Source organism: Anarhichas minor, unplaced genomic scaffold, assembly GCF_050575085.1.
Source record: "Anarhichas minor isolate MPS153535 unplaced genomic scaffold, ASM5057508v1 ptg000054l, whole genome shotgun sequence".
NCBI classification, from domain to species: domain Eukaryota; kingdom Metazoa; phylum Chordata; class Actinopteri; order Perciformes; family Anarhichadidae; genus Anarhichas; species Anarhichas minor.
In genome coordinates this window covers 2,379,368-2,451,456 of record NW_027466500.1, presented here as the reverse complement: position 1 = coordinate 2,451,456, position 72,089 = coordinate 2,379,368, and the positions used below count along the sequence as shown (strand labels likewise).

Here is a 72,089-nt window from a genome sequence, read left to right as displayed (position 1 = left end):
ATGTGCGTAAAGGCTTATCAGACGGCAAAACACCGCATACGCCGCATAACCCTTTTTTTAATACAAGTTATCTTGGCAGCAACTATTACATTTTTTGCCGCAGCGATCGCGAGGTAGAAATAGAGCATTCACATTAAATGGACCGTATTGTACTCGTAAAGCACTTTTCTAGTCTTTCCGACCACTCAAAGCGCTTTCACACTACTTGTCATCATTCACACTGATGGCAGGGGCTAAGTGCCACCTGCCTATCAGACTAACTCATTCAGCCACCGTAGGCAATTTTGGGGTTAAGTGTCTTGCTCAAGGACACATCGACTTGCGACTAGCATGCGCATAATTGGCCAACACACGTCTTGCCAGATGACGTCACGTGACGTTGCACAATCCCTGCGTTGTTCTGCCGTATCGACTAATCAGGGCAGCTTTAATTTGTATACTGATGAAATTTGTTCTGTGGAAAATCTCTGAATTTTCCAATGAAACAGGTTAACAACAACAGGTTTTGCAACAACATAAACTTAAAGATGAAAGGCTCAAATAAGATGAAATATATTTAAAATAAGGGAAATCAAAAGTAAATCTCTTCTATAAACCTGGCGGTCTGTAACTCCTCGTGACTGACATGCTTTGGATACTTTTAAACGCCAGTTGAAAATTGCCCATCTATAAAAGCTTTAATGGCCTCTGCTGGCTGATGAAAGATCTGGTAGGGTCGATGCCATTGCCATTGTCGAGAGCCCACAGGTACACAGTAATTTCCCTTGGCAAACATGCCCGGGTCTCTCTGCCTGCTGTGTAGGCGACACTTGGCTGCACCGCACCTCAGTGGCCACTGAAAATGGCAGAAGATGACTAAATAATGTGTTGTGTCTGACAAGGTTGACAGCTCACACACTCCACCTCAGACGTGCCTCCCAAATCCCAATCACCCGAGAATGTATGCAGTTGCTGTGGTGTTAACCAATGTTTTGTATACAATACCGTCGCAGTCATGCGGCAATTCACATTTAGAGAGGTGTCAGGCAGAGAGTGCCCCACTGGGGGGATGCCTCCCATTTGCAGCAGATTCACTTAGATCAGCACATACTGTATTCTCTTTAGGACGACGGGCTGGATCGCACAGAGCACCGTCAGAGAGATAAAGGTTTGTTTTTTTGTACATGTTTAGGATTTCTGATCATCGGTTTGTCCAGTGGGAAATTGAAGAAGTCTCTTCTGCTGCAAAAAACAAAATGACCCTTGCGCTGCCGGTGCAGGTTACTTATAGAGAACAAAAGTCAAAGTGGTGGCAGACAAACGAAAGGAAACTTTGAGCTTTACTGGTGAGATTGTGTACACTGGTTTCCAAGGGTGTGACAGTCTCTATTCTGTGTCTGTGATGATAAAACACTGGGAATAATTACTCTTTGGTTTTCATATTTACATCAATGAGCTAAAGAAAAAGAGGTTTATTGATTGATGTGCCTGAATTAACTGGACATGTCAGGTTGAAGTATTAACTATATAATTGATATCAACATTGAGCGAGAAAGGGGACTGTGATTTGTTACCTGTTCCGACATCCTTTTGAAACGGGATTCAGCGTCATGTAACAAGACACATTTTGTCATAGTAATTTAAGATTAGCCGTTATCACTGACTATTGCTAAATTAATTGAACACTAACCTGCCAGTGAAGAAGCAAGAGCGTGTTCAACTACCAATCACTTTAAAGAAAAAAAAAGCAGTAAAGTTCCCTCCTTAGTGACATGTTTTGCATTAATATTAGATATGAATTATATTTGGAAACATTGGCACAGCTGATGAGAGGTGCATCTAAGGAGACATCCATCAATCAGCCACGGTGTGAACTGGTGTGAAGGCACGAAACATGGCAAAGAAGTCTAGAAAAACTGAATTTTCCACCATGCAACTTTCAATGACACAACCCTGCAATACGTTGCTTTATTTTTATCTTACAAAATCAATCTGCGTTATCACACCTACATGTAGATTTTCATTTTGATGTGGTTGGCCTGTGAATAGCAGTGTAATACTGGTTGGTGTTGCTTCCAGCCGATTCTGTGATCGATGCCTTGTTACACAATTTAGAGTTCAGCTTGCAAGCGAATGGCAGAAATGTCCTTTCCACAGGAATGCAAAAACAAACTGTGTACACTTTCAGACAATGCTGACAGGTCAGCTCAGTCAACTGGTGACCTTTTGGTTTGTATGCCCGAGCTTGTGGTTTAACCTCTTTTAGCTGGTGAGATGATATTAATTGACGTTCCATTATGTCCAAATAATTTAAATTCTGATGGTGTTCACTCCTGCTGCACATCATTTTTGTTCAGCCCAGTATGCAGTACAACTCACTGACCTGTGTTTGTGACTGAAGTGTACACAACTTAAGTGTTTCCTGTTAATAAGGAGACCAGCGCACTCAAACACAAATGCTGCTAAACTAATCTGCTTCATCAGGACTGGGAGAGTGTGGTTCCTCCATATTTGATTCACTAAACTGCACACTAAGCGTCTTCAAACAAATGAGAAAAGCAGATACCTCAAATGTTACATAACCAGAACTGCTTTAACTTTGGCAAAAAAATGACAGACTGATAAAATATGTTTTCAGGGCATTTAACTGCATAAGAAAAATTAAAGTCTGACATCGATATTCTGATATCATATAAATGGCAGATATGTGAACTTACTTGCGAAGATTCAATTTTGAAAAATGGCAGAGGATGTAACATGAACTTGTCTGTGTTCATCTGCTACCTTTCATATCCTGAAAAGTGTTTCATTAACGACAGTATACCCCCCCCCCCCAAAGGACCAAAAGACAGAAGTGATAAGGTGTAAGAGGGAGCACATAGTGGTACAAGGCAGCACTTGCAACACAAACAACTGTTTCAGTAATAATTGCAATGAGTTTACCTCTCCGATGTAGTATTTATGGTATCTAGACTTAAACTGTCTGATTTGTATATTTTTCTGCGGTTCAGTCAGGAAAAAATACAAAATAGAGAAAACATACTAAAGCACAATGTCTCACTTCACCTTTATTACAACTCTTCTTTCCCTTCATGCACTTTTGAATATGAAACAAGCAGCCCAGAGGACACTGGGACAACAAAATACCATGTCACTCCTCAAGATAAATACAGAATAACTGTAAACATGGGCACACTGACGTGGATGCACTGCAGATGTCCTTCAAATACTGTTTTCTACATACAGACCATTCTTTTTTTCTATCTTTCTTGAGCTTATCTCAGTCATAACTCAGTCAGTTAAAGGAATAGTTACAATAAATAAACATTACATTTTTCTTTCAACAAACAGAACTAGTTCATCGTTGAGCTTTAGCTGGTAGCTGCATTTTATCACCTTTGGACAGAGCCAAACTAGCATTTTACCCCCCGTTTCCAGTCTTTATTGTTATTTTTTTCCGAATCTATATATTAGTGTGATTCCATTAAACGTCAAGCGAGCAGCTGTTGTTACCAGAGAGTTGATGTCTGGGCAGATAAGTGTGTTGCTTTTGGTGCCATGGCAACTGACACAAATTGCTTTCATAACAGCCAATTTTCTCACTGTAAGGTGTTAAAACTTAGAAAACTAAACGATAGACATCACAACACTGTTTCCCCTGACTTGAGTTCTTTCCAATTTAACTGACCTAAACTTTTGCTGAAACTTTACCGAGGCTTTGCAGTGGCCTGTGAACACGCCGGTGTTCATTTAGTCCTTGTCAACAGCATCTCTCATCTCTTCTCCCTCTGTGAGAATGGGCAACTTTGATGTGTAGGTGCAGTCCATCCTCTTCCTAGGTCTTGCTACATTTGTGGTGCAGGTCCTAACAACACCTGGATTAGCTCACCGTCTTCTCTGATCCACATATTTCATGGAGTAAGTGTGTGCTCTTTTGTAGTAATACAATCATCTGGTTCTCCATATTGTAATTTTATTCTTGTACCTGCAGTCCCAGTCGTCAAATGTGTGACCGTTTGATTGTCCAAACTTTACTTACCCAGTGGCAGACATTTGCTCACTATGATGGATTAAATGACCTGCATGTGAAATTCACTGTTGCTAAAAACTCATTTAGCGCTCCTATTGTATCCTCCAGGTTGCAGGTAAGTGATGCCAGGCTCCCTGGCCAAAAGCAATCTGACATTTGGTATTCATTTCACATGCATTACAGAATCAAAAATAATCTTTCTCCGTATTGTTATTTAACCATCATCTTTTCTGTCCACTCTGTACCATATTTTTGTCACATGATGTACAAATTTTAAACAATTTTGTTCCTGATTCAGAGGTATAAAAATGAATTTACTAGACTGATAGATTGCAAAAATATTTATGAAACACTCCTTTTTTTTTTTAAAAGGACTAGACTGCTAGTCTAGTAAATAACTATGATTGAGTTGTGGTAATATTGGGAAAAACATAATATAGTCACTCAGGTTTTTCAATTTGTCACATTGTCATCGGCCATTACCAAGAAGGAATTGCGTTTTAGTTATTGCTTTAGTCCATTTTCATTGCTTCTTTTGCTTAATTGGCCAGATTTTCTCTACCCCATTGATTGACAGACAGCTCTCTGTGATGCGTTAACTGTGTCATCATGTGAAATTCACCGGAGCCAAAATACACATTGAGAGCACATATTGGATGCTCCAGTTTGCACATAAACAAGGCCAGGCTTCCTGGCCAAACGCCGCCTGTCATTCAGCTTTAAATTCACATACATTACAGAAACGAATAGAGTGTAGGATGAACTGGAGCTACAGCCAGCTGTGAGCCTCAACGCAGGAGGAAAGAAATGTAAAGAGACTGCTGGACAAGGCGAGGATGTTTAGAAACAGAAGCTGCAGGAAGTATATGTGGTTTCTCCTCAGCGACTGCACAACCAGATGGTCTGACACCGTCAACACGGATACCCACTCCCTTCAGGTCAACGAAACACTCTGCGAGTTGACTAATGTAGAGGACTGACGCAGTCTTCTTGCCAGCAAGTGGCAAAAGCTAGAGGCTCTCAAAGAGCTCCTCCTGCTTTTCGCAGTGCATTCAAAATGCTGCAGAGTGCCAGTATGTCCCCGTGCTCTGCAAGCCCTGCTTTGTTTCAACTCGCCAGCCACCTGTCAGATTTCCGTGGGAGCACGAGATACAGAGGCTTACAGTATTATTAGAAATGATAACAGCTATACGTGTGAGAAATTCTGCCTGGTTTGTTTTTTTAAACACAGAGGAACAGAGTTTCTCACCACTCGCAGCAGCATGTTTCCTTGATCCTCGAGTGGCGGTGAACACACTTGTTAATGAACACGGTTGTTTCAAGGAGTCACTGCACAGTACTGAAGAGAACCTCATCCCAAGTGCCTCAACTACTTGACAAGAACATCTAGACTAGTCAGATATATAGCTGTAAACTTATCTATTATTAAAATATCCTTTATTTAACCAGGAAGATCCCATTTAGAAACAAGATTTACTCTTCCAGGGAGTCTTGGTCAATAACATTAACAGAAATTAACATCCCCAAGTCCTAATAGTTATTTGTGACAACTTCTGTTTGTCTCCAGTGAACGAAGGCTGCACTTATCTTGCAGTCCTGCCGCTTCATGGGCTAAACAGTCGGCAACAGCTGTGAGATATTATAACGAGCATTTTTCACTATTTTCTGCGTTCCAGCAACAGTTATCTCAGTCTAAAGAAATGACACCCGTCTCTGGAGAATGCTAGCTAATCAAGCTGACGTTCTTACATCGGCCTCATTAGTTGGTTGAAAACGCTGTCTCTTGCTAAAGTTTACATGATTTTGTGCTAAAAAACTGAGACTAATGCTGCAAGTTCCAGGCAAAAATGTTAGCATTCTAATAGGTTGACGATCCATCCAGAAGACATGGAAATAAAGAAGTGCCATTATTCTTGCATTATAAGTATGATGAGGAAAAATGTAAGCGTCAACTGTAACAAAGCCCTGTTTGCCTGTTCAGCTAAAAAAAAAATTTTGTAATTTGTTTTTACTTACAACAGCGGCACTGCAAAAGAAAAGTCCAATAAAGAGCAGGACAGAGGCACTAACATGATCTTAAATGCCTTCCACACGGTGAGGAAATCACAGTGAGGAAATACTGTAGTATCTTGGATACTTCCAGTTCAGGTAAGTGTCATGTTGTGATGATGTCAGCAATGTGCGCCAGAGTGAAAAAGACGAGAACAATAAACACTTAGACACTTAAATGTCTTTGATGAAGCATCAATACTGGTGTTAATATTGACATTTCTTCCCAAAATTATAAAAAAATCGTCATTTCACATTGAGGCTTCCGTCGTACATTTTGGGATTTTTCATAATGATGCAGTAGGTGGACTCAGATCTGTGCTGAAGTTACCCTTTAATGTTAGAAGTAAGGATTGGCTGCTAGTATAGTAAGCCAGTTAGCCACAGACGCTAACATTTGCAGCTTATATGTTTGAGAAGAGGCTTCTCAATTCATTTCTCACACTTTTGCACTCAGGAAGAAGCGGCGTATTAACTGTTTTGCACAAAAGGAGGTGATGAATTATACATTTCCAACTGAAATACAGCACAGTCTCCCTTTCAACAATCTGCCTAAAAAGAAAAATCAGCAACACGGATCTTTTGATACACTGCAGAATAAATGACTGCTGGAATTTTAAAGTCCACAAAAGCTAATTCTTGTTGAGTTATCTCTTGCAACATTTGGAGAGTGTAACGTGTTAAGCCCTCCGCTGATGAAGCTAGAAACGTGCGCGTCCCACACACTTCACTCGGCATTCTGAGAATCCCTTTGACAGCCAATGTGCGGCTTCCTCCAACCATCTCATTACCTCGCTGGTAATTTAAAAGCAATAATTAGCCAGCACTGTTGCAAGGTACATTATCTGAGCGAGTATTAGATGTCTAGCCCCGAGTTAAACTCCCTTGGTTGAGCGATGTTGCAACAACAGCGCATTACTTCCAAGGTCTACAGCAGAACTGTCTTTCCTGGGTATCAATAATTTGTCAGGGCGCTGTGTTCTGTTTAACAGTGACTCCCAAATTATTCTTTTGAAGTGGATTGTGATGCTGTTGCCGTCTGCCTCCCCTGACAATACCTCTCTCGGTCTCCATCTCTTATTGTCTCCCAGTTTTCCGTCCTCCCCATCGTTCCCTCTTCACAGATCATTATGTTAGAATTATTGCTCGCTTGTGCTCTGCTCCCCATCTGTCCCTCCGCTTAAGTTCGGGTGGCCGACAACAGCCGTGTTTGCATTCCCTGAGGGCGAGGCTGAGCTTGGGTAAAGTGGCTTATGCTTCACTAGTGTCCCCCTCTCCCTCCCACCACGTACTCCACTCATTAGAACAAAAGGTGAAAACACAAGGCAAGCAGAGTTAACTGGCAAAGCATTAAATTATCAACGAGAGAGAATTGGTATTAGCTGAGTTTCGCAGAACGGTAATTAAAGTTGGAGGCTTTCATCTGAAGTTAACCATTTCATTAAACACAAAAGGCACAGGCACAGAGGCTGAGGAAGCGACAAGAGGGCAACAGGGCTGGACCTGCTCCCACACAGGCCCGCTCCAGTTATTGTACGCTAATGGTTCCTCACTGCTGATTATATATATATATATATATATATATATATATATATATATATATATATATATATATATATATATTCATGTATATCATTAGACTATGTTCGTTTGCCATTTCACATTAAATTTGTCCACTACCATAAAACTTGTTTGAGCTAGGGCTGTGTGTTGGCAAGCACCTCACGATACGATACGTATCGCGATACACGTGTAACAATACGATATATTTTAGGATATATTGCGACACGATACAACACATGTTGCCATATTTTTATTTATTTTTTTATGAAAATGTAAAATTACAGCTGAAAATTGATAACTCAGCGGACGAATTGAATCAAAACTACCTCAAAGCATATTTGTATTGCACATGAATTTGATTCACTCGCATTTGTTACATCTGAATTAATGTGCTGTATTTATTATCTAATGCCATTTGGCAGCTCATTATTGTTATATTTTATCAGCCAACACATAGGTAACGTAATTGTGTAACAAAATGTTTTAAAATGCCGTAAACAACATGTGAACGGAAACGTATGTGAAGATAACTGAGTAAAACAATAGCAATATTGGTCCTTCTGCATTTCATGAATAATTCATATTTTTCTAGGTGTTTTCTAACAGACGTTTGAGAGGCGACAGAGCAAAAGACAGTTTTCTCAAATTAACCTTATTGATGTTTCTTTTGAATGCTTCTCTTTACTGAGGGAAGGACGATGATCTTATAAATTATTCACCAATTTAATTAACATTTCATAAACTTGTATTAATTGCATGATTGAAATGGAATTTTAATGAGTCACTTCATGCATTTATAAGAGGAGCAGCACCCTTTGAGTTGTGTTGTGTTAGATTGCAGGATGAATGGTGAAAAAATTAATTTGCAAATATCTATTTATCATACGAGTCACTTTTCAAAACAGAAACACCATTTCTTGATCCTGGCTTCTCAAAAGTGAGGATTTGCTGCTTTCCGTTGTTTTTTTGTGCTAAAACCCAAAGATATTCATCATATAGTCAGTTGAACAAAACAAGTAATCTGAATACGTCTCCATAGGTTCTGTGAAAAACGTTCAGGAAAAATTGCCCAACTTTCTGAACCATTAGCTTAATTAGCTTAATTAGTTAATTAAGTGCATAATTATGCTATATGTAGGATACGTAGGGCTGTCCCGGTGATTGGATCAACCCCCACAACCGCTATGTTCACGTTTTTGTGAATGTCTGTCTCCAAAGGACTTTCACAGAGCAGCGTTTATTTCCTGTAATAGCAGTGAATGAACCTAAATGTTATTGACAAGTCAACTGCAGGGGATTGCACGCGGGGGGGGATCAATCCCCTGCAGTTGACTTGTCAATAACAGGGTATTGCAATATCGCAGTAAATGTGTAGCATATTGTACATTTAGGTTCATTCACTGCTATTACAGGAAATAAACGCTGCTCTGTGAAGTCCTTTGGAGACAGACACTCTGGAGAGGGGTAAGCCAGACTAATTACAACATTTTACTTCAAATGAAGCACATTATTTGCTCATGTTGAATTGTTTTGCAAAAGTTTAGAGGAGCCAATTCCCTTCTAGTTGCACTTTCTCTGTTGAGACGGATGATAAAAAAAAAAAAACACTTCAAGACGACAGAGCAAAGAGTTGCTGGATCGGAAGACAACATTTAATGCACATGTGGCTGCTACATCGCCCCTTTGCCCTTTGCGGGAGTGGATGAGTGTGTAAGTTAGGGAGAAGTCGTTCCCAGGCCTGTGCTGATAAATATTTCAGGGAGAGAACTTCGCCTCGTCTCTCTGCATCAGTTCACAGTGTCCCTGTTCCTCCCCACACCCGCACCTACAGTACAGACACAAACAGAAAACACACTCATGCCATGAGGACAAACCATTAAAGAGCTGCAGTCGACAGGTAACCTTTTTCTCCTGCCCACTGCTGTTACGCCGGCCGCAGCGACATCAGAGTTACAGTCGGAGCCGGAGGGAGGACGATAGGCAGAGAGAGGTGAAAGTGGGCAACCAATGAATTCCTCCACTGTGTAATGAAGAGTGAGTAAGTAATAAAACAAGGAAGGCTTTTGACTTTGACGCCGTTGAAAGCAACAATCAGCTACCAACGTATTTAGTGTAACAACTCAAAGACAATTACTGCGCATCATAGGTTCCCAGAGGTCAAGGTAACTTCTTCAAATGACGTTTTTTTTCTGATCAGCAGTCCAAAACAAAGATTATGACTATGTGACGATTTGATGGTTACCTCAGTCGATTGATTCAATTGTTTCAGCTCTAAAGTTCACAATGATTTTACAAACAGAGAAATCCTCACATTGTAGAAATTGAAGCCAATGGCTGGCATGTTTGCTTGATCGATTCTTTGCTTAAGCACTATAATGATGTCAAGTGCCCATTTGAACTAAATTGCATCATAACAATTTGTATTTCAAAAGAATGTTCCCAGAAAAGAGGAAGATTTTCTCTGAACAGAAAGAATAGTCATTTAAAATAAATACCATTTCTGTGGTCATCAGATCGATGTCCCGTCTCTATTTTGGTTGCAGCTCCATCTTTGTGCCATTAGTCAATCCTACTGCACCTACATAACATCCAGTGACGCAAAAATAAATTTGCATTTCAATGGTTTGATTTTTCTGCTATATGCTGTTGTAAAATTGCTGCAAGCATGGCTTAAAATCTGTAGTTATCTAATCAACACATTTCAACACACTCACGTACAGAAAATTAGGGCTGCAACTAACCTGACACCAACAACTCAGTAATTATTTTCACTCTCAATTAATACTTTCTCAATTGTTTGATTAATTGTCTATAAAACGTCAGAAAGAAAGACGGGTGAGGTGAGGCCTTCAAATGCCCTTTTTTTCTGATCAACAGTCAAAGATATTTAATTTAAAGAAAATCCACACATTAAAAGAGAAGAAGAAAGATAAGAACTCAAAGATTTATCGAACAATCTTTTCAACTCAGCATGCGACCGAGTGACATTTAGATAATCTCAAGCTGTTCTACTTCCACCAAGCTCACTCATAAATGTCACAACATCTACTGCATTGCGACGTTTGCACTCCAGGGAATGACCAGGCCAGACAGAGAAAAGACAGGAAGAGAGGTTGAAATGGAGAGACACAGGTGCCGAGTCATTTTGACCCGTATGGCGGAGGTCATATCACTGAGTCACTGTGACTGAGTGAGTCCTCTGTCACTCGAGATGCAGACGAGGAAGATGTGAAGACCTCTTAAACTGACTTGATAGGTATTTCCTCCGCTGCCTGATGGAGTTGACACTTTTCTACCTCTGTGCCATTTCTGCGAGGGCACTTTACGCCAAGCGTCAGTCTACATCACCCCAACCTTTCCAATCTGTTCAAGACCATTGCTGGGTAATTGATAAAAGAAATGTGGTAGGCCAAGGCCCAATGTGACAACTGAGAAAGTCTGCCTGAAATCCTAAATAGGCTATCTGGGGTGAAACGGCAAGCGAAGGCAACTGAATATCACAAATTAGAGCTGTTTCCCCTTGAACCAATTTCAGCTTGTTGTACCCCGAGTTGAATTCAAAATGTTTGCATTCACTGAAAAGCAATGGTGCCAATACTCTGATACTCATGGGCTGTTACAGAAGACATGCATTCAAGCTGACAAGTGACTACATTTACTAGCATGTTTGTGACACCTGTCTGACACAGGGGAGGACATCCAGCTGTCCTCTAAAGCTCGGCCTTCAAGCTGTGAGCTTGAAGTTCAGAATAATTGAAAACTGAATGTGATGTACGACTTTTCTCAAACAAATCCACAAGAGATCACTGGAGTACAAAAGAGGGAAAAGAATACGCCGCCCTCTCTTGCTTTGAACCACAGTGGGTGTGTTTGTCATTTTGTGTCTTGTAACTCGAGAAAAAGATTTTGTCTTTTAGTTGTTGTTGCTGCCATCAATTGAAACTTGACCTCAGCAGAGCTTGAATAAAAATGGTCACTGTCCGTCTGGCCTGAACAGCTCACAATCTTCAAAAACAGCGACATAAGAGGTTTATTTATCTTGTTATGCGATATTCAACTCAATCTCTTTGCCATACAAGCACTGTCAAAGCATTCATAGCCCCAACGCTAGGTTCTCTGCCACAATAATATCCCATTGTAAGGAATATAAATGAGCAGTAGGAGGCTCTTAGAGCACTGAGCTCAGTGGAGAAGGGCTAGGCAAGGTCTCTCCCCTTTTAAAAAGACCCTTTCATACACCGTCTGCATGCCTGAAGAAATATATTCCAAAAGTCTTCGTTCAAGGACGTATGAACTCTTAGAATCTCAGTGTTCCACTTATTCAGGCCACTGAAGTGTGAGTTATTTTCCTCGCTGGCTCATGCAGGGAGTCATTTGCTCCCTCTCCATCTTGTTGTGTTATATGTTGAGGCAGAGTTTTATTACAGCCAAAGCCCAGTTTAGCATGTTTGGAATGGCTCACATCTGTCCGATCCTTCGCATGAGAGGGTTGCAGTTTTTACACCTGCTGAGATAATGAGGGTAGCTTAACCTCAGCCTTCTGTGTGAAAACCTTTCGATGTCGAGAACCTTTTGATTTTCAACCGTGTGTGTTTGTAGCCCTTCTTTTTTTTTTTTTTTTGATCTCCTCCCCCATGTCTGCAACTCATTAGATATGCCAGTTTTTCGTGCAGAAGTTGATTTGTAAATAAATGTGACTCAGTGAAACTCGGGGGGAAAAAAGTAGGGGTATATACATGATCTTAAAATATGATTCAGTGACGTGCATTCAAAGCATCAACACTTTGTCAATAACAACAAAAGATAATTTAGTTTCCTCAGCAAAGCTACTCTTCAACCACTACCCTGAGAATCTGTATCCTGTCTCCTGTCAAACGGCATACTGATGCATCTGAAAAATGGAAAGGCGCTTGACAGATGTATACTGGCAAGAAAACACGCTGTGATTGTGTCTGTCCATCACGCGACACCTTGTTCTCTGGTCTCACTCAGGAGAATACGGCAGAGCTATAGAGGCTGTGTCGGAGTGTGTTAATGTGTGCCCGGGCTGACACGATGGTGTCCTAAATATTGGACAAGTCTATTCTGTGTTGTGAGATTGAAGAGGATGGTGCAATGGCATCTAGCGCTCAGCAGCCAGGGAGGGAGGGAGGGAGGGAGGGTGTATATCCAAGCCCTTCTTCCCTCCCAATCTGTCAAATACCAAAGCTTGGTCAGCGGCTGATACCGATGCACTGAGGCACCCAATATGGGACGTGCAGGGCTTTCAACTAACTTCAATGTAAACTGTGGGGGAAATTCCTCGGATCATGCACAACGTAATCATGTGAAATTCCCCTGTTTGATCATGTAACCTTAGACTGAGTGAATACTGGCCTGATTGCCTAAACTAACGAGTTGTTGCCCATCAGAAGGCTGATCAACCCTTTGTCCTTTGCACAAAGACATGAAAGATACTTACTAAAAGAAGCAACCAGAGGGGGAGGACCAAGCCAACAACTAAGTAAACCTACGTTGGAAATGTACTTTTTTTAAACGATATGCATGGAACGAGCAGACCGGGCCAAAGGCTCCTGACCAATTGCTGGTGTTTGACGAGATGAATGTGTCGGTATATCACACAATTTCTTTTTGCATCACATAAAAAGGTCTCCGGGTTCTGAGCATTCTTGTGAGTGCCCTCCCATGTTTGGGCAGATGCTGCTCCGTGAGCCTCGAGGCCAACCTACACTCATTCTGAGCTATGGGCCAAGTCTCCGCAGAGCTTTAACTATAGATCTCCAACCAGTCCCCAGTTGTTTGAGGGTCTCTCAGGCAACAGATGTGTTTCCAGACTCCACTTAGGCAGACATAGGGAGTTGATCCATGCAGGGGAGGTAAGGCCCCACAGAGGTGATGGAGATACCTGCCACCGCAGCAGCACCAGCTGATCCGTTACTGACAAATACTTCCTCAGGGACATGAATCTCCTCCCAATCCCTCCAAACCGAGCCGGGGCAGACGAAGAAGAGAAAGACAGAGGGGGAACGTCTAAAAAGAATATAGCATGCAGAAAAAGTAAAGTGTTGGTCCTGCTTTATCAAAAGTTTCAAGGTCGGATGCATTTCTTCAGTGTTATGTGGATGAAAAGAATCCAGGTAGCTTTAAGAGAGTGATTAAAGGAGAGTAAGATGGACTAAACTCATGCAACTAAACATGAATGAGCAGCTATGGCCTTGATTCCTTACAGATTTACAATACGGTACGTGGCTCTGTGTGGTTTGCCTCTGCCATCCTCTTTACAATCACAAGGTGCATCCAAGGCAGAGCTCCAGACTGGAACCCAAATGGTCGAATATGCAATAATGTTTTGTGTGTGCGAGCACAAATTTCACATGTGCATGTACTAATAGATTGATTGCATTCAAAATGTTGCACAAGTAAATGTGTGTAAGTTTATAATCAAAATGTACTGAAATAATAAGTACTCACTATGCAGCCAGATGGGCTCTATAGTTGTTACATTATCATATATTAAAATATTAGATTATCATTATTGATGCAGTAACATGTAATATGAATTTTAATGTTGTAGCTGGCTGCAACAGAGCTAATTGTATTCATTGTGTACGGTTGGTGGCTACATTTTCTGTATGTAATCCGATCCAAGCAGATGCAGCAGCAATACAATCTTCAAATGATGTCTTTGTTCATAATGTAGCTTTTATGAAACCGTCTGTGAAGTCAGTTCACTTTTCAAGTGGAAATTTGATATTTCCCGTCTTGTTTACTGGTCGTCATCATGTTCCATCACAGATGAGTGGATTTCAAAATGAAATCAAAGAAAGGTGTTTTTTTTCCCCCCAACAGAATAGTGGGCTAGACGTCACGTAAGGTAAAGCAGCATGTATGAGCAGTGTGGGAAGATGAACAACAGAAGGGAGGCTGGGTCAGTGTGGAGTATCGGGCTCCATGAGCCTCTTGTGAAAAGGAATGGTTATTTTTGCTAAAGCTGATGGATCAATCCTGCACACAGTGTGCACAGTTTTAAAAGAACTTCTCAATAAGGACGACGTTTTTCTTTCCACGGTGCCTGCTGAGACAATCATATACTCTATAGCTTTGCCAGTAACACCTCATCTGTCAGCGATGCAGTCTGCCGACATCCCCCTGTCAAGACTGACATATGGTTTGACAAAAATCGATCAATGGAGACTGTTTTTCTTTCACATTGCTGCTGGTTATGTCCACTCTTTCTTATAGTGGAATGTATCAGAATTCAATTTCTCAAAATTGCTTCAAATCGATATTTTCATGTTTTTCTGAGCTGGCCAGAAAATAAGCTTGAGGCTCATTTTAAAAGTAAGTAAGTAGTCATTAAAAGTAGCGATAAATTATTCAAATGAAATGCCTCCATGTCTAATAAAAAAGAAAACGTATTTAAATGATCACTTAAATGTTAAATGTTTATCCCTCTCACATATTTGTGAGAACAATTAGTCATTTAATCAATGTGTCTGTTGACAGTCATGCAAGTCACTTATCAGGCCAGAAGCCAAACATTCATGGGTACCAGCTGCTTGGATGTGAGGATATGCAGCTCTTCAATGTTTTTCGAAAAACAGTAAACTTAATACTTTTTGGTTTTAGGCTGACAATTTGAAAACGTCCCCTCAGGCTCTGGGGAACTTGTGAAAAATCCCCTTTCACAACTTCTTGACATTTTCTAAGCGATAAATCAAATAATTGAAGAAAACGAAAAATCGATAATGAAAATCATTGGTTGCAGCCGTTGCCGACATGCTTTCTTTGGTTCTTAAGCTTTTACATTGCAGAGTCCACCCATGTGATAATAAAGTATTAAGACTAGAAACAATTACAGTCCACATTTGAGATGTCTGAATGAAATGGCCCAAGGAAAGGAAGAGAGTCGGCAATGTCATATAAAAAAATATAAAAAATAGTCATCAAAAACTAAAGTGAACATGAACGTCATATTCATCTTAAGATTGATAATAAACTAAAGCAGAAGCAGTCCTGGAGGACTCATGCTCCATTTGGTCTTAGCTTCATATAACTTCATGTCACTAAATGTCAAATTATCTGAATGAACATTAGGGAACAGCCTCCCCCCCCCAAAAAAAACAAAATCACCCCACATAAAGAAAAAAACTGTGACGCCATTCTTAAAGAGAAAGGCTCATCTCTTCTTAAACTAATTATTCAAGGAAACCAGGCACTTAACATGAGAAAGCCAGCCGGCTGTGCTCTGCATTCAAAATGGAGCGAGAATCTGTGATACGAGGAGAATTCTGATTCTCACCGAAATTAATTCTGGCAAACAATGCTGTGCTGAATAAAGTATGCAATGGATTGAGGACTCATTTAATTACTTTTTTTCACTGCATTGGCGTATTCATATCGGCCCGTTCTTTGGCACGAGTGTGTGAACCATGCTTCTTTTAAGCTGGCGCTCATAGATGTGCTCATACCGTCTGTCTTTTTGTGTTCTTCCTCTGCATGTTTGTTAGTGTCTGGATGTCTGTAATCTGAGCCCGTGTGATCTGCACCGTCTGTGGGTGGCTGTGTGGGTGAGTTTAGCTGCATTATCCTCAAAATAGAGAAGACGAGTTTAGGTTCATGAATGCAGGTTTGAAGCTCGAGACTGATCTGTGCAGGACGTTACAGGCTATGAAATTCAACAACCTACAGCTCTGTGCTTATTGTAAAGCAAAATCTATTTTTAAAAACTTTTTTTTACAAAATAAAAGACATTGCACTCCAGAATAAAGTGTATCGAGTGCCTCGCATGCACTGAATGGACAGTATGACGGGAGTCACACAGCATCACTTTCATTGATAATGAAATGTAAAGTTAGGATGAACGAGGGATAATTTAATAACCCACAGCTGTGCGCTCCAGACTGGAGAAGTAGCCACTGAAAAGATGGGCGAGTTGTACTTGCGGCCTTTCCGACTTTCTTCCAACATATTTTTTTAAGACAGAAAACAAGTTTTATTTTGTGATATTTATTGGAAATGACACACAACATAGCCGACAGCAACTAGGCAACTTTCAGCTCCCCAGCCGTTCCTCATCTATCGCGGCGCTTTCATCACTTTCACTGGGGCAGTTTCATGGAAAACAATGCGTGCGATTTGTTGGAAAAATCCCACTTAATGCCAGTTTAACTGCGTTATTTTGAGTACAGAAATAAAAAGGCAGCTAGACGACAGATTGTATTAATGTATTTAGCAGCATTTTTATTTTTTGCTTAACTTGATCTTGTTATTCTTGGAGAAACTGCGGATTGAGAAACACTAAAAACTTTTGTTCAGCATGAATAAATGTTTTGCTCGTTTACATCATTGCAATCAGTTGGAGTAGATCCTGAAATAAGCTCCCTTGTGTACTGAATCGGGAATCGATTTTGGTTCACAATAGTGATCCCGAGAATCACAACTGGATCGAACTAAATGTCGTGAAACATTAACACCCCTACAATTGCTGGCCTTAGACCTCACCTCACACCGTGATCATGTTTCAGAGGGTTTTAGCAGATTTCAAACACACTGAAGATGTAAATACATGGCAGGTATGATAAGAAAGAAAAAACACAATAGCAGAATTCAAAAAGTAAAATTGAATGAAAAAAGCTGATTTCAGAGCTGAGACGATAAGTAGGTCTTGTGTGCAATGCTGTGAAATCTGGTCAGTGCTGAGGAGGTGATTAATATCTGTCAGAGGAGCGTGTTGATAAATTTGCAACAACAGATCCATCAACAAGATCAGGCCGACCGATCAAACCAGCACGACCTGGAGAGGAGAAGACCATTATTGTGAAGTAGACGAACCGTCAAGCGCTGCCATGTGGCCTCTTTGGATGGTGTCAGTTTAAACCTGGATGTCGACATTCATCTCGGATGCACTCCAACCTACAATGGTTTGTTTAATCCCTCTTAGCTTTCTGACACGCTCTTTGCAACTGCCACCAGCGCAGTGTCTGGGTTACAAGCCGGCACTCAAGTGTTTGCTTGCTTGCTCTCTTTTTCTGTTGCTTTTCTTCGTACCTGCCTTTCTTTATGCAATTTGATGGAGGTGATCGTGACACAAGAGCTGGAATTCTATCATAAAATACCTTTTTAAAAAGAAAGGGGACAAGATAAAATGAAAACAAATGTTGCTACTGACAATCAAGTTAATACTGAGGTGTTAAGAAATGCAATCAAGTGCTTTGAGGATGTTGTTGACAGATCTTGGAGCTCAGTTCCGTTGAACAAAGTTAAGTTTTTGTCCTTTTTATATCCAATATTGGTTTCGGCTGCATTATGATTCATCTTGCACCTTGTAAAACAGAGGTTACTCCACGCCATTTTTTTCTGTCAAGCACCAGTGTTGCTGACAGGGAGGTTTTATGAGCGTCCCCGAGTGCTTTGTCTGACTTAATTTTGTGCAGACGGTCCTCCGGACATCTGACTTTCTCTAATCCACGACCTCCCTGAGAGGAAAAGTCTAACATACCATAGAATAGGCTACAAAGCAGGCTCATTTTGCCTATTTATTCATCATCAGAACAGCAAGTACCAGACACTCAAATATGCTACATAGACATCCTGATTCATCAGTGCACACAGTCCGACATAAAAAACAGAAATAATCATTCTAAAAAAAACTCAAAAGACTCAGAGAAAGTCTATCTATAAAGACAGATAGCAATCTGTAAAGCAACGGAGGGTTAGAGTGGAAAGCCTTGTCAAAAACAACTGGCACAAACACAAGCATCTATTATTGCACGTTTAAGTAACCTAATCACAGATACATTGCTACAAATGTTGATGTGCGCAGGTTTGAATGCCAATTAGTAGCTTTTGCCAACTGAATGGCGCTCATTTCTTTGATATGCAAGTTTTCAAATTAACATGAGACAATTAACAAGAGCTCAAAACAGGCCAAATGATCTGTGCTAAACTGCAGGTGTATCAGTCCAAAATGAATCTATTCATTAAATAATGTGACAACAAGCCAAACACAAACAACCTCGGGACCGAGTCGCATTAACACGGATATGTTGAGCTCTACATACAGCAGGTTGACAAAAAGCTCATGAAATTGTCAACTAATGTTCAGCGGAGTTAGCAGGTACTTCAAAGTCCGACAAAGTATTATTTTGGTGTACCCGGCATTAGATAAACTATATTGTATGTCTATAATGCACATATATTGCATGTCACCCTCCCCCCCAAATCTCATTCTCTCCTTATTTCTCGTCAGGCTCTTTGATGTCTTTTATCTAATAAATGCAAAACTGAACCAAGCTCGAAAAGAAAAACTATGTCAGTTTCTATCCATCTCAAAACTTTTCTCCAAAAAGGAGGTACAAACCCAACCTGGTATTTGTCAGGTACAGGACCTAGCCTTCACACGGAACTAAATATTGCACCATCAACGTACACAAGGACATCATTGTTTTTATTTGACATCCTGCGAAGCCGACAAATACCCCCGACAGCAGGCACTCACAAACGGTAGACGGTGCGATCTGTAGGTCATTTAAAAGTGCAAACTGATCAGGACAGCTACGCATAGCAATGAGCGTTTTGTGTGTGAATTAAAGAGTCGGAGTGAGTGGGTCCTGTCCTAGAGGAGGTAGAAGTCAAACAGCTGTCAGGGGATCCAATTATGGTCATGTACTTCTGCCATCGCACAGCGCTCACTCCAATGTTGTGTATTCGCCCCTAAACCTTCCCTCTACACTCAAGTTAAGCCGTCTCGCCTGCAGCGTTTGTGAATATTTAAAAGTATTGCCGGAGGAAGAGAACAAGGTTGGAATTTCTCCTTTGAGGGGAGGGGCCGGGTACCCCAGGTGGCAGAAAGGCTCTGCCTGAAAACATAACTCAAGTCAAAAGGCCCTCTTTGCCTTTGTCACTGCTTAAATGTTTAAAAAAAAACAACTCTCCAACACGTTCTCACAGTGGGTCCAAGATTTTAAGTAACGGTGACAGAAAGGTGGATGAGGAGTATGCCAAATACAAAACAAATCCCCAATTAAAAAGATCAGCTGGCACAAGCATCTGGTGTGTTCTTATCCATTGTTCTGGGACAGAGCACAATAATAGACAGTGACAACTCACTGGAGTAGATGTTAAGGAACTTTTTTTTTCACCTTCTATGAGCTCAAAGTGTTCAGAAAAGATGTTTGAACAGGCTTTCAAATCCAAACAACAGAGACTTATTGTAAAACTCATGAAATTAAGTTGATTTCAATACACTTTAGCTACCTCCCACGCACCACTGAACGCAGAAAGAGCAGCTTGCAACCAACAAGGAGAGTTAATGAGGTACACAGGAACCTGCGACATACCGGCATACAGACAATGTGCTATATTAAAACTTTGGCCTCAGCAAAGATGTTCTGCAACACAATCAAGCTACTCATTTAGCCATGGCCAGTCCCTACATTACCCCTGCTACAACACGCCAGGGATTGAAATCACATACTGTACAAATATGATTAGCAGTGTCCCGTTTACCTTTTATGCACCACTCGCCATTATAGGTGCACTGTGCACGGGAACTTTCACAAACACCCACGTCAAAGTATACAGTCCAGCAACATCCATTGCTTAACCAGCCAGTCAACGTGACAGTCAGCTTTTCATGAGTTTTATACAGCAGAGCTGAGCCAGCACATCTGCAACAAAGACAACAAACAAACAACATAAAAGGTTAAATAAAACATTAACCCATTTCACCCTGCCAGTATAATATGTATTAATGAGTGTGGTTGTTGTGTAGCCTATTGTCTAACGAAATTGATCATGAGACGCTGTGTCTCGGGATCTGAATGACTTACATCAACATCTGGAAGAGCTTGCTGTCTGGTGTGAGCAGGCTTCACCTTGTGACATCCAACAATGCACCATAAAAGGTTGAAGAGATTAACAGCATGACAGGTCGACCTGTCGGATTGAGATGTGGGGTTATTTGGCCCCAAACGTTAATGGATGTTTTAGTTATTTATTCAAGAAGGAATATATATTTAAACTAAAGGAAGTGTAAGCTAAGGGTTATGGTTAAAGGGTGCAGTAGACAGCCTGTGAGCTTAAAGTTGAAGAGTGAAGCAGCAGTAAACAGTAAGCAGGAGCTCAACAGAAGAAATGTAATTATGCCAAGAAGAACAGAAAAGCACGCTGTGACATTAAACCCTTTGATTTGAGGGTTTTTTCCCTAATGCACGACAAAACTCTTGTATTAAATATTATACATCAATATTACAGGGAAATAACCTCGTCATTGAGCTGTGTGCATGACAACAATAATATTTACATCTCTAAAGTCAATTTACATAATTATTTTTCTACCAAGTTTGCAGTTTGTCGAGAGAAAATCCCCCCAAAACAACAACAACAATCCAATCAAGGGGTAAATATGCCACTAAAGCAATTCAGCGCCATAACACTGATAGTACTCAAATCAATAGTACTAATATTTCATCTCGAAGTAAATAAAAAATAAAAAAACATAACAGCATAAAAAATACACACGCCAAACAACATCAAAGAAAACTAAAACTAAGCCAGTACACGATGTTAATTCCCAAGTTTTATCAAAACAGACATTGCACACAGACAGAAGCAAAGCAGCAAAACATGTGCACCCTGCAGAAGCCAAGACTTCATGAACAAGCAGAGCGACTCAACCTCCTCACAGCAGCACACCACAGAGCCAAAACACACCTCAACATGCAGGTTGTCAGCACAAACAGCTTAGCTTGAAGAAGTGAAGCCGTTATTTTGAACCTAATGGTCTGCTCCCAAACTGGCTTGAAGTTGCGTTTGAGGCCACAGCTGGTCTGATTAAAGCCTTATACCTACATCATCATTTGTCTACAAAAGTCTCTTAGAAGCACATGTTGGCGGGCGACCGCATTTGTATTTGTATGAATTGCCTGCAGCCACCTTAACGGCATAGAGCAGAGCAGAGCAGCAGGGTCAAAAAGTTTGGAGGAGAAATGGTGTTTTTAATTGGCTGCCATTTCGAAAAAGGTGCGTTTGGTTCCAGAGAGTGGAGCAGGTCACGTACGGACGCGTGACTATTTCTCCCATCTGATCGGATGCTTAATTAACAAATTGGTCGTGTTCCAAGTACATTATATTGTTGTAAACCTGTAGTATTTTGGCCAGGAAATAGTTTGTTTTTAATGATTCCTCTTCCTGTCTGCGTTTTATATCGGATAAAGTAACTAATAAATCATCTCAAAAGGATTTTAATGCATTTAACCTCAGGCACTAGGGGGGACCTAGTTCTTTAAATTCTGGCGGAGGCTTGAATTTTCCAAAGATACTTAATACGCCAGGCTGAACTTGGAGGAAAGTTGTATGAAATTATGCAAAGAAAAATCTTAATTTTACAATTTTCCATTGACTGGTACAACTATAAAAAAAGTAGTCTTATGTTTAAATAGTATGAAGCTTCAATAAAGAGCTGGAAAATACAGCCTATAAAATGTGTGAAAAGATGATTTTTAATGCAAAATGAAAACTGAATGATAAGGGTTTTACCACCTTACTCATAGTATAAACCTGCATAATTGAAGAGCCCCAATTGTAAGCCTACTTTTTTTTAATTATTCATCTCACATAAGAACGGGCACTCACCTTAATATTACCCAAGAAATGACTCTGCCAAACCTGTGCGAGCAGCAACCTGCAGAATTCAAACATTACACAGAGAAAAATGTGGAGCGTATATTTGACAGTTTATGATAAAAGAGCCTGGCTTCCTTTCAAGAAACAAACTTGTGCACTCCATCTCCAACTTTTCTAAGTTAATGACGGTGTCACACTACTCTTTGCGCTTGGCAGGCCGTTATCCACCCATCGCCTCTGAAGCGTGTAACCTCATTAGTAAGTGGACTATATGCAAGTTGTACAGAGGCTGCATAGTTTGTAATGAAAAGATATGAGTTATGCTTCGTGAGTAATGCCTTTTGCTTTAAGTCCTAAAAAGCAGCTTCTGTGCTACTTGTGCCAGGGCTTTGTGTCTGCCTTTGAAGTGTGAAGAAATGAATAGAAAAAAAAAAAGGGTGATACATATTCTGAAAATAACAAAACCATCACCAAACTACATGTTTTTACGATCATACTTTATTTCCGCAGAAATACAACCAGTGGACAGTGAAAACAAGTAAAAGAAACAGAGAATGAGGTTCTCACTTTTCGTCTTGAGGTCAGCAGCATTGTGTTTGTGTGTGTAAGCGTTGGCGAGGGTCTATGATCCAGATCAATGAACAGCAATGACTGTCAAAGAAGTGTCTCCCACCATATGACCGGGGATTTCACCCGTGGCCTCTCATTGATGGCAGAGCACCATCTTCTTGCTATTGACCTACTGTTAAGCATTTAAGATAAACACATCTGGAGGTCTGACATGATGGAAACATGGTAAAAGGTGACAAAGCTCAATTAGCTGAAACACCCGGGTCAGATCTTTGGTTATTGCTTTCTCACGTGGCTTCCAAGAAAAAGTGCCTTTGCAAACAGAGACACACACTGGGAAAAATAGAAGAAACAAAGTAGCTTCTAAATCCAGTTTGATGTTCATTCAGCTTTAACAACTAATGACATTTAAAGTGCTTCAGATCAGAATTTTCAAAAAGATTAATTTGCTTCTTTTTTTTTTTTTTTGCATAAAAGGTCGCTGAAGACATGATGTAGTGTTCCCTGGTGTTTTTGCCTCAAACAACATTGCACAGTGTACTGGAGACGGTGCTCAACGGCTGAAAGCAGCTCACGATGGAGATCATCTAGTGACGAATACAGTCACCTTGCATAGTATGGGAAGAAAATATTTTGCTTTATCTTTTAACTTCTAGGTTAAAATTCAGCTCTGATGAAAATGACAACCGTTAACACTTGAGTAGGGATTTGAAACTGCTACGTCAATGGACTGTACCTCGTCTGTTGCTGCTTGGACAACACAGACTTAAACACAAGTCAAATATAATCAGAAAGTTACTCAAATAAATATATACAAAAGCATATTTGCAAGTTTAAGCTTTTAGCATTTCCCTTTAAAATAATCATCTGGAGCAGAAGTGGTTAGTAAACATATTAAGTTGATACGGCAAATGTGTTAGCAATCAGTAGCTTACGGTGTTTATTCGTTCAGAAGATTCATTTGGGGTCATGTTTGGGTCAAGCTGTAAAATGTCCAATTAAAAAAAAAAAAAAATCCAATATTTGCTAAATGATTTGCTCAAGGAAGCTTTCACTGCCTTCATTTGTCTCTTTGGTGCTGGGCAGGTAGTGTACAGTAGATTTATCAGACGTTCTTTTTAAATGACATCGCTAGTGAACCAAAACCAAATCAATGAGCCAAAAGGCGCTAAAACTATGAGCGGAGCTGCAGAGTTACAGTAGCTGATGATCATCTGTGGGTCTGTCACTACAAGACACTGCTTTTAAATTGTTATCAATAATAATTGAATTATATTTGATTATATTGTTTATATAAAAATATAGATTATAGCAGCTTTAAAGTAAAGCTGAAAGCTTAAAACCGCAAATATGCCTCGTTTCAGTTTTTTTTTTTTGCAGTAACTCCACTATAATATTCAAAAATATCAGTTGAAGTCAAGGAATGAGTCTCAGTCCTTGTATTGCATGAAAACATCTTCATGGATAGATAATGTGCGCTCAGTGCCGAAATGCAGCCCCTAAGCCATTCAGAGAAATAATATAGAACAACAGGGCCTCTGTTGTGCAGTGCAGCGTTATCATTCGTGAGACTTATCGCTGCATAAAGTGGATCGAGATCCTGCATTACAATTGATCCGAGTTGCTACGGAGAGCCCAGTTGTGGTTTTGTCATAGCATAGCATTTTGTCATAGCAAGACTGATTGGCTTCACTGCTAAACTGAGCGGGGACATCGATTTGGAGATAGGGACTACAGCACGGGGAGAGAAGGATGTCGCTGCCCTGCTTTCCCTGGCACGGGTCTGCCTTTGGCCTGTGGGCAGACACCTCTCTCTCTCTCTCTCTCTCTCTCTCTCTCAAACACACACTGGCAGTCAGAAGTGTCTGGACACACACACACACACACTTTCCTGTTTGGCATTACTAAGCCGTGAGGGACTCAGCTGGGTTATTCTCTGGACAATGCACGCAAACAAACATGCTACATATTGTGTGTGTCTCTCTCTCTCTCTCCTCTCTCATACACACCCTCACGACATTGTATATAAACTAACATTCGCACGCAGAAAAGTTTGCCAGGAAAAAGTCTGTCCTGCTCACAGCCCCTTCACTATTTCATCTCCACATCTATTATTCTTTGCTCTCTCCACCTCCTCCGTCTTCTTCTTCTTGTCTCTCCCTCTGCATCCTTCTCCTCCTCTGTATGTATCATTCCGTCTGTTTTCATTAAAAGAAATGGGTTTTTCTTGGCTTCACATAGCGGTGTTCACTGCTTGGCCGGTTCGGCGCAGTGTTGAAACCGTCCAACAGGTAAATACATTTCCAGCCTCTTCCCATTTCAAATCTAGGGCCGGACACCTTTTTTTTCTGGCTACAGTGGACAGATGGATCAATGTGCACTTGGAGAGCTCATTCTGTGAGAGCTAACAAAACAACACAAATACACTTCCGAGCACTTTGCTACAGAATTCAAAGTGTGTGTGAGGGTGTGTGTAGGAGCACTTATTTGGCTACTGGGGAGTGTGAACTGATGTGTGTGTTCCCTCCGAGTTTTGTGTCTCTTTGAGTTTTGTCAGAGTTCCTGTGCATGTGCGTCCATGTAACTTGTGTGTCCGGATCTGTATGCGTGTGATGTGTCCGTGTGTCACTCCCTCTCTCCGTCTCACTCCCGTCTATGTAGGCTGCATTATTGGACGCAGTAGACCGGACAGTGCCAGAGGCGTACACCAAGCGGTCACGCGGCGTGACAGAGAAGAGAGCAGAGTTGCTGTCAGAAGGCCTTTTTAACACACTGCTGCTCTCCGTTTGGGGACATTTCGGGAGCGTTTGACTGCAAAAGGGCTCCGCGAAGGAGAGATAAACACAATTCTCAGAAGCTCCCACAGAAACACCACTAAAGCCCCAAAGGCTCCCTACCTGAAAATAACGCACTAATACCTTTGATGTTCCCAAAGAGATGAGCAAGAGAGCGAGACGAGGAGAGAAACGGGGGGGGAAAAGACTGCTCAGACACTCAAATACACACACACACACACACACACACACACACACACACACACACACACACACACACACACACACACACACACACACACACACACACACACACACACACACACACACACACACACACACACACACACACACACACACACACACACACACACACACACACACACACACACACGTCTAACGAGTCCCCGTTAGCTGATGTTTCTTTGCGTGGGTCAGTGAGGGAGACAGTTCAAAGAAGTCAGTGTGCAAGTTATTTAATGGAAGTTTGACTCAAATTGACTTACACCAAATTAATGAGGAGACATAATTTGTGTCTTTTTCACCTAAAGTTTTCAACATGTTTACAACATGCACTAGAAACGAGGGAACATTTCCTCGCATGAGTGGCAGATGTTTTGTGTTGTGTAGATAACGAGGCTGTAAGACATGAAATTAGCTCCATTACTCTTCTCTTTGTTGCCTCCTCTCTCTCTCAGCATACGTCATTCTGTCTGTTTCTCCTCACTATTTTCTATCTACAATGTGCTTGTGCAGACGTAATGAGTGAGAGAGCTTTGTTACGCTGCTGTTTTCAGCTATATTATGAATCCTAATTCCTCACTTGCACACGGTTTCTCTCATCACATCCCCGCCACCAGCGTGGTATTAGTTTTTGTAACGCTATATTTCCGTCCGAGCGTCACTGTCTGAAACCCCTTTTGCCAATACGTGCACGTTAAAAAGGTTCACTCAAGATGGAAGTATAGCAAAAACACGTATATATATATATATATATATGTACCTCAACCCATGTCTCTCATCTTTCACTTCCATACAAGCACACACACACATTTACACTGAAACCTATATTCAGTTTGGGAGTGACAGCTCCACAGAACTTTGACACATTTAGTTTTTCAGTCAACTCTACCCCCCCCCCTCCCCCTCCTACCACCACTGCTGTTATTTTTAATCTTTTTTTCTCCTTTCTTTCCAACTTTTTTGTTTTTGCCTCCATTTCCCCTGGCTCTTCTATTATACTGCAAAGGTCACATTCATATCACCTCCATGTTTAAAACCAAACGCACCAGTGTGTCAGAGGGCAGAGCGGTGTGAGGCCAAGCGAACCAAGACTTTTAAATTTGATAAACAGCCAGTGGCTATTAGAAGACAAAAGCCGACTTCTCTGAACAGTAACACTCTTTCTGTGCGTCAGCAGCATTCATATGCAAGGCTAGTAAACGTCTTCCATAAATCCCCCTCAATCTAAGAACGGTCATATACAACTATGAATGGTTGTGTAGATTAGATCTCGCTACATATTATTATTCAGGCTGGGGTTGAAGATGCTAATTTAGAAACAGGCAAAATACAAAAGTCAACTACACAGGCAGACCCTGAATGGTCCATAGGGGTTAACGAGCTCAGTGTTTGTTCCTTTGACACTCAAAAGGTAAAACCGTTACACTGTTATCATGGCAGGGCAGGGAAGGGGATGAATATCAATGTCAGAGTGATTCCAGTTTGAAGTTTTGATGGACGGGTTTCAGCTCCTCAGGGAATCTTTGGCTTGGGGAGGCATGAGCGACTCAAAGGGATCCGGATCTTGGCTGACCCGGGGTCTTTGTGTGTCCCCTGATCGGGCTCCTCCAGGTTTGAGTCGGAGCACCACAGATCCCTGCCGGGCTCTGATGCTCTGCGAGGCTGAAGCAGTGAAGTGCGAGACAGGCTCGGAGCCTGAACCTGGGCTCCAGTGTTAAAGCAGGGAAGGCCTCTAGAGGGAGGGGGCAGCTGCTTGGTCTGGTTAGCCAGAGGCCTTGAGGAACACCCGGGCATCACAGAGGCAAAGCCACCAGTGACCCCTGGCTTGAGCGAAGTGAGAGACATGCGCTTGTGGAGTCGCGGAGGCTGCAGCATGCGAGGGCTAGTCGAACCAGCAGATTTAGGAGTGACAAAGCTCTGCTCGATCACAGCGGGGGCTCTCGGTTCATGCTGTGCTGCAGACCGAGGTGCTGATGCCGGACCGTCTCTGGCAGTTACCCCCCGAGGAGCCCCAGTGCCTGGGCGGCGCAGGTGGGTGCCGAGATGACTCAGCTCGTCGGCGTTTGCTGGCCCGGGCACGTCTGCCATAAGGTCTTCAAGAGGACGTTCAGCGTCTGTGCGCGTTCCTTCCTCCGATCTACTCCTCATGAGGTCACTGCGGCCCTCGGTGGGGGGAGTTTTTACTAGTCTTCCCTGGCGGAGGTGCTCGTTGAGGCAGGGGTTGAAAGGCTGTAGTACTTGAGGCTGCAGAAAAGAGGAAAGATAAATCAATAGGATCTTTTTAAAATGGGTATAAAATAGTCATGGATCAGTCAGAATATAATGAGGTACAGCTCTCAGTTGTTTTTATCGTGTTCCAGAAATGGCTGTATTTTAAACGTCCCCATTTTTTTTGGTGTGTTTGATCCCTGTGGAATCCAGGCTTTTGAACATTTTGCTGCTGCAAAGACAATTCCAAATCAAAAAGCAAACAGTTTATTTACTCTTTAATATCACAGCTTGTTTCCACTGCCAGTCGCTGAACTATTCCTAGAATGGAAGAGGCAAAGTCACAGAGGAAGCCCTGATTCAGCACTTAAAAAACAAGCAGAGGAGAATAACCTTGCCGTGTGAGAGCCTGAGATCTACTGAAGTCTTTGACTCGTTGTGTTATCGCTGCTGCAGAGAGGCTTCAAAAACATTCAAACTGAGCGCTACGATACCTGCTGCCTGTGTAAGAGGCTTATGTTCCAATTTTTGTTGTTGTGTCTGTGTTAGAGAGCTGCTAATTATCCAGCATGTCGCAACAACAAATTCAAACAAAAACTCATCATGACATTTGTTTTGGATTGGTTTCGATTTGTACAAGTGTTCATGATATATCTGTCCACTCGCTCCGCATGCTTCACAGATTCTACATACTTTCAGCTCCACTTTAAAAAATAAAAAAAAAGGAATGTAGATAATTCTGCTATTTCAAGAGGTACCACCACTATATGCCCTGATGATGTATATAGTTCCATTAAATACTGTAACCTTGTTTACAACTATTCTGCACCACATTTCAAGATAAGCAGAATATAAGGCCAACAGTGTTTATTAGTCCATAAAACTACCAGCAAGAGCAGAGTTGCTCAGATCACAAAAAAGTCAATACTGAACTATATATGAATATTTTATACAGTTTATTAGTCCATTTTCTGAATAGCTTATAGCCTCAGCATCTATAAAAAATACTGTATGTTATGTTACGTGCCTACTCAGTTTGAGATTCTGTAAGCCATCAGAGATCCGAGGAATGGCCTTTTTCTACCAATGTCCTTTGAGCAGAACCTTAAGAATCTAAATCCACCTGGAACCGTCTCAAGCTGCTGAAAAGCATGAACTCGGTTTCAGCACAAACATCCCCTCTGTGAGTTGAAAGTAAAAAGATCTCAGAGGATGTGAATATAAAGCTGTGCAGATCAAGCTGCTGTGCCCGTTTCTACCCACAGTCATTCATATTGTGAGTGGGAGTGGATGTCCGAGGCCACAGCTCCATCTCCTGGTCCCCTGCCACAATGCGTCCTTGAGCCTATTACCAAACCCTTGTCCACCTCTCAGTGTCAAGTTTGTTGTTGCATGTTTTTTCAAGCAAGAAAAAAATACTGTTTTTAGATTTCAAAGCCTGTAATTGAAAAACTTAATATGAACTTAACAATGGATGATTGTGTTGCTGCTTACAAAAGCTCTGATTAGTCCGTCACTCACATGGTGAGCATGTTGTGTTAACTTACAGTACAGTTCCTATTGAGATTCAGTCTGAGAGTGAGCACTCCCTACGGAGTCTCATCGTTCAAAACTAAATAAAATACTTCCAATCCACAAAGGACAGGTGTCACCAAAGAATGACTCAATAAATCAGACACCATCATTATAGATACGGGCCTTGTACTATTTTTCAGTTTGGACATTGTGGTCCATGTTAAAAATACCACCAGAAATTTCCATTCTGATAAGAACATGTGACACCTTTAATTGCAAGGTTCGCTTTGAGCACATATATTTATAGCTGGCTCATCTGGAAGAAGCCTCCGACAGTGCCGGAAACATGCAGTGTCTATAAGGTCACGGTCCATAATGACTGCCATCCACAGCTGTCTCCTACAGATATTAATAATAATTAGCAATAATCATTTGAGCTCTTCACTGCACTGCCAGGAATACCTCAGCTCACTAATGATAGCTATCACTTGAATGGAAATGTTCTTTCTAACCAAGAAAGACGCCAATTTGAAGCACCTGAAAGATGTTATGCCCAACATAACCGATCTCATCTCATCGCTTCTCTCACCGTGAAAAATGTCTGCGTGATTGGAAAAATCAACAGGCAAGAATTCGAATGAGGATGTGAATGATCCGCCTCATGTCTGTCGGGAGACAATGTGATTGCGGCACATAAGCAGAATCGGAGTGGCAATATGGTGGCACTCCCTTTCAAAGCTAGAATACACTTTGTACTACCATTTAATATAGATGGTTGTGAAAATGGTGATTTGGATGGTGTTGGAATTGAAGCAGTGGAAATAGTGTAAGAGCAGAGGATGTGTGGTTACTTTGATTTGTCCTTTGCTCGCTGTGCTTAACTGCTTCGATAGTGGAGTTAGAATGAAGGCGATTAGGGCAACGGTGATGCATTCACGTCCCATAACATGGGTTTTCCTAAATGTTATTCCTTTCAATACACTCAAATTCTTTAAGGCAAGCATCTCGAATGTTTCATGAATAAAATATAGAAAAACAAAACCACACAGAGAGATTCACCCATGCATGCGTAACAGTTCTTATATAGTCAATTTGATAGGATGGAACAAATTAAAAAGACACAAAAAAACAGATAAATGAAAATAACAAAAATATCAAAACTTAAAAAGCTAACTTTAGAAGAGCAGACCAAAGTTCCAAAATCCAAAAACAACGGAAAATTGAAGGCAAAGCATGCAGACGCAGATGTAGAACGGCATGCTTCAGTCGTGCCTCGTGGCGGCAAACCACAGCCCGGCGTGCAGGAGGTGAGGGCAGCAAGTGAACCGCATGTTAAAGAAACGTTACTGTACCACGCCGTGTCAGTGAAGTACTGCACTAGGTGCTCCACTCCTTGTCATGGGCATTATGTGTGGGGAGGCAAAGGCAGAACAGAGAGAACATGGAAGATTCAATTTCATTGTTTGAGTGACAGAGATTAGAGATGAGCAGAGGAGAATAAAGGGTAAGAGACTAGGAGAGAGAGAGAGAGAGAGAGAGAGGAGAGAGAGAGAGAGAGAGAGAGAGAGAGAGAGAGAGAGAGAGAGAGAGAGGAGAGAGAGAGAGAGAGAGGAGAGAGAGAGAGAGAGAGAGAGAGAGAGAGAGAGGAGATGAGAGAGAGAGAGAGAGAGGAGAGAGATGGAGAGTGAGAGAGAGAGAGAGAGAGAGAGAGCAGACGTGTAAGAAAGACGCTTTGTTGGAGTTAAGACATTTTAAATACCAGCATTAACACCCCAGCCCATGCTTGCAATAAAAGGGTCACACATTAGTTCAACAAACAAACTAATTTAATGCAAAATATAATTACTGCATCCCATTCAGCACAGCCTGGGTGAAGAGTGCAGCTCCTTCTCTAATCAGTCTTTCTAAAAACCCGCATTAATGGCAAGAACTCTTTGCTGGTTTGGTGACGGCCAGAGCTCCCAGAGGGCGGCCAGAGCATTAGTGGTCACATCAGATGTTTATCATCTTAGATCTACTACTGTACAGATGATCTTTTGATATGCTGTCTTTTGTTTAATTAGACCATGCAACCTACTGGTGGGAGGACAAATGCACTTTGACTGAATGCTGGGCTGTTCTCGCATATTTGTCAAAACACTCTACAAGCAGAAGGTCACTCAAGATCGAAATAACCTGAGATGCGCTGAAATAAAACACACCTGTGCCACATTTTTATCACCTTCCCCCTCGATAGAAAGCTGAGCCCCACGGGGATAGATCAAAAGAACACAGCGTGGGTTGTTCCCTTTGTCTCTTTCTTTATTCTTTTGCTCTACGGTCTCGCACATATGTGTATTTTCTGTAGTCTATTTATTTACCCATTGTCATCCTCTGCCTCCTCTACTTGCTACCTCATCAGCACAGCATAATACAATAGCTTTGGTGTGGGATTCGCTGCTTTTGTGACTGTGCTTTCATTGGTTTTTTTGGCAGCCCCGTCTTTCTCAATAAAGTCAAACTGTTTCAGTCGACAGAAATAATGTTAATTTAAAGCATTCAAAGCAAAGACCATGTTGTGGTCATGTGTACTGTTTGGTCAAGGACAGCAGACACATCCTCTGTTAGGGAAACAATTATATTATTAGATTGCAGTGTGAATTGATACTGTTCTTAATGCAAATTATGGGAGATATATTGTCTTTACAAACAGTTTAGGGGTGTAAAGTGAGAGTTAGAAATGCAGGTGTCTGCAGGTTTTCGAAAGTCGACAAAGTCAGCCAGTTTCTGACTACACACAGTTCAAGGGGAACTGAAGCTATAAATGGGCAGCACAGGGGAAAAAAACAACAGAAAATTAATTGGTAAGTGGTCAATAAGTCAGACTGTGTTCAGGGAAACTAACAAGGAAAACTGCATATTAGTAATTTGTTTCAAATTCATCTAAAAAGAGACATACAGGACAAACCATCCTGTTATTGCGCAATGGAAAAAAAGCTGCAAAGGTACAAAGATATTTCAGCAGTACCGAGGGTTTTAATTGGAGATAAAGTCAGGCTATTCACAGACCTATGGATATGTTGTGTTATGAAAGGATGGAGAAGAGGCTGCAAAGAGGATGTTAGTGACTCACTCTGTCTGCGCTGCGGCATGCTGGTACGGGTCAAGCCCTGGTGCTGTGCCTGCCACGGGGACAGCAATGGGGTGGGCAGCGCACCCTACACAGAGAGAAACACAAAGGACAAAAGGCATATGACGTAACAGAACACACACCCACACATTCACACCCACAGAGGCATGCCAACACAGAAAACACACACTCACAGTTAATGAGTATGGCAAGCCCAATTTACACACAAACAAACAGATTTGCACACACACACACACACACACACACACACACACACACACACACACACACACACTATACCGACACAAACTCAAACACCACGTTCTTAAATAAAAACTACATTTCAGTTTTAGTGTTAATGAGTGTTAGCGTTACCATCAAGGCTCCCTCTTTCCTTTACCCTTAAGTAGCTTTCTGTGTTGGACAAGTACTCTTATCCCACACTGTCTGACAGTATCATACAGTAAACTGCAAAGATTAGGCATCTGCTTGATCCAACTGTTCACTGAAGCGACATACATACAGGATACATTAGTGAAATATTCAACCCAGGATCCATTTATTTTATGGCGGCACTATTTCCTCAAATGAAGGTAATTCGGCACCCATTTGCCCACAATTGAGTGCTATTTGGCGTCTCTGGACACTTTGGGATCTCTACTAGAATTCAAAATAAAATGATGTGATTTGAACAATGTTTGGCTGCACACTGACTTCAAACCACAAATGTATTTCAATGGACAATATTTTGGTACCAGTCTTCATTTCAGTCAACACACGCACACACACGCACACGCACACACACACACAGAGTACTATAAACACTTAAATTCTCCACCACATCACATTATTAATCTACTGTTAATAGGAAATTGTGTTGTGTTGACAATGAAGCAAATCATTGCTCTCCACACCCGTTGCCACCATAATGCTATAATGTGTGCATTTGCTCAAACCCAGGAGATTATCTTATCACATCATTTGACACATTCTACTCATCGTCCAATGAAACATCGGCTACCTGGAGACTTCCAATAGTCTTTATGTTGTTTCTCCCCGGGCCACCCTGAAAACCATTTTCTTCCTCCTACTGTGTCATTGTTTATCCATAAATATAGTCAAATCCATTAAAAACCATCCCCAGTGCCAAGACTACAATCCATTGAAGAAGAGCACTCCATCTTAGGCAGTGCAAAAAACAAGGTGACACAGGAAAGGACAACTTTTCCACCCATCACTTTGACAACTTTTACAAGCTGGGGTGTGTGTGGGGGGGGGGGGGGTTGCATAAAGATGTGATGCCATCACTAGTTGTGAATTTGATGCATGTCTACTGAATATGATGAAGATACTTTTCAGATTCTCTTTAGTACATCAGTCTTGGGTTAAGACGATCTGCAAGGATGATAAGTTTACACTTGGAGTATAATTAGTCATAGAAGTCCGACGATCTAATCTAACTGAGGCACAATGTGACAGCTGAAAACATTGAACGTGTGGTTCATTGTGAATGATATATGTCAGACCGTTTGCCGTCTATCTGTTCAACTATCTCCATTTATCACATTTACTTTTTGTTGTCTGAACATTTTGGTCAAACCAGCATGTGTATATTGTGAGCACAAACATGTACCTGAAAGAAAACAAGCCCTTTTATTGATAGCAAATCTCCAGGCCCCCCATGAGGAGAGGCAAAGTGAAGGGGAAGCATGGCCATCACGTTAAGCGGACAGACGGACTAAAACCTCATCACTTCTTTCCTCTGCTGTGGAGAGGGCCGCTGCTCAAACAGGACTCTATTATAGAAAAGAGGAGCACGGAATCAGAGGGAAGAAGGAACAGATAGAGAGTGATAGAAGACGAGGAGGGGAAAGCAGAAACTTCCCAGCAGGTCCAGCCCAAGCTATTTCAGAGCCCCCCTAGTGCGTCTGCTAGAGGGGGAGGAATGGGTTGCCCTGATCTGCTCTCGTCCATGTCCTTCCTTGAACACCAACAACTGCTTCAGCGGGTGAAGCTGGCAGAAGCCTCCTGTCGAGGCTTCATTTGCAGGGAGGAAAACCTCAGGCGATGAGAACAAGAGGGTATGTTGGAGGGCTCTAGAACGTGTCTGACAGTGTCTGGCAGCGTTATTAGACCTCGGTAGCAGCGAAGCCTGTCAATTTCTCAATTTCTCAGTTTTCCATATCTGTGAAGACTCTCCAATGAAGGGCTGACAGAGCTTTACAAGGACAGGGAGACAGCAATTGTGAAAATAGGAAAGTTTTTCATATTCCATCAAAAACTTCTTTCATTTCTCTCCCACCAGTACAGAGACCCTGGGTTTGATGCCTGCTTTTTCCAATGAACACATCTCTTCACAAGTGGAAAAACAAGCGAGGGTTCTCGTCCTTGTTGCTGCACTCACAACTCCTTCTGATTGGTTGGTTGGTTAGTCTTGTTTTAGACGTCATTCTCACCAACATAAATAACTACCACATCAGTTATGGTGGTAGTAGTCTGTTCACCAGAGGCCCCTCTCATAGTTTGTCTGTGCACAGTCCCAAAGCAAAACTTTGCGAAGTAGGATAAGAATTTAAAAGTCAAGTCAAAAGTTGTTCTTTGTGATCCTACAACCTTTTCATCAAATAACAACAGAATTTAGAGGACTCCGTGATGCTAATCCTCTAATCCACTACACGGAGCTTCTCGTGGCTGGCTACAGCTAATACCTCAGGTTCGGCTACAACGTCTCACTTCACAGACTCTGGCAATTAAATCCTCACCTGTCCGAGATGACTCCGCTGTGCGTTGCGTGTTAATGAGCGTGCAGGTGTGATGGTGTGTCTGTAATGCGAGGGGGCAGACGGAGGGAGTGTGGGTGGAGAGGTAATGTCAGGATCTGAGAGGCGAAAAACTTGTTCTTTCAACCTACACAGCTTAAAACTGATCACTAAGCTTGTTCAAATCCCCCTGCCTCTCCCTTCCCTGTCCTCCCTCTGTCTGTCTCTCTCTCTCTCTCTCTCTCTCTGACAGCAAATTGATCTAATTACAACTGAGCTAAAAAGTAGAGAGGTAATGTCAATGGAAGGATGACAGAGACCAACATACAGGGAGAATCACTGAAGCAAGACAGAAAGAAAGAAAACAGACAGAGAGCTGGAGTGATAAAAAAACCAAAGAAGAGGTGAATTGGAGGATGTTTAAAAGGCAGAGAGGGAGGAGGAGGGTAGCTGTAATTATCTTCTCTTTCTGCCACTGATGAAACATTGCCTATTGTGTTGCCATTGTTTCACTGCTGCTGCTCATCTGCATGTTTGTTTATCTGGGTTATTAACAAGGTCGGCTCCCTGGTCCTCAGTCTGCTGAACCCATTGTTCAGTCACACTGACTACAAGAGATTCCCCCCCCCACACACACACACACACACACACACACACACACACACACACACACACACACACACACACACACACACACACACACACACACACACACACACACACACACACACACACACACACACACACACACACACACACACACACACACACACACACACACACACACACACACACACACACAGTTTTCTACTGTTCTACATCTGAAATTATTAAAAATACTGCTCATGTTTTATTTGTTGCGAAAAGCAGAGGAGGCGAAGAAAACATTACTGCTGCTGTGATTGCTCCGGGGAGATATTCAAGACGGTTATTTTTCCACAAGTGACACTTGAGTAGTTTCCAGTTCCACACTACATGTGCGTCTTGCTGCGACACGCCTGTCCACTGTTTCTGCTTGACAGACATAATATGTACTCACGCCATATTGTGAGACCGTTTTTCTTCTTCTTTTCCCGAGCATGCTTTTGGAATTTAAAATTGGATTGTAAGCAGATTAAAATGGGAAGCTGCGGGAGCTCGTGCCCAAAGCGGTTGGTTAGGATGTGTTGCCAAAGCCTTCCTACAGATTGAGAAGAAGTAAGGAGATGAGTTCATCACAAACAGTGGAATTGTTTAAAGCAGTCTACTGAGCGACAGCCCACAATGTTTTGGTTCCAGAAAGGAAATGATGGGAATGAATGAGAGAATATATCAACTGCTTGAATAACGAACAGTAAAGCCCTTAAATAGTCCAAGGGCCATAGACCACGAGCTCACTCTATTGTTATACTGTTCATCTGAGCTCAAAGCACAGAGAGATTTCTCCTGAATCCATGTTCAAGTTGCAGGAAAGACTCTGGACCTCCCAGTCCCACACATTAGCCTGTGGGCTACTGATAAGCCAACTAGATATCAGAATTAAAGCTATAAAAAGATTATAGCTGCTGGCCTTTGACATCAAAAATATTCTGGGCCGATCCTTTCAGCTTAGCACTCAAAAAATACTATCGCAGGGCAAGAGCTACTCCAGCGCTATGATGAAGCGGCACTTTAAATGTCAGAGGAGCCGAAAATCAACAGGAAACGGCCTTTCAGAGAGCAAGAGGAAAAAACAATACAGATGACAGCAGATTATGAATGGTGTGTGTGTGTGTGTGTGTGTGTGTGTGTGTGTGTGTGTGTGTGTGTTTTGGAGGATAAGTAGTGAAAAGTGAAATACAGACTCAATGAATGTGCGAGTGGGGAAAAAGAAAATAATATTTGTCCAACAAATGGCAAAGGTTAGAAAGAGAATAGCTCGAGAGACAGATTTAGAAAAAGGCATTGAAGGATTGTGTGAAAAACACGAGGTGAAAGCAAAGCATTGTTTGAGGAACACCGTAAACCCGGGCTCGCTGTAGGTGCTAAACCTGTCACCGCGGTACCAAAAGCTTTGATTCAATATAAAAGTAGGAATAACAGAGAGAGAAACATCCCTTTCTCTCTGTTATTTGTATACTCTTTCGCGCTCTTTTCTTGTTATCTTGTCAAAAAAAACTCAGAGCTAACCTTTTAGAGCAATCGCATGCTCAGAAAAACAAAATGACACCAACATAACGTGCTTGTCCCCACAGTGCTGCGGAGGAAACAGTCTCCACTCTGGTGACGACAAAAGTAACTTAAATTGAAGACGGTTGCAAAACACAAAAACACATCAAAAAAAGTTGACAGAACAGAGAGAAAAGTCTCAACTGTGTTTGTACGTGTTATTGTACACCGGGCGCTCCAGGTCACAGGTAGATGTTCCCACGGAGATGCTTCCTGTCGAGCACAACTAGCCCGGCTTTGATGGTTGCCATAGCAACTGTAAAACCACAATGCTCTTGTGGTAAGCAGGGACCTACTGTAGTTATTAGTGAGATTGTTTTATCCTTTATTTCTTTCCTCTGTAGCTCATGTACCCCAATAAAATGTGCTTTTGACAAATCAGTTTTTCACCAGGCCTCATTTCTACAATTTCTTATATCTTATCTTTAGGTGTGTGTGTGTGTGTGCACGTATCATACACTGAAGGATGAGAGCAGGTCAATTAGGAGAGTGTTTACTAGGCATCCTCCCTGTGACACTCCTGCTATTGAATCAATACTTGGCTGCCACACAGCATGCTAGTGTGGCATGATGATGAACAAGCTGAACACATATCTATCCATCTTCCACCTCTTGGTGTCTGTCTGTCTGTCTCCATGAATCCCTCTCCCTTTTCCTCCCACCCTCCAACTGTTCATCTCCTCTTTCTCAGTCACTCGAACATTAACACCAGCCTCACAACTCCCTGTTCGGTGTGAGATCTGGGTATTAGAGTGTGAGACCGTCCCACTGACACCCCAGTAAACTGTATTCCATAGAGGGGACATGATGTAGTCATTGAACAATTCAGACATGGCTGAGAGAGGCAGCAAATGAACGGGAAACTGACTGAGGGACCAATGTGAGTGTTACACGGAGACACAGGCAAGTGCTGGTATCTAATAACATCCTGGTAACTGTTGAAATGAGGTGAAACACACTTATTATTCTGAACCAGTGTTTTATCTTTGAGCACTTCAAGAGAGCCGTTATGTGTGCTGTGAGTGTTTGGACTCACAGCTTGGCTTGGTGGTCTCCAGTACGTCTGGGTGGCCTTGTCATAGTGAGGCTGCGTCCGTTTGTCCATCTGTCGGTCGCTCTGTCGTAGTGAAGAGGGAGCCCTCTGGTGGTGGCACTGACACCTGACCGGCCATCCTTGAGCAGGCTGAGGGGGCAAGAATGAATAAATCAATAAAAGAAAGTGTAGAATGTTGTAATAATTATGTTGTTTTGACCCATGGGCCATGTTTTCCTACTCCATGCTGGTAATAAGCTTGTCACTCTGCAGAGCAGTCAAATAACAGTGCAATTAATCGTTCGAATCATAAATGGCTTGAGAAAAGATATCTGCTTACTTTGAAGAGCAGGAAAAAAAAATGTAATTGTTGGGTTTTATATCTGGCATTTGGCATTACCGGTTGTCTAAATGTATAACCTAAGTAGTAAACACAGCAGGTTGTAAAATATCTGATATAATGATATGTATTAACAGACAAAGAAAAAATGCATTATGTTCTTCACGTAGCTGCTTTAATTTCACAAATAAAACGGATGGCATTTTTAAAAGATCAATGCATATTACCAGGTTGCAGCAATGAAATGTCATCCTGTATCTCCACACATAAATGAGGGGTATGATGGGAAATCATCAGAGAAAATCAAGCCCAGGTTGGTAAATGGCTAAAGGTCTTGCAGTAAATTAAACTCGTTGATATTTAGTTGAAGCACAAGAAAATTACCTCCTTTTTCATTTGGTAAAACCACGATGACTAACTAACTGATGTGAGTAATACATGTGACTTACGAGCCTTTACTGTGAGCGGGTACCTCAATCCAATATAGAAATAAACGACAGAGCAACCAATGTGGTGCGCTAAATCATTTTGTAACCATTTCTGTAAGAATCTCATACTCTTTCTTATGCGTGCAGCGCAACTTGTGCTCGGCTGCAAAGTATATGGCAGAATCTGACAGAAGTTGCTATTTTTTTTTTTTTGCCAGCTTTGGTGAAAACTTCAATGCAGCTCAAACCAGAAGAGCGCAGAGAAATCAGTTTTCTGTCTGTGATAGCTCCTCTCTCTCCCATTATTTCATTTTCTCCACACACACACACACACACACACACACACACACACACACACACACACACACACACACACACACACACACACACACACACACACACACACACACACACACACACACACACACACACACACACACACACACACACACACACAAACACACACACACACACACACTATTGTTTTCTTATTACTCTGTTATGTTCAATTCAGTTAACTGTTCCCCCTCTTCAGACTCTCAGCAGTTTCTCTCTGTAACACTTCGCCTCCCTCCGTATACCTGACTCTAAACCAACTGTAACATCGTCTCTCAACCAATTTGGAGGACAAGCAGCAGGTCGGGAAGCCTTCGACATTCTAACTCTAGATATCGTGTGAACTAAAATGGCTGGCAATCTTCACAGGCTCTGAACCAGTGTCTAATTGGTATTTCCTCACGACCAAGTATTCAGGGTTCATCAGCCCATTAAACAGATCCGAGCCTGATGTGTTTGTTTTATTGGCTTCCTCGTTGTTCAAACCTGTCCTGCAGGGACATCAGAGGAGATGAGAACACAAACCATCTTCAGCATTCCTCTAACCTAGCACCCGGATTGCCCACATGGTGCTTCCAAGACAGAGTCAGCAGAGTAAATATGTTTTCCTCTTATCTTCTTTCCACTCCCCCCCCCCCCACCCCCAACATCTTCACTGGCTCAGCCTCTACACTCATTAATGTCAGGCAGAGATCTGAAAACATGTCCCAGCTTTTTCTTACTCTCTTTGCTTATTGTGCGTGAGGTTGCGACAATATTGTGCTCTGTCTGAAGAGACCGCTGTGGGTGGGTGCTGATTCTAATTGGAGGGATAGAATGCGGCAGGGAGGCTGGAGGACAGGCCTCGCTTTGACATTTTGGTATTTCTCGATACGGCAGGGATTTGAATAATGTCAGCGAAGCATACGGTTGTTTGGCTAACAAGCGAGCCTGGTCAAGACACTAATGAATGTTAGAGAGTGGAGACGGAGGCAGCTAAAAGCAAACAGAACGGAGGTTATTTGGTAGGCATTCGCAAACCGCGCGAGGACACGCACTAGAGTGCACGCACTAGAGTGCACGTGTGAGTGCAGAACTGAACTCCCACCTGAGATGAAGGGCACCAGTATGTCTTCAGTGACAACTAGAAATCTGAATGGTGACCCTGTACCTGTATCACATGCCTTCCACACTGTGTGCTTTTATCAGTCCCTCTCTGACAGATTAAGTTCATAGAATTTGTTCTCCTATCCTTGTTTGCTCGACTCCTTCTTATCACGCTCTGTCTTTATGAAATCGGATAAATCAGGTATTGGGGTAAACAAAAGATAATGGAAGGCTGTGCCCAGGCATGCTTAACCATCTCAGCTCTGTCAGAGAATTGGTGTCACGGCAGTGAACTCCCTGAAGAGAGGATGCATGTTTGAAGGCTACATGAAAGCAATCAGCAAACATGAGCACAGGAGCTATTACAGGCCTGTTTGTATGTGCCCGAGGATCACGCGTCTAGATGCTGGAATACACGACTGAAGATGAACCTGCATTGATATTCTATGTATGATCACGTGACAGTGTACGAGCGCCCCCATGCTGTATGTCATTCATGAATACTTCATGTAGAAACCGCTTCATAACAGCAAAAATGAAGTTCAAACCATACATGTGTGTCCATTGTCCAGGTCTTGTCTGAAGCACATTATTCATATACTGCATGTTTTCAGTTAATCTATCCAACGTTGTCATTCAGTTTCTCCACATTGTTCTGTCTGCCCACTCTGTGCATTAAAAACACTAATGACATGCTCTTCCTTCCTCAACAAACTCACCATTTGTTCCCGCTGATGTTGTTGTTGCAGCTGTTGACACTGCAATGTGAGCCGAGCAATAGTTTGGTCTCGACTCCTCAGCTCCTCTCTGAGCAACTGCACTTCCTTAATCAGCTCCTCCGACTGAAAACACAGACACGCATACAGTAAACTGCCGTGGTAGCGGACTACCTCGTTAAGAAGCTGGGGGGGAATAAAGAATATATATTTGTATACAGCATCTCAAATCAATCACTGCTATAAACCTAAGTTGAAGTTTCTTTACCTGTGATGCAGCGGTATTGTCTTCAACCTCTTCACGAACATCTGCTGGAGATTCGTTATCCTCGAGCTAGAAGCACACACACACACACACACAGAGAGTACACGGTGAGCTGGATCAATGATAATTGCCTTAGGCATGCCTCAAGAGCAATATTTTCTACAGTGGAAGAACTTTAGTCTTAAGCATATATGCTCTGCTGACCCTGAACTGTCAGTCACCAGTGTAAGACACCTGAGGCAGAGTGTTGCTGTAAACTTTCAATTCATTTATTTTACGGAATACAAAAAATAAAAAAAGTTTGTATGCAGTACTTGTGTATTTTTGTTTTCCAAAGCAGATCCACACTTCATCTCGTGGAGACAGAATATGTAATGCAACACTCTAATTACATTCTTTGATGATTTTACCAATTAATGTTTGATTAAGTGTTTGGTGATCAAGAATGAGAAGTGCCAATCACAGGTCATTTGAGCAAATAAAAGTTTTGAAATTGCATATTTTAAATCAGGCCAAGAGTCACAAAAAGGTGTTGAATTTACGATGTGAAATAGTTTCTTTCATGGAAGTTTTCCTCATTCTAAAATGAATCAAATAGTTGATAAATATTCAGTCAACATCTGAAATATACATTTTATTTCAACACTACATTTCACCTGTTTCATATTCCGGTCAGTAAGATTCATTTAGTTACAACCAGCAGTTCTATATAACCGACTGTGAAGCAGAGATCAATTAGGATTCAGCTGGAGGCTGGAGGCTCATTTTAAGAACAGGGTTACTAATGGGGCGCCAGACGTATTTTCCCTCATGAGGCTATACAGCCAAAGCGTTTGACTAATTGCAGTGAGCACAATGCATCTGCAGGAGACATTTGATTTAAATGTGACATTTATGTTGTAAAGGGTAAATTCAGTCGAGGCACTCAAGATAATTTCCTTGTAGTCAGTGTGCAGAGTGATCTGTGCATTTTCAGCGATGGCGTTGTGGGTTTTGTGTGTTCATCTCAAATGCAGGAGCACATTTCTGTAGCTGACGTCTTTTTTTCCTCTCCTCTCCTTCCCTGTCACCCTCTATTCTTCCCATTAAATGGAATTCTCAGACTGACAAACTGACAGAGAAAGATCTATTAAGTTATCAGTTTCACACAAGCACAGATATATACATGTATATGCATGTACGCACGCTAATATGCAAACTACAGATCACATAATGTGCATTTAAAGAGAAGGAGGCCCAGAGCCTCTAATATCTTGAAAGAAAATACTTTGACGCTTCATGTGCAGCACATTTAAACCGTCTCTTTACCGAAAACATCTTTCTTTGTTTAAATACAGGGCAGCAGCACTGTGCGATGACAGTACTCATTAAACCAATATAATTAGACATTTTAAAACATTTAAATACTTCATGTGGAACCACATTCAAAATAAAACTAGCTTTGTTCAGTTTTGTCAGAAAATACTTCTCATGTTGCTGATACTGAACACCTGAGGACAACGATGCAGTATACTCCTAATAAGAGAATTATCATATCGAACAAACTAATACAAAGCTGCATTTAATAGACAAAACAGCAGCTGAAATCAAAACTAAAATCCAGACAGTTTACTATACTAAAACTAATAATAAGAATAAAATAGAAGCCTGGGGTAGGCAACAATATCTGTCTGTGACTTGAGGGTGATGCAACGGCATTAGAACGACGACAAACATAAGAGTCAGAGAGTTTCAAGGTCCACGGTTGAGTCTTTGTATGTGTATGTGTTGCCGTCCTGCAGAACTGTACGCCTGCATTCATGTGTGTCACTGTGCACGTTTTGGTACATGCAAGTGTACATGTTTGTGTTCATTCATCGTGGGTCGAACAAACCTGTAGTAATGTTTTGAGCCTGAGCAGCTGATTCTTGAGCGAGCTGCAGTCCTGAGTCATGTGCTTGAGCGTGAGTTCATCCAGCATTGCCTTGTAGCCACTCTGCCTGCCTTCAGGTGGGACCGGCCGTGAAGAGATCCTTGAAGCCTTGAGACCGTCGTAGTGCTGGACGACGTGGGCCCTGAGAAAGAGACGAAAAGAGAGACACAGTCACAGAGAGTCAGGCAGACAGAAGAACAGAATCTACTTTTTACTTCTTATCTGGCCACGTGTATTAATCTTTCAGGCCTTAACAACCTGCTATCATTGTAGAAGTGATCGGGTCCACTCCAGCGATGGTGTCTGCGTCGCTGCCCCTGCCGACCGGCCCTCTCTGAGCGCTCAAAGTGAGACATCCTGTCAGCGTCTATATGGGAAGAATTTAGCGCAAAGTCAGCCAGAGTAAAGAAACGTGTGCATGTCTGAAACAGAGAGGATGCAAGTGAGAGATAAAAGATCATATAGACTGTGCAATCAAAAAACTGTGTTTGGGGTTTGCTGTAGATTCAGTAGAGATGCAAAGTTTAAGAAAATCTATTTCTGCTCCTATTTGTTGAAATAGAACATGTTTGTGGTTTCCTCTGACAGTTTCTGTCCATTACAACCACTACACACAGGTACACACAAACACAAAATGCAACACTGCCAGTCAGTTTTTCATATCTTATGGTGATGATTGCTGCTGTGTATATCTCAGTTACTCTATTCTAGAATATCTGCATATAAATCATGATCTGATCCGCCTCATTCTCTTATTTCTCTCAATTGTCGCACAAACGGTGACGGGCCATTTCATTTTCGAGAAGGTAAAAGGACACAGTATTTGGTGACGCTCAATAGCACATAGCTGTGAAATGAACTGTGGCCGCAACAAAATTGACCACTAACAGAGCGTGACCCCCAGGAAATCAAAAGGACCCTTGACTTTCTATACTCCAGATAGTCCTTTGACTGAGAGAAAAAGGGAAAAAGAGATAAAGAAATATTGGAAGATTGAAAGACCCAATTCAAGTACTGCAGCAGCGGTGGTTAAAATACTTTACCCTGAGTGTCGCCACACAGCACAGGAGTGGACCTTCTGCTTGACCCTGAACTGTTACATTCCAGGAAAATTCGGCACCTCCAATAACCCTTTTTGAGCTCAGAAAAAGTCCACTAAAAAGTAAACTTGTAGGAAAAAAAATCCACAGAGCCAGAGAAGCTAAGAAAGAGAGTGGAGAGAAATGACTCCTTGTCCAGTCAGTTGGTGAGCAGTTAAAGGGCCAGAGAGGGAAAATCAACTCTGCCTGCTTCTGTCTTTGTTGACACCCTTGTTTTTCTGGGAACTCCCTAGGAACTGGAGCTGGGGAGAAATAACTGTGGTGGTGAGGGAGCAGCCAAGGTGACTGGTTTGTGTCCAAGCTAGAAAGTCAGCAGCATCGGCAGGCAAGGGAAAGAAGCTGGGGACTCTCTCCTGTCACGGGACCCGACGACTGGAGGAAAATATGACATGAGGCCTCTTCTCCCTTTCCCCTCTTCCTGTTCTGTGGCAGAGTGTCTCTGGAAGGGAGGGACCAACCTTCCCGGGCCTGCCCTGTGGGCCGGGTCTAACTGGACTCTTCAACCCGTCTTGCTTTCTCTCTGACTCTCATGACCCTAACTCTGGCCATGACAGAGTGCTATAAATACGGCCGCTTCCCGAAAAGGAGTAGGAAAGGATGACACTCCAATTCACATTCCTCTGGAGGGAACAGTTCTCTCCCTCTCTCTCTCTGTGTTCTTCTCTCAAAAACAAGGAGAGCACTGTTTAAAGACTAAAGAATGACATCAGGGTTGTAAAGCTGCCTCAGTAATGTATAGCCAGTTGAAAGTGTATTACGCCCACCTAGCTAAAACAAATGCAGTATAATACAACAGGCCTGCAAAAGACTCTACCAGAGTGAAGATTATGATGTTCAGTTTCTATTGAAGCTGTTTTAGAGAAGTAATAATCTAACTTTATGGTCATTTTGGAGGATGTAGTTTACATCACTGAGGGTAGTCTAAATATTAGAAATGCCTCTCAGTATAACAGAATGCAATTCAACAGCACAACAATCAACAACCTCCAATATGACCATAAAGTCAAATCAACACCTCTAAAACACTTCCAACAAAAGCTGAACATAAGGGACTTGATAAATGTGGAATTTACTGCAGAGCTGTCGCAGTGGACTGCATTTCAAAGTGTACCTAATAAACTGGCCACTGTGTGGGTATATGTGCATGTGTGCATGTGATTGAGCCCATCCATATACTTGAACGAGGCATACGTTCCCTTTGCATTATGTCGGTAATTCAACGTGTGCAGTAAACGTATTATCCAATATTCAGGACTGACAAGAGAAACTTCACTTCCTATAATTCATTATGGCTCATGAGTCATGACAAATTACATTCATTTTGCTCAACCCTTCTGTCTCTCATGTTTGTGACACACACTACCCAATGAATACACAACGCTGTAAAACACTATTATTATGTGTTAATAATCTGACCCGATTACCTTTTACACCTACAAAGACGCTATTTTACTCAATGCTATTGAGAGAACTTATTATATTCACAAAGTAGAAAACTCCAAGGCTGAGATAGATATGGTATCAAGATGGGAGGGGGTGGTGCTATGTGGAATAGAGAGCTATTAAATCAGTCATGTATATACCATACTGCCGTTGTCAAGGCAATCAAATGTGAAGTCTGCTCCCACTAAGCCTGTATATGCACCGTGAAGGGGCTGGTACCATACCCAAGTGTGTGTGCATCTGTTCATATAAACAGAGCCAGACAGCTGACTGAACACTGCTCCAGGTCAGCTGCCCATCTTTCATTAAAGGCCAGTTGTGTGGCAGTGGTGGAGCTGTAATTAAATAATTCTTCAGCAACCAAATTTTAAAAGAGTAACGGCACATAATAGACAGCAAGGTGTCCAATAAAAGATTTTTAATGGATGTAGCAGAGGGAACTATTCACCCTCGGCAATGCAGGATTCAATTTATTCCAGCCATTATATGCCATAAAAGGACATTGCTGGAAATAGAATGCTAAGACCTTGGTAATGCATTAATTTACAACTATGATCGGAACAGTTCTGCTATAGAGGTTTCCACTTATAAGAAAATAGAGGAAAACATCCCGCCAATGAGACAGAAGCATTTGTATTGGCCATAGAATAACCTCACAGTGTGTGTGTGTGTGTGTGTGTGTGTGTGTGCTGACCATGCAAGCCATCCTCTGGGAGGTCCACATCAAGCATGAGGTCATCATCATCCAAGTCTCCACTTCCTGGAGGTTCCAGGTTGTTCAGGATATCCTGAGAACCACAAAATGATCATGTAACAATCCCTTCATTGTAAGGCATTAGAGAACATTATAGGTGCATTATTGGCACATTATGGGCGCATTAGAGTCATTACATCATTCTGCCTCTGGGCAAAAAAGGGATTTTGTTCTGCAAAACCAACTGCTGGGATAGAAATATCTAGACCCCAGGGGCCAGACACATGGATGTGCAGGGTCAGAAACAAAACACTTAACGCACAAATGGGAAAAAGAAAAGAAGAAAAAAAGCCTTTTCCTGCAAATAATAAAGCTTTGCAAGCACATTTGTTTTGTGTGTATGGACATAAACCGTATTCCAAAATCATACAATTAGCCAGAAACGGATGTAAATCTAAACCAGGAACCTTCTGTCCTTGGTCTGGTATTAGCAACCTCTTCCAACATCGTTAGCACACAGAGGTTTAATTGATGCTGAGATATGCAGTAGTCTTTTCATTCATGAATGTGAGAATTAGGTGGCTATGCAAATGAACAGTGTTTGGACACAAGAGCAGGAACGCCAACACAAAGTAACGTAATCGCATTATTTCATAAAAAGAAAGCCATGATGAACTCTTGCATTTATTATGCATGGCGTTTTTTAAAATTGCATTATGACATTTAAACATTCATTGTTTCGTTATCTATTCATTAATACGCATTTTCAATCCCTGTAATTAGTCAATTTTGTCATTAACAATAATGAAGGGCTGTAAATCACATTTGTCTTTGATACCGTTTCACATGAGCCTCTCCCTCCAGAAGCTCAGATTATCCCATACATCAGCAGATAACAGCACAGACCTCTGGAAAATATCGCTCAATTGTGAATGACAATACAGAACACTTTGAAAAGGCAACAAAAACACTTCTCATTACAGACTCAGAATATGCAGTTAGACTAACTGCCGCGCTGCCGTCTACCGAATAATTCAAAGCAAAGGACTGAATCAATAGTTCAAAGCTTTATTTTTCAAGGCAATTTTGTGCTTCATGAAACTAAATTGACAGCATAAAATGACTCATTATAGGAAATCTCATGTGTTGCATGATAACTGGCTGGTACTCAGTGTTTCAGGCGTAATGAAAAGGAATAATGAAGGGAAAAGAATAAACAACAAACACTTCTGGAGCCATCCAAATACTGTCAACCAAGATGTGGGAGGCATCTTTGTCGTTTGATAAATCGACCCGACTCGTCTGTTGTATTCTCTCACTTCCTTACCGTCCTCCGATTTATGTTTCTCTTTTCTCCTCCACCCTGTTGCTCTCTGCTCTCCTTATATTCTCTCTTTTTCAGAAACTCGCACAGTAAAATGTCAGCGGCATATTGACCTCAAAATTGCGATCCTGTGATACAGTACAGAGCTATAAGTACACTCTTCCTCTGCTCCAAACATTTCATCGCTGGATCTTTTCAGCTGTCTTGACAGTTCACCTGTTTAAAAAGACCCTCTGTACAGTACACCAGCCGCACAACAGCAGCAGCAAGAGTCCATCGTCAGTGTCTACACGGTTTGACAAAAATCACAGCTCAGTGCAAAAATCATACACTTGTGCAAGTGGAAAAACACCCAGACTGAAAAAGGCCTCTAAAAGACTCAGTGGGCTGGTTACAATCAGTGGTTACAATTGAATTGTATTATTTCCGTCAGATGGATGAACCCGAAACGCATCCAGCGTGGACATCTTGTGTATTATTACACACACTTTCATCACAGTTGTGCAAACTTAAAATAAAAAGGCAGTAAATAAATGTAGTGTGATGAATCCCTAATTTCGCAAAAGAAGAATTTTACCATTTCAGGAGTCCCTTTCTCTTCAGTTAGACACAGATGTATCATAAATGATTGCTCGCAACATATCGCAAAATCGCCTGCATTATGACGACATCATTATGGTGGGAAATGTGTTTTGATTGTATTGCCAGTTACATTTAAGATTTCATTCCTATCTTTGATCTTACGTTCTGCTCACATACTGTACACACGTCATGAGTAAATTGTGGTGCAATACATTTTTTTTCTCTTTTTTCTCTTTTCTTCATTCCAGCATAATGTCTTTGTTGTCATTGACAGAGTTTTGAGAGCAAACCACACAACGGAAAGGATGATTACTGAAATTACAGAACAGCAAATGCTCAGTAGCAAATATCCCGTGTGTCCTGTGCATTCACAATATTTCGTTCTGATGATGTGTTGCTAAGCAAGATGTTCAATCGTCCTGCTACAATGACCCCTGCACTTTTCCCTCTTCCATGGAGAGTGTAAAAACAATGTTGTTTAATAATGAATTCAAGTTGTGGACCCTTGGACTCGACTGCAAAGACAATATCTGTTACGCGCCGTTATCATAATGCAGCAGCTTTGAGCCAATTAAGTTGTAGTTGTTGAGCTTGCTCGCACTAAAGGAATAATGATTTGACTTGAATTTGACACATGACATGCATATTTTCTATCTATCTTGAACCGGTTGTCCAAAAAGCCTGCAGCGTGAGCAGCATTCACAATCGTAACAGCCGAGGGAAGGTCTTCCAACATACTCGGTTTCATGGCACACTCTCTGATCCCACCGCATCAGAGGAATCTTCCAACAAACACAGCTGGATCAGACACAGATTAAAACCTTCAAACTCGCTGGGAAAGTTCTGAGGCTGAACTTCTCTTTGACAGTTTGCCCTCTAATGACCCGAGTTGTCTGCACAGCAGATTTGTGGAGCAAATTAAAAGCTCATTACTAGGTACCTTGATTCTACCCGTCGCTTTCTTTGAGAGTATCTTTTCAGGATCTCTGGTAGATGTTTGGTATTCGTGGGCTGCATGTAAATTAGCATCGTGGTACACCATACAGCAACGTGGCAAAGGAGGCGGCTAATTTTCTGTTCAAACTTCAGCGTTACATAAATCGAATCGATAACTGCTAAGGAGAAGTGTTTCGACTCTTCGCAGATACATCTGTCTTTGTCTTCTCGTTTGTCTCACAGGAAGCAAGCCGCTCTTTTCAGCCCAGTACCTTTGTATTAGTTTGTAATGAAATCTCAGTTGAGCTACTCTATCAGAGACGAGGGCTAGAAATCAACATTTTATTTCGTGGATCATTAGTTTTCCGAAGGTCAAACGGATTGCAAAATAATGTCCTGAAAAATACAGAAATACTAGGTGATTGCTTATGCAGTGTTTTTACGTAGAAGTTTGGGGGCTGATGTGCTCAGCTGCTGCTGTGTGTGTGTGTGTGTGTGTGTGTGTGTGTGTGTGTGTGTCTGTCTCCTGTGTGACATTAGCACGTCTACTTCACAGAATCATTTCTTATACTCTATGACTTGGGACTCGCTGGTGGTTTTGATGGAGGCTTTGTCCTCTACCCCGATCATTTCCAGACGTCATTGTAAGCCATTTACCCGACTCGTTTGCAGCTGTTGAACAAAGACCGATTTCTTATTGTCCGTCTTACTGAACGTCGTGAACGATCGGATTGTTCTGTGGTACGACTGAAGGAAACCTTTGTGAGATGTGTGAAATGTAGGATAATCCAGTACAGCCACTGTGAAAGTCTTGTTGGTCTGACAGCGGTAATTGGGTGCTTGAGAAATGAATGAGTGGCGGGAGTCTGAATGTCCAAAGAATGAATCCAAATTATGGGTTCACAAAGAAAAACACAGAATACCAGGAAAGCTTAATTCAAATATAAAAAAAGAATCAGTTTTTGCATTGATTCTCGTATCATTCTCTTCCCTTTCAACTTTGGCTAGAATAGTGATAGTGATACTGTTTCACGGTAAATAACAGCCTTCCAAGAGGCAACATCTATTTTGTATTTTCAATTTCATAGCATAAGAGATGCTTTTCAGTTGTACAGCCTGTTGTGACCCTTTGCCTTTAGGGAGAGTGTTTGTGCAGAGGAATACGGAAGTGTTTGAAATGTTCCTTATTTCTATCATGAAAATTGTATACCAAAGTTGCCAGCGGGCAAAATGCTACGTCAGTCCCCAGCAAGAGGAAGATGTCTTTGACACTTGCACTACCGTCTGTTCAAATGAAAGGAAACGAAACGGATCCTTATGCATTTGGTTATTTCTCCCACTGTACCAGACTCGCATCACACCGTGACTTTACAGTTACACCCCTGCTAGAAACATGTTGCTACAAATGTCCGTATCCTTTATATTAACACTTTATTTCCGTTGTGTTATGCGATGCACAGGCAAACTTTCAGAGAAGGAAACAGCAGCAGTGCGGAGGAGGCACACTTGAGTGAAATTGCTTGATGAGTGATGGCAGCTGCAGAACGGAGCTAGATAGAGTTAGGTAATCCTCAAATCAGTATGTCTTTCCAGTTTTATCTTTTTCACATTTTGTTTGGTGCTCAAGATGTGTCTATTGTTGATGAAATGACAATAATGTGTGTACTGTGCCATAGTGTACACACCTTACACATAAAACACACTGTCAACACGTCCTGTTGCACTCAGAAACCTCAGGTTTTATAAGATGATCGCAGTTTGAATAGGGTTTGTTGTTAAGATGTAGTTACTCTTATTAACAATATAAGTTTCATTTTGTTGCTTTTTGATCAGTATCATATACAATTAGTGCTCTGCTTAGTTTGAATACAATGATGAATGCCTTTTGAGAGAGTGAGTTATTGGGATCTTTATACTTTATGCATTTGATTGATCTTGTATTTGTATAATGTCTTAGAAATCTGATGTAAAAACTGATCTTTCAATGCCTCTTTCTCCCGAACAAACACGAAAAATAATTCTGTTTTGTTGAACGTCCTTTTAAAATTATTCAGGAGCAGATTCCAGGAACTCAATCCACATCCTAGAAAATGATTTTTTGTAGATCAAGTCCCAAAATAGAAGCATCCGCACTCTCAAATATGTGCAAAAAATGTTTTTATAAAGTGAGCTTTCGGTCAAAGACCTTCTTCAAAGCAAGAATAGGTAGCAAATGAATTTAGCCGTACAAAAACTTTCAAGGAACATCACTAGATTAGCCTTAATGCAGACAACTTGTGTCCATTAGTTGAACTTGTGTGGATAAGCATCAAGGTAATTGTAGTCCGCAGTATGACGGAGTACAAGTTAAAGAATAATCACGGATAAATTTAAACTTTAGTTTTGAGATTACGCTCAGAAATGAAGTGTTTTAAAACGTTAGACAGATGCACTGCTAATCATGTAGCTGCAAGTAAAATATAGTCAATAATCTGAACACACTTAATCAACCAAATCATGTCCGTGAAAAGTGGTTCTGCTTTTATGTTCGGAATCAGCTAATATATTATGGCCTTTATCTCTCACAGGGGACCAATAAGCAGCCAATTTAAGATGTGTAATATGTGGGGGCCAGTTGAGAGACAGAGTGGCTTTAAAAAGCAGCATGGTAATGATCTGTAGGAAAATAATAGTCACGACTGTGGTCGGAAAATACAGGGAGTCATAATGGATAATCATAGGAACTATAGGCTGTAATTCTGTGAATGACTCAGACAGCAGTTGACACAAGTTGTGTGTGATGGTCTCTATTGAAAGCAATGAATGCTTTCAAAACAGGTTCACAAACGACACTGTTTAACTGGAAAGGGCTGCTGCTGTCAATATAAAATCAAGACAAACAAAAGCAGGTCAGCTATTACGCCTCATTAATGCAACAGCATAGCCGGTTCACTGGCAGCATATTCCAGAAATGGCTAAGCACTCTGCAGACAAAAGGCTTAAGTACCTCACTAATTTAAACACGAATGAATTGACCTGTTTCTACCTGGCAAAAAAAAAAAAAAAAAAAGACTAAAATTAGAGGCAAAATAAATATATCAGGGATAAGAGGCAGCGGTAGCTCCGTGGCTTTGAGGAAGTGAAGGGAGAACTAGAGGATTAGGCTATCCAAGAGCAGAAGGGATACAAACTGACAGAGTTATAAAAGGCAAAAGGGAAACGTTCAGGCGGTTTACATGCAAGGTTTCATGATGCGTGGAGGGATACTGGGCTGTAACTCAGAGGGAAATGTATTGCTTCTAATTACAGAAACGTTACAGCAAAAGTTTGACTACTTCTCAAAGTTACTTATCTGTTTAAGTGTGACCATACAGTTTGAGGTCATGTAAAGATGAAAGCTGGTGACGGTAATGTAGAGCAATACAATATAATAATCCTGCAATGCATGCAACGTTTGAGACTGCTAATGTGTTAATGTGGTTGATGGAGATCTGGTAGAGGTGTTGATTCTAGTTATGTCATATTAAAACTTATATCTTAATATTTGCAAACGCCTTGAATTGAGAGGCAAATACAGAGGGGAGACAACGGCTTAGCTGTATAAAGCCGTCCAATAGCACAACAACCTTCAGACACAGTTTCAAAAGAAATGGAATATCATAGGCTTCACAGAGGTTGTATGTATTGCAGAGCTATTGTAGTTCACTGCACAGGTGTTGCTATTATTGTGTCCACCCCTATGTAAATACCAGAAAGCTATTCCTCCGCCACACCCTATGCATGATTGTGTGAATACTTCAAAATAATTCAACCATTTAAATTGCCTGGGAAACATCAGCAGTCACTGAGATGTGGCCCTGCGTTTCACAATGCCAGTGTTTTTAAAGCCGGTACTGTACCGAGCTGCACGGTGCATCATGAGAATGTTATTATCAGCTCAGGTAGCCCACTCCTATATTCTGCACAGAGGCATAAGAATGCAGATAGAGCCATATATAGCCAGAAAAATACTGGGACACACGAACCAGGAACATGAGCACGCACACGCACGTCGGGTCGTCTTAAGGATGCACAGCGCCTCCAAGTGGACCGAGCGCGCCACTGCAGCACAGCAAACTAAACCTGCTAGGAGCCGAATATCTAATTCATTCTCTCATACCAACAAACAAACAAACACAGGGAGGGTTTTAATTACACAAATGCTATAAACGGCAGTTCCAGTCTTTCTTAAGAGTGTTTATTGTTCTTTTGGCTTGGAGCCATGATGGCCTTGCCTTTTTACAAGATTAAAATTGGGCCTAATTACACTGCATTTCTTTTTCTGCAGCATCAAATTCAGAGCAGGAGTAGCTTTTCCTGGCAAACTATATACATTGTATTCAAATACTACAAAAGAAACGCATTGATACATTGTTTGATGCCCATAGATAACGCAGGATAAGTCATTTTGGACACTGCTTTTTGACTATATTCATGCTTTTCTTCTGCTCATTACTCAGGAATATTTATTCAGTGAACAAGGTATAGGACTGAGTAACGGTTAGTAATTCAAACGGATGAAAAGAAGGAGTAAAAGGGGTGGGGCAGAGAGAGCTTAGTGCATTTAATTACAGTAAGTGGGCTCATTTACTCTAATCAAATACCTCAGTGAAGTATATCAAACGCCCCGCTCCCTTTAGAGCTGATCAGCAATCAGTCACTACAGTAAATCTCTCCCTTTCTCTTTCAGGTTCTAGTCTTCACTCTCTTTTTCCTCTTTAGCGCCCACTCACTCATCAAACCGTTCCCTCCCTTAAAGCGAGGACTAATACTATTCCCTTCTTCTCTGACCAGAGATCAGTACACTTAAAGATGTTACTGTCCACGCTGCATGTGTTCAGTAAAGCTAATAAAAAGGTAATTTCACGTTTTATTTAGAAAGGCTTCAGACAAGCTGCAAAATTGCAGTCATTCGTTTCCCGCATTGGCCTCGGGGCGTGAATGATGGCAGCTACTGATGCAACAACAGTCTCCGGTTACACTCGCAGGAGACACACATCCTCTGGTCAAACACACTAGTAGCCCTGTGGCTGTTTCATTGTGGGAGAATAAAACAGCAATGGATTTGGGCTCTACATCTCTCCAATCAACCTCTCTTTGCACAATTATTTCAATAAGAAAATGACATGATATTATCATGTACAATAAGCCTAATCTGGTGTTGACCTGCAGTCAAGTCATGTGAAGAACGCTTCTTTTAGGACTGATTCAAATTCCCGAATCTGTATTTAATTATCCTCCATTTATGTAATCCTGCAAAGATTTGAGGAGTGTTAGCTAGAATATTGTGTCAATGTACAGTAAAGTATGAAGATTTAGGTGGAGCACGTGATGATGAAATACACAAGCTATGGTCTGAGCTATTGTCTCCAGTCTGCTATTACGGAATGTCTATCACACTTTGCCTTTTCAAAACATCGAAACAAGTCTACCCCATGATGACGGTTCAACTAATCTGCTAAACAACACACACACGGCTCTCTCCTCCTTTTCAGTAAACACATGAAGCTTATTATATCATTTATAATCCTGCTCATTTCAAGCTCTTTACGCATTCCTGAGATGAGGTGCCGTGGTACAGGAATACAGAGCGCCGAAGGGAAGGCCAGCGATGCTATTAACATGCAGTTGGGGGCCAGGTCAGCGTTCCTCTCAGCGAGAGAGAGAGAGGCCTTGGCATGAAAGCGGCAGCGAGAGTCGGCAGAAACCTCAAGACAGTTTTGCTTTCCTTTTCAGTCTTTTGTTCTGCCAGTTTAATCCCTAATTATAGAAGGAAGGAGGAATTACTTGTGCTAAACTGCTAAAAAAAAAAGGCCTGTAGTTGTAAGCAGGTCTACAAGGACAGTATACATGTGCGCCTGACAATGGCCCCTAAGTCTATTAGCTGAACAAAGTCAACCTTCTAAGTTGAGCTTAATGACATAACAAGCAGGACCTGCATTACTGTCCACAGCACGTCAAACACTTTGATGGACCAACTTTAAAAAACTTTTCCAATCACAGACCAAAGAGAAGGATCTTACGATTGCATAATACTGCATATCTATATTCTTTACGGATAAAAATACCTAAAGTTCATATGTAATAGTATAATAGTGATACAAGGCAATGCAACAACAGAAAGCCAAACAAGAGCTAGTCTTTGCCAAAGAACAAGTCTTTGCCAACTAGCAATCAATTTCTCAAGTTTTTAGCTTTTGTAACCTTATCTTCGCTAAACGGTTTTGGATGCTCTCCATCCCTCTTCCTTGGTGAAATATGCTACAGAGCAATCTACCAGTTGGCATTAAGCAAGAAAGAGTGGAGAGCACGGGGAGCTTGTTGGCAGACGTTACAACAATAGTGCTCACTTTCTTATCAGTTTAATAATAACAATTGAGATATAGTTGATTTCAACACCTCACGTTAATTAGTCAAGGCAGTGGCAAGAAGTGGAACCAGTGGCGAAATAGTTTCAAGAAAGACCGGATATTAGGACGGCCAAATTAACAAAGGTTATGCTTTTTTTGTACACATTTATGTCACAATTCAATGAAAGTTGGAATCTAGGACTCACCATGCTGTTGAGCTCTGAATCATCAAAGCTGTCACATGGATGTGTCCCAGGCCCCCCGATGGGCTCAAGACCATCTTCATCCCACATGTAGGTTCCACCAGAGCTGTTGGAGGTAGACAGCTCCACAGGCGAAGCCTGAAGGACATCACTCTGCTCTGAAGACAACACCAGTGGTCCCTGGGAGTCCTGCATCGGGCTTTCTTCTTTATGCCCTGCAGAAGACATACAAAAGCTGTCCTGAACAACTGACACAAATGTAACACACATTTTGACTAGAATTTCCTTTTAAATCATTTTTTTTTTACCTGCCAGATCCATAGAGTCCCAGTCAAGGGTCTCATTGAGAAAGCTGTGCAAGCGGGTTTGAGTAGTGCTGCAAGTTCTTCTGTTGTCAGGCAGGTCCACATCACTGAACACATCGCCCACACAGTCAAAGTCATCGAGAAACTCTTCACTGGTGTCGCCTCGGTCTAGAGATGAGGCCGAAGATAAGGACATGTCCTCCAGAGTCTCGCCTGCTGTCTGGCCAGAGCTCTTCCTAAGACCACCACTTCCTCCTCCTTTTCCTGTTCCAGAGCTTCCATCACTGTCACTCTGGGAGTCTGCTTTGTCAGCCTCACCAGTCCGCTCAATGTCTATTGCTATCGCTAATAGCCCTGCACATTCAGGGGCAGCTGAAGGTCTGATATCCCCCTTGACCCTTCCTGGAAAAAGATTATTTTGCAGCCCAGATCGAGCCAGCCTGAAACCCAAAGCCCCCCCACTGCCGCCCAGTGATTTGTTCAGGACACAACTGGGGAGCAGTGGCTTCCTCAAAGCGCTGGGAGTGTTGGGTGATGGGGGGATCGAGAGGGTGGGCAGAGAGGAGGCAGCTGAAGGAGGTCTACTGTACTGAAGTCCTCCACCAAGACCTCCTGAACCTCCAAGGCTTCCATGCAGGCCTCCGAGTCCTAAACTCACCCTACCATTGCTCAGCTGAGGGGGTTTGAGGTAACTACTTCGAGGAGGCCGGAGCTGAGTGTTTGCCAGAGGCTTGGCTAGCTCCACAGCCCGGTTAAAGGAGAAGGACCGTATCATGGGCTGGCTGCTGGGCGAGGGAATCTGCTTAAAGTGAGTGAAGCTGTTCGACCGCACCATGTTGTCCTGGGCCAAGGTCTTCAGGCTGTCACTGGACTGGGACAGGCTGTCTTGAGAGGTACTGCGGGGAGAGCTGGAGTCAAACATTGGTCGCGCAAGGCGGGACTCCGACGCTGCTCGAGCAGGAACGCTGGAGCCATTATGGCCCTTTTTAGGACCGCCGTTCAGTGGGCTTTGGCCTAGCTTGGTCCCTACTTTGGGACTCATCTTCAAGGATTGCTTAGGGATGGCTTTGGGACTGGAGACGGCCAACATCAAAGCACCTGACCTCCGCATCTTGGGTGTCGCCAGAGAGCCGTTCTTTACCTCCTTTGCCAATGAGGGAAGCTGTGTCTGAGCCTCGTCTTCAACTCCATCTCCAGGGCTGGCTGGGGTGGTGGGGCTCGGGGGGGTCGTCCCCTCATCTCTCTTCCATTTCAGTGAAAAAGGAGAGGTACGGATTACACCATTTGGGCGTGTTGCCGGGGGAGTGGTCTTACCATCCTGGGTAGGGGTGGTTGGCTGTGTGGAACCATTGGACAAAGGGCTAGCACCACCAGCTGAGGAGCGTCCACCGAACTTAGGCAGTCTAGATACCATGGCAGACTTGGTGGGTGCTTTTTCTTCCATTAGATGCCAACAAAGGCATGGAGGAACATGAAATCACACTCAACTGGGGAAAGAATAGAAAAAAAGACAGACAGATTAGATTTAAGTGTCCATGACTTGGGACACACTGACAAGCATCTTTATATCTTACTTTAATTGGTTAACATAGTCCTGTTGATGACAAAAAACACTACTGTGAAAAGTTCCATTTCAGGTTGAGTGAAAGAAGAAACTCAAATGTAGTTTGAAACACACATTAGCAAACGCAGAGACACACTTGTGAACGTATGCCCTGATCTGTAATGTATCTGTAAAGATAAGCAGTAATAATACCACAGCTCGTCCTGTCCACCTCCTGCAGTGGCTGCATGTCTCTCTCTCCTTTTCAAAGATCGCTGACTGTGAGGAGCATTAGGGATTAATCTGGCAAGCTTACAGGGTGACTTGAGACTTTGTCCCGGAAAGTCTGGCATGACGCTTCCACGTGGTAATGTGAGAGACACAATGGCCAATTCAATCGCATGCAACTGGTATACGGCCACACATTTTAAATCACACATGATGAATCTGAACTCTTCCTTAAACAATGTTCTAAGTACTTGACTATTTTCAAAGTAGACGGCAAAACTGTATGAAACTAAATCCAGTGCAGGAAACTGAAGAGTGTGCTTGTTGTGATTCGTTTGAAATAATGTAATCGTTACATAAAATCTCCTAAAACTTGAGGGTAAATAAAAGGAAGAGTTTTACACATGACCTGTAGCTGGCGCAGGATATGGCGCCAACACGCCTGGCCAACAAAACAACGGGCAAACAGACAAGGCCTGGAGGACAGGGAGAAAAACCAGCGCTGGGAAGCTGGCCAGCACTATGAATAGTGAATGGAGGACGTACAGCATGTAAAGCCAATAGAGGGAGAACACGGGGCCGCTTCCTGTTATAAAATCATTCAATTCCAAATCAGCCATGTGACAAGTGTACATGTGTTTGTGGTGCACCTGCGTGTTACATCCATCTGGCTAGTGCTGGAAGATTATGAATAGGAAAGTTAGTGAGATCCAGATGGCTGGTGCGGTTAGAAGAAAGTGATCCATCTGCATGAGGGAGCGAAGCAGTTACTAAAAAAGTATCTGTAGACTTTTTCACCCCGGTAGAAAATAAATGAGTGTTGGATCAAACTTTGTTAATATTCACCAATTAACTTTTAAGAAATGCCTGCTGTGTTGCTCGTCCATAGTAGATCGAGCAATTTCTCACATGTGAGTGAATCCTTTGGCAAACTGGCACAAAGACGAAAAAGGCAGATACTTCAATTTTGAAGGGGTGGGGGAGGGGTGTTGTGTTACAATGTGGGTCTCCTAATCGGGGAAAAAAAAAACTCCACGCTGCCCCACATTCCCATGCGCAGACACACGCGTCTACAATCAAAAGAGACACAGTCGCCACTGCCATAGAAGTCTGGCTATGCCACCATCCTAATCCATTGCATAGACACACATGGGCACGAGCACTAAAAACACACAGTTACACACAAAATCAGGTCAGCATGTGCAGGCAGGGCAACCAAAGCCTCTCTGCCCCGGGGGGGGGGGATTGTATGCGTCTATGTGTGTGTTTAACCCCTAATCGAATGTTTAATTCGATTAGAGGTTGATTTTTTTTGCTACTGTGAATGAACCCACAACCTCTCAACTTTCATTCACGTCCAGCGTGGCAGATCCACACACTGCCAACGTTTATTCATCTGGGTCATATCACTCATCATACGGCTGTCTGCAGTGCTGGTGCAAGTCACCAGAAATCCACAGCTTCAATTCTTGTTATATATACGTTTTGTTGTAAAAAAAAGTGCCACGTACATTCATCAGTGCAAGCACTAAGTAAACACTTTTAAGAAATTATTATTTTAAAATCAGTAAATGTGTCTTGAAAATATCTTGGTTCTATTACTCGGTGCTAGAGACACACTATGGTTAATGCCCGGCCCTGATCCCTTATACTGGGACAAAGACACAGGTCAGCTCCAGAGGACCACACATAAACAACAGCGTTCTAATGACTGACACACATTCAGAGGTAGAGCAGTAAACCGTGCAGGCCATCTGTCAAACGCTCATATCTGTAGGCCAGCCCCCTCCCCCCCAGAGTATAGAACTGTAAATAAATAGACCAGAGCTTCACTAACTAGCAAATGGTTTGCACTAAACCCTTATCAACCAAAGAACGTGCCTCTGCACTGCATACGAAAGAAAACATGAAATCTTAACAGTGTAAAAAGATAAATAATGTAAAGACAACAGAGACACAGCCCGACTGAAGTAAGGGTTGTAATCATACCTCTGTATATCGTGAAAACATAACGTTCCAGTTAAAACAAATGATGTACACTGCAATGAGAGACAGTCGAACAAGCCTAAGAGCTGTTGATTCATTTTAACCCGATTCAACATTGAAATCTACAGATATAACAATGAAGTTTATCTTTGTTTTCTTGTTTGTATTCTTCATTGCAGTTGTATCTCGATTCCCCAAAACCTCAATGTTTTATAGATTGCGTCTGTTTCCTAGAACTGATGAAGGACCGAGATCAACATCCAATATCACCCGGTGCTTGTACGGCTTCGCCGCGGTTTCACTCCCCGTCAAGGGAGACGAACAATACACACAATGGAATGCACAGAGATGCAGACAGATACTCTTAAATAGAGTTAGACGTGAAGAGACGGTGAGACAAAACCTCAGGCTTCTCCCACAGAGAGATCTCCTGCTAGACCTGCATATTAGCATCTCAGCAGTGATCCCCCGCAGGAAGGTGAGATGACATCTTTTCTTACTCTCTGCAGACGGGGAATGGGAGCTTCCCGTCTGTCTGCCAGTGAGGCTATTTGGCCTTACTTCATTTCCGACTCAGAGGACAGCCAGACAGAACGCACCTGGCAGAGACGCAGGAAAGGCTGAACAATTGGATTGTGCAAGAATACGGACGTTTATTACTCCTCTGGCAAAGCTTTCACTTTTGAACTGCACACACACACACACACACACACACACACTACAAAGATGCATTCTTCCAGAGTAACAGGATGGATGCAGATAGGATGTGACGGGCCGAGGGCTACGATCTATTGGGTCATGAATGAATGTGCTCTACTACACACAGTAAACCCTCTATTATGCTGTCTGACCCCATCTCCCAATGCTCACAGTTCTCTCCCACTACAATGTCTCTGACAGCAGAACGTCAGGCTTCATCCACCTTTTCTCTCTTAACTCTCCTTCATTCAATTTTGAAAGATTGAGAAGGGGAGGATTTTTATTTGACTTTATTGAGACTGTGGAAACCCCAGAGAAGGATCCAGAGTGAGGGATGCCAGATGTAAAAAAAGCAATTTCAAAAGAAAACAAACAATATCAGAAACTGAAATCAAAGCTGTATATAAACATGGGTGTGAAGCGTACCGTGACTTCTGTGTACTGACTGCTACACCCCTAGTATACATTAGTGCCAAATACTTTTTAAAGCATTAAATATATATACAGTATATATTTGCCCAGCTTTGCTGTCCTTGTTCCTAGCTGTTATCATATTTCCTGTGTAGAGTGGTAAATTATAGTTAAATGTTCAGAATAGCTTCCTAAATACAACAGCAGTGTTTGTAACTGCAGAGGCTGAAAATCCAAACAAAAAGTAGCTTCAGCAAGACTTAACAAGAAGAGCGCTTTCTCCTTTGAAAAAAACAAACAAACTATTAAACTAAAATCACTATATCTGAGCAATTCAAACCATCATGGACTGTGATTCACCTCCATAATGAAGAGTGAAGCACATGACGGATGGCTGTAGTGAGCGAGAGAAGATGTAGACTCTCTCGTGGCACGGTTTCATAAATAGTACGATGTTGAAGGCAGCTGCAACTTGCAACTCCTCCTTACCTCCATCTCTCTCTCTATATATATCTTTCTGTCCATCTTGTGGTAAATCTGTCTTTCATAGCAACAAACCAATCAATTATATGGATCAAATGTTATATAAGCCCTGTCTGAAGAGCCTAGTTTGTCATCCAGCTGGCTCCACACTTACACAAGATAAAGGACCACCCAGACGCACACATAACCACTGTGGTTATAAGAGCCGTGTCCTTCTCCTCTGTGGAGACTCCCAACAAAGCCAAAGGCTTGTTTTAACCAACAGTACAGATCCATTTATTTTAAAGAAAATATGTAGACCGGATGATATCTAATTCAAAGTCTCTGCTCTGAGAATGGATGAAGGCTTTAAAAATACAACCCGACAATCAAATGAAGCCCAAATGACTTTCTCACCTCCTACTGAATCTAAACCAAAGTGCAGCTTCATTTCCATATATTGACGGAGTCCAGTGTCCCGGTGGAGTAATAACCGGGCCCGTCATCTGGTCTGAGCGGTACTGGGCCACAGCTCTGCCCCTGAAGAGATTAACAGAGTGCCATTAGAGCAGGCTAATAGAATGAGACAGGGATGAAAGCAACACTGACGCTAGGCTAATGTGTATTGAGTGAAAGCAATAGTCTGGGCTGCACGGATGCTACGTGATGCTAATCCAATGAGACGGTATAGAGGGTTTGGTAATGCTGTACGCTAACTGTGGTAGATCAAATGGCACAGACCACCAGAGTGTTGTTGAGAGAGAGTAGAGAGAAGTGAAGAAAGACAGAGAAGGTGTGGCAACGTGCTACATGAACAACTACAGTGTGTACTCATTGCATGTTGGAAATAACACACAGACACGATTGCTCATAATGCACCACAGAAAAGTAGATTACAAAAGATTACCTTAACCCAGTGAACTTGTGTTGACTAGTCCGATCATCTTCATCCCGGAGTCAGAGCTACGCCCTGCCATGTCACTCTGAAACATCTAACCTGAAAGTAATGTAGCACCCAAAAGAAAGAGCACAGCAGCAGGAAGACACTCTTCAGAGGTCGATCTGTCTGCTGCTTGGCTCTCTCCCTGCATGTGTGTGTGTGTGTGTGTGTGTGGAGAGAACAGAGCCTTTATGGGTGCGTTTAATATTTGATAGGGCATCTTTTAGGAGCCACACCTAGTGTGCTGCAAGTGGGTGAGGAGAAATCATGTTTTGGGGGAAAATACACTAAAAAGAAGAGAAGAAACACATTACAGAGACCCATTTCCAGTACAAATGAGATTATCTGCAGCAGGGAAAGAGGCTGATCAACTATCCACAATATGGTACAAAGTCTACAGACTAAAGCCACGTAATCCTCCCAGCTCAAGACATTTTTACCAACAAGCCAAAGTAGCAATTTCCAGTGTGCATGCTGCAGCCCCCGTAATCACCAGAGGATCACCAGAGGGGATAATATAGGGAAACAGACCCTGCCTGGGCCCTCAGCTGCACATGAAAAGTCACTCCAGCTAAGAGGAGTTTGTTGTGGTTCTCATAAAGATTCAATGAGAGTTCAATTTCCTCCGACTCATTTCATGGTCGACAGCATACTGGTTCCAGTCAGTCAACCGTTTTCTGCTGAGTGCCAGTCGTAAAACAATACGAGCACTGCCGGCTCCTCCATATCTCCCGTTTGTCGGTACACGCCCTGATAAATCCCAGCAGGGAGTCTGATGCAACCCACACCAGCAGCAATAAAGTCAAAGGAACACTTCAGCTTTTAAATTGCTTCAGGTTCGGCTTCCATTAACACGCTTCAAAGACAGCTGTTGAATATAAAATGCATTTAATTTTCCTACTAAATGATAAGGAGGAGAGAGATATTTTTGTGTGGTGCTGCATTCATTTAGGATGCACGCACAGAACCAAGATAGTGACAGAGAAAGTCTGAACCAAAATGAGTCATACATGTGACACGAACCGTCCTCATCCATAATAATAACACTCCTGCCCTCTCTCTGAGGTGTGATGCTGAGCAGTAGAAGTCATGGCAGGACTTGGCAGAATCTAATTATCTTCCCCGTTTGAGCCACCCTGATGTCCACGCACCAATCACCATAATCACGTTTCTCCTCACACCACTCCTCTCTCTGCTTCATCGTTCACTTTAAAAATGTACGCCCTGATCGGACAGACGGGAGAGTATCTGTTCTCTCCTCGGCCTTCACCTGAACCTCACTTTGAGAGGACTGCAGGGCGTTTAATTCTCACCTTCTGATTGGCCACAAGGGCTACAGCGCAGGTGTCAATCACCGTCAGTGAGGTCATTACAGTCGTCTGTGTAGATGATAGCCGAAGGCCGGGCAGACAGCAGCCCGAGGCCAGCTTTTCTGATGGCATTAACTGTTATCTTTTTGTAGCCATTGCCTCGCAATAGTTTGGAGTTATGTCAGGTGAGCAGAGAAGTTCACTTTATATACAAGTAAACAACTCTCAGCTGGACATGATAGCAAAGAATGGTTATTATTGAGCTCATGCGCTGGGTTTATGAGTTCTTATGTGAATCTGTACTGGTTTAGAGGTCCAGCAAACCACACAGGTACGTTGAAAGTGGCCGAGAGCTGCACAGACCCTCAAAGTGGAGTGTTGGTTCTCAGTGGGATCAGCAGTGCAGAATCAATTGAATGAATGTAAATTAAAATGATCGTTTACTCCGATACTTGTAAAACCATTAAAACTATCAAAAGGTGTTTTCCCTGTCGATCATCTGTAGTCGTTTTATTTCTATCGCATCAAATCAATTAATACAAGCTGTTTATATAATAGCCCGTCTGAAGTGCAAAATGTCAAAAATCAATTATTAAAGCAATCCCGAGCTGCAGTCCAAACAATCAAGATTAAATTACAAATTAGATCTCTTTTTTTTTATAATCATGCGTACAGCCTCGGTTTTGACTCAAAATATCCTGTGGGGAATATCGGCACTAATCTCGTCAACAAAGAATCGAGTGCATGTAACGTGACCGTCAAGGAGCGTTACCCCGTCAGTGCAGGTGAGCGGATGTGTGCGATCCGATAAACATTCCCTGATAAGCCGAAATCATCTATGAAAAATATCTATTGAAATGTATATTGGCAGCAACTAGGGAGTAAGTCACGCTGTTGTGAAAGCATATTCTATGATCTGTTATTAAGTTACACTGTTGGCATGGTATAACATTTAAATAAATAGTCTGCCTCAAAGCTATGCTGAGAACTTGACAACATTTATACGAAGCACAATATCACGTTTAACTGAAGTTTCATGCTTTTAGAACATAAGAAGTAAAAGGCACATGCATCGGATTAGAGCCCCTTAAGTGAAGGATAAAGCCTTTAGAAGCATGTTTTCTCACATGATTCATGAACACACACACACACACGTAGAGTTACAGCCAGTTCAGCAACCGCCTGCCTTCCCCCAAAGTTTTCTTTGATACCAGAACAATGACATCACATAACCTTCTGCTGAATCAACGGCTTTTCTTCACACCGACATGCGAGTTCATCTGAATCATCTCCGGCTCATATACCTTCTGTTACACTGCGAAACACAGGCCTGTCATGAGAGGTGAGAGACGAGGCTTTGGTAAGGCCCTGAATATGAAACACAGCCTAAATTCTAAGCGTTAAATAGATGGTGTTCCCGGTGGATTTATCCTCTGTGAATGGACAATGCACTGCTACTTCCTCTCTGCCCAACTTCCCTCTTTTCCTGTGCCTCCTTCCTGTTCACCCCATCTCTCAATTATCCTCTTCGGCAGCACATGCTTCTGCAGCAACTAGCAAACAGTCTCACATGAGGCCGGGGGAGAACACGGCCTCCTCGTATCAAATAAGGCCACAGTTCGGGGTTAACATCCATCAAACGCCATACCTTTGTGTCCCGTTTCTCACAGGGATTAGAGCTATAAAGTCAACTGATGAAACTAGAAGGGAACCCATCTAAAAGAGCGTCTGATACAATAGAGTAACCTTTCTACTCCCCTGGGGTAAACTGGCTGAATACTCATTGGTGGCGGTTGAGGCCAGATAAACCCCGCTGTGCGAATCGCTTTGAGCACAGAAAGGCTATTGTGCGCAGTGACGTCCATTACACGGTGACGATAAATGCTGCAGTTTGAGCCCGCCATGCAAACACAGTATTTGAATATAAACGTCACGTCTGTGCAAGTAAAAGTAAACTTTTACCCTCTCTGTCTCCCACACACCAACGGCTTTATCCCGAGCACATAAAGACTCTATATGTCACATGACTCAACGCCTTAAAGGATTATTGAATGAGACGTAAAGGTTTTAAGGAGAGCACCCCTCATGACCTAATAAGACACGGAGCAACTGGATGAAGCAGGGACACATACTTCTTTTATCGGTCACGTGGGAACACGTGCTGAAAATACCATGCTTCTGAATCTGCGCTCAGTACAGGAAACAGTTCTTATGAAGTACCGTCAATTGAAAAATAACGACGACAATGACAGGAAATGAATGTGACTCATGTGCTTCAATTTATCTGATAAATGTACATACAAAATGTCATTTTTTTTATCTGATTAATTCCTACTTGAAGGCCATGCACACTCATTTAAAGCTATATTATTAGGCGGAGACGGAAGTTGGACAACGTCAACAATGCACAGTCAGCGTACACGCCCACACACAAGGTGTAATCAGGCCAGGTAAATACACCTGTGTGGGTGCACCATGGGTATAGAAGCTTACAATGATGCACATTATTATTATGAAAATAGAACATGACAGTAGGTCACTATAAGGACAAAGCTAAATCCCCCCCCCCCGACAGAACTGTCATGAATGAGCCCCTGATCTTATCAAAAGTGTTGTATTTAAGTGTTTACGACATGTGTAGGTACAGCTAGATTGTTTTTAGCAACTGCTCATTGTGTCTGAACAATACATGTCGTCATCGAGCCAATAATGACACACATCTGCTGCCACATACCTGCATTGTGTTCACCACGACTCCTGTGTAAACACACTAGTTGGAGCAAGAGAACTGAGGGACTCGCACACAGTGAAACACACTCAACCCATTCCATCTACTGCAATAGGGCTGCAAACAGATATAATAGAGCAGTTAACCAATGTGCCGTTATCACAATGCAAATAAGGAGATTGTAGATGTATAGAGAAGTCTTTTTTAATTGTTATTCAAATGGCATTTCCTGATCTTTGAGGGACTTTTCTGCCCCCAAGCTCCTGTCAATTATTTCGGACCCCGTCAGTGCATCTGAGACCCGATGTCTACACTCTGCTACACATTGAGCTATTCCAAGCCCTTAAACATCTGTGGTCTTACCGACTCATAAGCGTGGCTAAGTATAGCTCCAATGATAGGCCACAGACAGAGCAGCGGGCAAGGAGGATCAGAGAAAAGTCAAAGTAAAAATCAAGTACACCACAACACACAAAACTAGAAGCACACTGCATTAATTTGAGTGCCCCAATCTCAGCTAGATCCCTCATCTTACAATAAATGAGAGAAGAAAGAAACCACAACTCACAGTAAATACAACACCCAGTGTGTAAAGGATGCAGAAAGCTCATGTCTGACAGTTTGAAAAAGGTTGTGTATCACTCACCTTGATCTACACTCCCCGAGTCTGTGATTTCTGGCATTGCCAGACAAATTACTCCACACTTTTCTGTGTTGTAAGTCGCCAATTTTAGCATCATGCGAGCACACACTTTGACATCTTATCTGTTGGCCCTCAAAGTCATATTACAGTGTCTCAGGAATGAGTACTATGCACAGGGTAATGGGCATGATTAGGGGGTGACCGTTGCTCACTGGGTTAAGAGGGTTGTCTGGTAACCGCAGGGTCAACGGTTCGATCCTCGACTGGGACGTGTCACGTGTCGTAGTGTCCCTGAGCAAGACACTGAACCCCCGGCTCCCCGGGCGCCTGTCATTGGCAGCCCACTGCTCCCTATATACAGGGATGGGTCAAATGCAGAGGTCAAATTTCGTGTATGTGTATATGACAATAAAAATGGTTTCTTCTTTCTTCTTCATGATGTGTATCTTCACACTAGTCAGTAGAGGTTTAGGGCACAGAGGCAGACAACAGACACAGTCTGGGAAAAACCCTCACATATTGAACTGCAATTTGGGGGGGTCCACATAGTGGAGACATTCAGCTGTTGTTGGGGGGGGGGGGGAAATCAGATTGTAAACACACCCTCAGCCAAGGTGGCGCTACAGGACCTATACGCCAACAGGTGCCTGAGGAACACACACATGGATTCTGCGTGTGTTTGAACACCCCACCCAAAACACCAGGGACGTCCATCTCACTTACACTAAGGGCAATCAGTCATGCCTTATCCTAATTTGTGATGGCACATTGATGGCACATTGGCACATTGGCGCTTTGCACCGTCTGGGCTGTAATAGATCACAGCCTAAAACGGTACACACACACACACACACGCATAGTTATGAGACTTGACTGACAGCAACTTCAGTTGTGGTATAAAAATATGAATATGTGAGGCTGCACTGCTGCGTGGTATAAAACCCCTGGTTAAATTCCAACTCCTGTCTGAGTGGAGAGTGAAAGCTTGCATCTTGAGTTACCCTTTAACAGGGGCGTTTCTAGGATTCAAGGAAAGGGGGGGCTTAGCCCCAAGGGGAGTGGCATGTTTGCGCGCGTAGCGCCCGGCAATTTTTTTTGGATATTCATTGTTTCAGACAGTTCATAGATTGGTTCAATCAGAAAGAGGGTGATTTTGCTCTGTAGATTTGCTTGCATTCAGTATATGATAACACAAGAGACACAATTTCAGGGTCATAGTGAAATTTGACAACACAAATATGTACCTTTTCTCAAATAAAGAGAGAAATAATTTTCCTGCTTGTAAAGGAAAGACGGATAAACTAGCTTTCATATCCGCGTCACTCCCAAATCCTAATTCTTAAAGGGACCGCACACAATGGACGGAGAATGGACCTGACAGTGTCAACTTTACATCGTTAAGTATCATGATAGGCTATTGGATTGTAATTTGAAGGGGGAGAAAACATACAAACCAGAACGCACGCACATATGTAGCATGTTAGAGTTATAAATAACTTGTCCATGTGAGAAACAATAGTTTAATTTAATGACATCACCAAAAAAAAAAAAAAAATCTTTTTTTTTTTTATCCAATAATGCCAAATTATTTGGGGGGGCTGAAGAACATTTTAGGGGGGCTTCAGCCCCCCTAAAATAGGCCTAACAACGCCCCTGCCCTTTAATCCTGACATGTGCACAAGGAGCAACCATCTCAATGGTGTCTCTCAGACAAGATTGAGCTCCCCTCAAGTCTTTAACTACAGAGCCAAGAGACTGTCTGACACAGTGAAGCACTGCAGAAACACTCCATTAATCTTCCAATGCGTCTACATTGTGGTATCAGTGTGCACAACTGCTGCTATATGTTGTTATATAACATGCAACTTTTGAATATGCTCAATACATAAAGGCCCGGTCATTCTCATTCATGGTACAGTAACTTATTCCAGGGCATGTTATGACTGAGGGTTTATTAGTACAATATATATAAAGTCAGTAAACATTGCCTACACCAGTAAATTGAATTGTCTTCCCATAATTTCACAATCATAACAAGGCATATGTGACCGGATACATGTGCCACATGATTGCACTTACCTGAATTAAAGCATGATTACAGCCTCAACGATGAGTCAGCAAACAGTCCGATTGTTCTCTTGTGAATGACATGTTGTCTCTGAACGTTATGGTTCATTGAAGTAGTGAAAGATAGTAAAGTCCAATGAAAAGCTTTAATATATATATTAATATAAAGTCTGCTTTGTAACTATGTGGAGTCCTGTACAGTTAAGACGAGCTAACCGGGAAAGCAAACACACAACATGGTGGGAATTCCTCGCATTTCCATGAAGTACTTCCACTTTAAGGTCAAAAATAGCCCGAAGCTACTGTATCACTGAGCCGTTAGTTCAACCGTCACGATGTTAATAACAACGAACGCGATGGTACCGCGCGCACTACCCGTAAAGCGACGGGGAAGGAGTAAATGAACGTGTAAATGCGGTGAAATCCTCATACAAAAACATAGTCCCAAGTCTTGAACATGAACTGAACACAGCAGACGAGCACACGGTGCGGAATGACTTCCCAAAGCACTTTATCTGACACCGTCCTCTCGCTCCCAGCTGGGCGGAGCGTTCAGAGACACCACCTGGGTCTCAAAGGGTGACAATCAGTGCTAAGCCCAAAGTACTTGTTTGTTTGTCTACATCTGTGTATTATTTTGAGGAAGTTGTCTACATGTCTACCGTTTTTTTTTTCGGTTAGTTAATTGAGTCGACGTGTTTCGAAAAGCTGCATTCACCATATATGCAAATGAAGCTTGTAGACGTCAGCCTTCCGGCTAGCCGTTGATGTGACGTCAGACTATAATAAGAGACCGCGTGCACGGATACCACACCACAGCTGTCCAGTAATGATCACAGTGCTGTAAAGAAGTACTCATATTTTATTTACTTTAGAAAATAAATATCAAGTCCACAGTACAGAAATACTTTGATACAAGTACAAGTTGTATCCTGCATTTAAAATGTTATGTAGTAGCATTAATATATAGGCTACTTAAAGCACAAGGTTAAAATCATTGGATTACGATTAATGATTATTGATGCATTCAAGTGGACATCACTCAACAACTGTTGAATGTGGAGTTATTTATGTATACGTTATATATATATATATCAGAATGTATCTGTTGATTATAATTTGTATTATTAATCTGAATTCTGATTCACACACTTCCCAGCAGTAACTACAGTAATTCAAATCAACCCCTCTTTTACCATCTGCAACAATAAGTACACATTATGGTATAATTATCATACAATATACATACAACACATACAATACATTTGCATGCAGTATACAGTGTAGAAATACTGTATTTCTACATTGGTGTATTGCTGCTCTTACATACATAAAGCATTTCATTACTTATTTCACCTCTGGTTGTAGCAGCAACAGTGGTTGTGCAATGTATTATTCTTAGTATCATTCTCTGAGGTCTTCATATTTTCTGATTACAACATGATCGCCTAATAGCAGATGTTTTTTTTCAAGGATAGCCTATATTATTTGTACTACTTTTTTATGTTTTACTAATTCATGTTATATCTTTCATGTTTTCTCCTCAATTTAATGTTTAATGTTCCTTCCGTACTATGAGAGGATCTTACTCAGGGACAATGTCTAAAACATGGTTTAGTGAGTTAAGAAAAACTACTTTAAATGATGGCCTTCCTTCAAGGAGGAAAACAACAACAACGACTGACAGATGACTTGGTTGCTTTAAAATTCATGTTGTGATTTTACCTGTATACGCTCACAGAAGTTGGACCAGTCATACGGTGAAAATGTCATTGATCAACATAACCACTAGAGTGCAGCCTTTTCCATAGTATTGCCTTTGAAAGTTCATATTTTCAGAGGTGTCCTTCCTTATTTCCTTTTCCCTTTGCGTGTGTTTGCATGTGTCTGAAATATGAAGAGGGCTTGAATGTGAGACAGACAGAGAAAACAGAAGAAGTGTGTGTGACCATATGTTCCCTCTGGCTAGTAAATCAGAGTAATGCCAACTTCAATCAAAACCACCCCACTTTCCCAAACCCCCCCCCCCCCCCCCCCCCCCCCCCCCCTCTCAGCAAGCACAGCTCTATGTACTTTTCCCATACCTCAGCAACATCCAACTGCACAATGTCTTCAAGTAACGCTGAGTTCAGATACCTGTGCACTCACTCAGCCGCAATCAACAAGGAGCCAATGCGAAGGGAGGAAAGTCAGACAGACGGGGGGGAAAGCAGAGAGGAGGGGTGCAAATGAACAAATGAAAAGAAAAAGAAAAGACTGCTGAAGAGGACTGTACAAAAGGAATACACCCTCACAGGAGCCAGTGAGACGGAGACAAAGATATCTGGCAACAAGGAAAAGAAGGAGAACACTAACAAGGGAATACCAAGAGAAGAAAGGAGTGACAG

At 42.0% G+C, this 72,089-nt stretch overlaps 1 protein-coding gene across 1 annotated transcript; it reads right to left on the bottom strand.

The window, feature by feature from the left end:
• Positions 1–26,759: 26,759 nt before the first annotated feature.
• Positions 26,760–69,771, bottom strand: ccser2a (coiled-coil serine-rich protein 2a). The gene is made up of 10 exons (XM_076075959.1): positions 69,715–69,771; positions 56,689–58,172; positions 56,384–56,595; positions 46,968–47,061; positions 43,989–44,097; positions 43,692–43,872; positions 41,822–41,887; positions 41,557–41,679; positions 38,651–38,797; positions 26,760–28,080 (listed from the first exon to the last, which is right to left on the bottom strand). The coding sequence occupies exons 2-10, from the start codon at positions 58,127–58,129 to the stop codon at positions 27,349–27,351; spliced, it is 3,105 nt and encodes a 1,034-aa protein (XP_075932074.1). The 5' UTR covers positions 58,130–58,172; positions 69,715–69,771; the 3' UTR covers positions 26,760–27,348.
• Positions 69,772–72,089: the final 2,318 nt, after the last annotated feature.

Bases quoted from the DNA above. Each gene is read 5' to 3' on its own strand.
- ccser2a (XM_076075959.1), bottom strand. From the start codon at position 58,129: ATGGAAGAAAAAGCACCCACCAAGTCTGCCATGGTATCTAGACTGCCT. The intron at 56,596-56,688 runs GTAAAAAAAAAA...TGTCTTCTGCAG, and splicing joins GGACTCTATGGATCTGGCAG to GGCATAAAGAAGAAAGCCCG. The intron at 38,798-41,556 runs GTGAGTTTGTTG...TTGCCCCCTCAG, and splicing joins AACATCAGCGGGAACAAATG to CCTGCTCAAGGATGGCCGGT.